This window comes from Bos mutus, chromosome 5, assembly GCF_027580195.1.
Source record: "Bos mutus isolate GX-2022 chromosome 5, NWIPB_WYAK_1.1, whole genome shotgun sequence".
NCBI classification, from domain to species: Eukaryota; Metazoa; Chordata; class Mammalia; order Artiodactyla; family Bovidae; genus Bos; species Bos mutus.
Window position 1 is genome coordinate 73,248,057 of NC_091621.1, and position 72,089 is coordinate 73,320,145.

The 72,089-nt window shown below is 39.3% G+C and overlaps 1 protein-coding gene and 1 long non-coding RNA gene across 3 annotated transcripts; one reads left to right on the top strand and one right to left on the bottom strand.

Moving 5' to 3' along the window:
• The first annotated feature begins 2,589 nt into the window (after positions 1-2,589).
• LOC106701472 (uncharacterized) lies at positions 2,590-9,202 on the top strand. 2 transcript variants are annotated; one of them, XR_011464261.1, is made up of 3 exons: positions 2,590-2,828; positions 3,287-4,034; positions 6,758-9,202. It is a non-coding gene; the product is annotated as an uncharacterized lncRNA (long non-coding RNA). The 2 variants fall into 2 exon arrangements; XR_011464260.1 differs by having other exon boundaries at positions 3,290-4,034.
• A 2,684-nt stretch (positions 9,203-11,886) lies between these two features.
• LOC102266058 (scavenger receptor cysteine-rich type 1 protein M130) lies at positions 11,887-48,395 on the bottom strand. Its single transcript, XM_005908318.3, has 17 exons — positions 48,203-48,395; positions 46,759-46,845; positions 45,080-45,400; positions 42,634-42,954; positions 39,635-39,955; positions 38,886-39,206; positions 26,759-27,073; positions 26,347-26,661; positions 25,000-25,092; positions 24,604-24,918; positions 20,089-20,409; positions 19,006-19,314; positions 18,481-18,516; positions 18,169-18,276; positions 16,342-16,437; positions 15,191-15,243; positions 11,887-12,085 (listed from the first exon to the last, which is right to left on the bottom strand). The coding sequence occupies exons 1-16, from the start codon at positions 48,246-48,248 to the stop codon at positions 15,221-15,223; spliced, it is 3,348 nt and encodes a 1,115-aa protein (XP_005908380.2). The 5' UTR covers positions 48,249-48,395; the 3' UTR covers positions 11,887-12,085; positions 15,191-15,220.
• Positions 48,396-72,089: the final 23,694 nt, after the last annotated feature.

Genomic DNA, 72,089 nt, shown 5'->3' on the forward strand with positions numbered 1-72,089 from the left:
CAGTGTAGCCAAAAAAAAAAGAATTAAGCATCCCCTGTGTACACTGAACTCAGACTGAACTGATGAGTGGAGAGAGGAGGACTAGGCAGAGGCTGGTGAATGGCTGCAGTGTGGAAAGAAAGCTGCATGTGGAGCTCTGATCTTGCATTTCCCCCCGTTCATTTTATCACTTGTTTTATAGCCACAGACATCTGTAGTAGCAACTGAAGCTACTCACTGTGTCCATGACGAATATCGGGCAAGCACAAAAGTGCTACTCAGCTGGGAAGTTAAAATATACAATTAGGAAATCAGTAGGATGAACCTGGATGAAGAACAAGTGGGTAAGTTGGAATATCAATTTCAGTGATTTTCCAAGAAGACAAGAGAAAAAAATAAAGAAGTAGAAAATAAAACTAAAATTGTAAGTGATCCAGAGGACAGGAGTAAAGCACCACCGTATAGTTAAGGGGGGCTTCACAGCCAGCACCAGTGGTGAAGAACCTGCCTGCCAATGCAGGAGACAAAGAGATGCAGGTTCAGTTCCTGAGTGGGGAAGGTCCCCTGGAGGAGGGCATGGCAACCTACTCCAGTATTCTTTCCTGGAGAACCCCGTGGACAGAGGGGCCCGGCAGTCTACAGTCCATGGGGCTACAAAGAGTCAGATGTGACTGAAGAGACAGCACACATACTTAAGAGGATTCCAGGAAAAAAAAATCAAAAAAACATAAAACTAGAGAGAAGAAAGGAATTTGAAAAACTAATAGATATAAATTGTACAGAATTTTGAAAAATAGGTAAGGTCTCATTTTGAAAGGATTTGTAGATTACCAGTGAAATAATGAAAATATCCACCCCACTACATAGAAATTTTTTTAAGTGGCAAAGTAAAATTTTCAGAAAAAAACAGTGCATCATCTGCCCAGAAGTAAGAATCAGATTGACTCTGAAGTTATCGGTAGCAGCATCACATACAAGACAATAAAGCAAAATTTTTAAAAGGATAAGAACATTGAATCTGAAATTGTATGTACAGCTAAAAGTATCAGTCCTAAGTGAGAGAGAAATATGTAAGTCCACAATTATATCAAATACATACATGTATATAATTCTGCCATTAACACAAGAAGAAACAGTGAAACTGTCAGCCACTATTACTCAAAATTGATGAAAGCTTTGTTTAGGAATATACTCAGAAACTTCTGGGTTATAGGGTACAGTAGGTATATAGTTTGCAAATCTCAGCAAGTGATTTTTTTAAGTGGCTTACAAATTTCTACACCTACTGGCATGCTATTGTTGGGCCATTTATATTCATTCTATTAGAAATATGTTTTCTTATAAGTGTTCAGCTAATCTTCGACAAGGGTACTATGAACACTCAATTAGGAAGCAATTGTCTGTTCAATAAATGGTGTGGGTGGGACTTCTCCGGTGGTCCAGTGGTTAATGCAGGGGTGCAGGTTCAATCCCTGGTCATGGAGCTAAGATCTCACATGCCTCAAGGCCAAAAAACAAAACAAAACAAAAAGCAGAAGCAGCATTGCAATAAATTCAATAAATATTTTTTAAATGGTCCACATCAAAAAAATCTTTTAAAAAATGGTGTTGGTAAAACTTGATATTCACAAGCAAATGAATAGAACAAGATTCCTTTACTATACACCTATACTAAAATTAACTAAAAATGGTTTAAAGGCTCAAATGTATGACCTGAAACTGTAAAAATCCTTGAGGAGAACATATAAAATGATCATTGACTTTGGCCTTGACCTGATGCAATAAATAAAAGTATTTTTTTAAAAACAATATATATATGTATATGTACCAAAGTATCATGTTGTATACCTTAAACTCACACAATGCCATATGTTAATTGTATCTCAACAAATCTGGGGGGGAAATTTCTGAAGAAAATAAAACATGAAGATATTTTAGTGAGCCAATTTTTGGTACTATACTATTTTCCTATACAATTTCAACATCTTTGTTCCTATATTGTTCTCCTTTAATTACTTATATTTATATTTTGAATCATTAAATAAAACATCAGATTTAAAAACCCCTCTTTGTAAAAAGGATAAGGCAAATGCTATACTGTTTTTTAAAAAGCCTCCTCATTTATGACAATTTAACTTGTCTTTTTCCTGATTTTTTCCTACACAAGGGGCTTTAAACAGACTTTATATGAAAAATGATGAAAAACTGCAGAGTTGTGCATAAGGAGGAAGGAGCTTTATTAGGAAGAGAAATCTGTGCTTGAGTCGATAAATGTTATTTTAGCCTAAATCATCAATCTTTCTGTGTGAAGATGTCAACACAACACAACCATGTAGACTTTATCCTAGTCCAGGTCTTAGGAATTATGAGAGTGAAAAAACATGAACAAACATTGTTTCAGATTTTAAACATAAATTCTTATCTTGATAAGTTTTTTAAAAAACTTAGGCTGGAGAATTTTAATATCTGATACTCAGCCAAAAATTAAGCCAATAAAGGCACAAAGGCATTTTGGTTTCCTGTTTACATGCCTCAGAATCAGGAAGTCAATATGACTTTCAATAGATAATTTCCTTTCAACTGTATTTGCTTGTTATTTTTTCTCTCTAATGGTTCATAAAGTACTCCCTGACTATCATAGTCCATAATGACCCTTGCCTTTTCTGTCTGGGTTTCATTTCCTCAGTTGGATGAGCAGCTGATTTTAGAACTCATTTTTCTTGTCAAATCCAACACTGGCCACATATTTTGTTTTTGTATTCTTAGGTGGTTGATGTCTTTTCTGTTCTGGTCGAGAAATAAAGGGTTTGTGGCCCTTGAGAGAAAACATACATTCATAGCAGATGGAGGTGAGGCATGAAGACTCCTGGAGGTGGTATGTTACAGTCTTGGGAGCTGGCAAAGACTAAACCACATTAACATCTTGCCAGGGGGTCTGCACTGGTCGGTCACCCTAAAGAAGTCTGAGTTCACACCAGGAATTGAGATCATTGTGTGTATGGGGGAGCAGTGGGAGGGAGCAGTGGTGGGACAATGTTCCCTGTGGCAGGGAAAACCTGTCTTTTATTTGGTCTTTTAAGTTAGACATTATTCTGCTGAATAAGACTGGCTCTAGGGCTGCAAAGTCTAAAGAAATTAGTTTCTTCATTTTGTGATTGGATATGTCGCCAATGCTGTGAGAGGCACATTCTGAATATGAGTGATGAAAATCTACCTCCTCACTGGTCTAACCTGATCATCTAGTATTTTTGATTCACTGGAGTTGTGATGGAAGTGAAGCTCCCTAAGGTTGCCTGCTTCTTTCTAGCAGCTATGGGATGAGGCTTGGCCAATCCTCATCCATGTCTTCATCTCCCATTGTGCCTGAAGCTGTGACGTCATCACCTTCATCACCTAGGAGGCGAGAGAGCTGAGGCACAGGATTCCGTGTCCTCAGACCTCGATGGAGGAAGTTGTACCAGAGGCCAGTTTATCCCCAAATGGTGTTCCTTGGCTCTATGCCCTGTTTTCTATGCTCTTTGTCTTTTTTCTCTTTGTCATGTTTTCTCCTTTTTTACTTGAGATAGACCAACATGTAAAGAAATGTAAGTGTCACAGTGGGCTTTAGGGCACAGGAAAATTATAGTGAGAGAATGTGTGTATGGAGAGAGGAGAAGTTATATATTATAATGTGGGGAACATGAGGGGAAATATCTACTCTTCTGTAATCTCCAAGGCCTCAATGACCCTGGGCTAAAGATCTTAGGATTACAATCTTCTATGTGATAGAAGTACTTGCAGAACATGGGTCAGGACCGGGCTAAGCAGTCCATTCCTGATATACCTGTGAAAGATTAGGAAGTATCTGGGGCCGTGCCTGAGCTTACATAATGCCCAGGTTTAAGGATACAAGGAACCCTGGGGAACTGGGAATATATGATGGAATTTCCAGATGATGTTGTCTGACCCAGCATGCTTTGTCTTAGTCTTGCTCAAATGCAGGTTTACTCTGCACAATATTGTCCATAAGGATAAAGAAAATGATGACATGAAGATAGACCATCTAGGAAGTCCAGGTGAGAACCTTTGCCCTTCACCTTTGGGTTCATATGGCCATAGGCTGGCAGTCTAGTTACTCCCATGGTCCATGTGCTAGACAGCTGAGAATACCAAACTCAAATCTGGCCTCAGTGAGACAGTCGCCTCATGTTCAAAATAGGCTTGTTATTTAGGAGCTCCTGTAGGTGAAAAGATTTCTTTTCTCATCTACATTTGGGATGTTCCTCATCTTATCAAGGTTCCCTCTCAAGTGACTCAGTGACTAAGCTACATTTGTTTGTTTGTTTGTTTTTTATGCTATACAATGAAAAACAAAGTGCCTCATCTCCAGGCACTTCTTATAAAGTTGTCTTTATGGTAAGGATAAGTGATAAGATAGATCATAATACAAACACACTGGGGAGACTGAAAGTCCATTTTTCTAGGAGACATTCTGACCACCTATAGACCATAAATCCTGCAGCTTGTGTATGTCAAATGACCTGCCTCTCCAGGAAAGGGTGGTTTCTGTTTTATGGCTCCCTTGTAACATCATTGAGAGATGACATCCTGGATTCTTGGGTTCCCTGAATCCACCATGTCGCTCCCTCAATATTAATGTCCCATGTCCTACAGATACTCTGACCAGGTTTCCCTCACACAATATTTAAATGCCTAGTCTGTAAAAAGCTATTGAGTTGCTTTGAGGTAAAATAAAGTAGATCATGGTTTTTAATTGTCAGCAACCAGAATGTCTAGCCCAACACTGCCATTATGTAACGAGAATATATAATTAATTATTGTAGTTGGACATGTTTGGGCTTCCCAGGTGGTTCAGTGGTAAATAATCCACCTGCCAATGCAGGAGACACAGGAGAAGTGGGTTTGATCCTTGGGTTGGGAAGCTCCCCTGAAGGAGGAAATGGCAACTCACTCTAGTACTCTTCCCTCGAAAATTCCATAGACAGATGAGCCTGGCAGGCTACAGTCCATGAGGTCCCAAAGAGTTAGACATGACTGAGCCATACTGAGCACACACACAATTGGAAAAATTAAAATGAATTGCCCCAAACTTCACATTAAGTCACTGTAACACAGTCATCTGTACAAATGTCTCCACTTCCCTCATCCATGATCCACTTCACTACTGCCACTGTCCTTGAAACCCTTGTCTGCCCTTAGAGTCCAAAGTCAGCACACAAAATTCCCTAAGTGATGTTGAATGAGCAGCTTTTTCTGACATGGTGCCTTTTCCATTGCTGAGTGAAGAAGTGTCTCTCTCATAGAGGGGTACAGGTTTATCAGCTAAGGCTCTCTAAGGGCCTGAGGAAAGTACAGCTATCTTTTCTGATGTTAGAAAATCTGAGTGGGCTTCTATCTCTCTCATACATCAAGTCTGCCCTTTTCAAGACATTTCTGTTATTTCTGTGTCCTCATAAAGGCTGGGTAGATCCTGTGTTCTGTGGTTATACCCGCCTTCCGCCTCCATTCTCAGTAACTGATGCATGCACGCTGTGCTTTTACGTGCTTTTATGACCATATTTCTCAGACTTGAATATTAGTTTCGTGGACTATCTATGGATCTTTGCATTATTTCTGCATGGAAAATCAGTGAGATGCCACAATATGAACATTTTTGTGACATTTCTTACCTTATGATAACAATTGCCCCTAATATACTAGGTTGACCTCCCTTACAAATATATAGTTTCTTGGATTATATGGGGCAGAAATTAATGCAGATTTCTTTAGAAGGCTCATAGAACCTTATGAGAACTGAGGTAGCAAATATCAGCTATAATATCTTTAATTAACAGATTAGAAAGTCATTGCTTTTGCTGTGTAAGGTGAAAAGTTGTGAGCCTTCTGGTGAAGACTGTTTTATAGCTCACGTGGCAACTCCTATTATATAACAATTATTATAAAGTTTGGGATTATCTGCACAGATATTTTAGGAATTGGGACAAGTCACAAGAAAATGGTCAGTCTGTCACTTTGGAATGACAATGACAGTTTTAGAGCTATGCTTTCCTCTCTCCCATTTCTGGTATATTCACCTTGGGAAATAGTCCTTTCTTGTGACAACTTTTCCTCAGACTCTGGGTCGAGTCATAAAGTCCTGTCCTGATATCAATTTCTCAGTTAAATGCTTTCTTATCTACAGTCACCCTCTGTGTTTTTTCAGTCTTCTAACTTTACTGAGGGTTTCAGTGGCTAAATCAAAGATTTCTCTTGGTAAATGTCACATTGCACTTAAAAATATGTGGGCTACTTTCAAATATCTTTTGATAACTGATTTCTAACATAATTCCACAGTGATAAGAGAACATATTCTATATGATTTCAATACCTTTAGACTATAAAATTTTTACATCTTGTTTTCTGTCCCTGGATATGTTTCCAGTGTCTCTTAGTTTATAGTCTATGGGAACTTGGATAGAATTTATATCCTTCTGTTGTGTGAAAATTGTATAAATCTTAATTATGCTGAATTGTTCATAGTGCTTTTCAGGTCTACTATATCTTTCTATTTCTTTGCATATTCATTCTATTAGCTTTTGAGAGTTTGATATTGAAACTCCAACTACAAAATCTTTATTTATCCACCTAAAGTTATGTCCTGACATAATGGTTCTGAGTGTTTGACGATGTACAGCAATTTTTACATTCTGCATCTCTTCCGTTGTTCCTGCTGTCTAAAATGGATGTTATCATTCTTCTGGGTCACAGGCATCATCAAGTAATTTTCTTATTGTTTCAGGCTGTCCCCTGGAGTCACCAAGGACAGAAGTTCTTGGAGGGAAGGAAAATGAGATGAGAGGAGATCCCCCACTGTTCGTGAGGATAGCAAGAGAGCCCAGGGATTCCGAGACTGAGATCTGTTCCCCTGGACCATCCGTTTGATGAAAGTGGCTAAGGCTGTAAGGAGTCCTATGACATCATATCCTGGATGGGAGAAGTCTTCAGAGACCTTCATTGCCTCTGTTTATACTGGGGAAAAAAGATAATAAATATTGTGAGACTCTCAGAAAAGTTCTGTGCCACCAGGAATTTCTTGTTGAACTTATTCCTTCTTGTACTCAACCACTTTTTATTCAACTTAAATCTCAAGCAAATTTTCTGTTTCCAGGCAAAAATCCTAGGTAGATTACTTACACTATCTTATTCTCCTAAAGCAACATATACAGTAATTCTTACAGGGGCAGAAAAGCTCATGGTCCCTGTGAGACTCAGCAGTCACTTAATTCAGGAGCACAGCTGAGACTTTTCTCTCTCCGTCTAAGATGATCACACTGCAAACTTATCTGAACTTTCTGAAATGTTCTGTCCATGTTGCATTTTTTTCTTTTATCACTGGTATGCTCCTCACCCATCTGAGCATGGAACGCAGTTTCACTGAGATGCAGAGAAGGAATTTCTATAGATCTTTTTTCTACCAGAAGCTTTATGACCCCCAAACATTTCTTCATTATTATCAAGTGAAACTAATTTTTATCTCTCCTCTCCCACATCAGGTTTTCTTTTCATGTAAGTTCCTATACATAATTTTCCTCATCTTTACATATCATGTTTACCCCTCTGTTCTTAACCAAATGCAATATGTTCGTTCTAATGAGTCATTAAGGCATCTACTAGGAATCTCTAGTTGGAAAAGCATATAAGGATCTGGAGGAGGGTGGGGACAAGAAGGGTGGAGAGAGACAGAGACAGAGAGACATGGAAGGAGGGAAAGGATGAGGGAGAGGTGGACAAAAGAAAGGGGAGGAGGAAGAGACGGAGGAAGGAAACAGAGAAAGAGGGAGGAGTTGAAGGAGGGAAGAATAGAGGAGTGGAAGGGAGAAGAGGAGAGAGATATCTGAACTGAAGATATGGAAAAAGTTGTTTTGAGATGAAAGAAGCATGAGATGTTGTTCATGAGATGAAATAAGTAAAAATGTTAAAGAAAAATCTGGTGCTGCCTTTCAGAACAGTTAGGTGAGAAATTTCTGCATTGAATGGAAAGTTAAAACAGTCTGGAAAAGTACCTTTATTATCTAATAATTACAATAATTTGTGATAAGGAGTTGCTGAAATCACTATTCACTTTGGTGTTTGTAAAACTGTATGGATGTCTATTAAGATGATATTCAAAATGTCCGTGGGATGTTGGTCTTTTCTGTCTGCATCTGTATTTTGGAGGGTGTGTATCACTTCCTATGTCTGAATATTCTTTCTCTTCATAGGTGCTTCTGCAGTTTCGGAACACATTTCTTCTTTTTTTTTTTTCTATTTTATTTTTATTTTCTTTTAATAAGTTATTTATTAAATTTGATTTATTTTTTTAATAGCTTGTTTTTTAAAGTTTTAAATAATTTTTTTTTCTTTATCTCTAGGCCTGTGCATGTCTTTTCTAGTTCTGTTTCCAAAGTTTCTGATAATTTTTTAGTATAATTTCTTTTGGGCTTTCCTCGTGGGTCAGTGGTAAAGAACCCATCTGCCAATTCAGGAAACGAGGGTTTGGTCCCTGGGTTGGGAAGATCCCCTGGAGTAGGAAATGGCAACCCACTCTAGTATTCTTGCCTGGGAAATCCATTGGACAGAAGAGCCTGGAGGGCTACAGTTCGTGAAGTCACAAAAGAGTCATACCTGACATATCAACTAAACATTAGGTTAATTTCTTTCTCTCTCTCTTTCTCGTTGATCTATATGCCCAACAAATTCCTTCCAAATGTTTTATTTTATTCCTTGTTTTAATATTCATGTTTCAATATTTTGGAATGAGAGGATACAACTCTAAAACCTGGTTGCCTGCTCCTGAAATGTAATTCTTCTAAGAGTTAAGTGAATTCCCAGAGACCTAGGGTTCTAAAATCAGATAGCCCTGTAAGTATTTAGTGCAGGAAGTGGTCTACTACAGGAAATCATGTGCTTACAAAATCCTCATCAGGAAGCTTCAAAAAAACCCCAGGAAACCACTTCTAAAGAATGCTGCAACACCAAGGCTAGCAATTTTCAGGCAAATGCAAACACTCCTGCAAAACTAAATCTCCCCTAAATGGGAGAATCTATCATTGGAATTTAGCTCAGCTTCCTCCTGTAAGGGTTTATGGGAAATGTAGTTCTCAGTTTTCCAGCCCTGGCCATTTAGAGCATCTAAAGAGCCAGAAACAGTAAGCAATTGATAAAAGGAAATGCAGCTCTGATGCCTATATAGTGCAAAGGGGAGCTCTCTGCTTACCTTTGGCAGCACAGGATTCCTCTAGCTACTTCTATCTCTTTTCTTCACAGGGATTCTTCAGAGTGCTGGGGCAAGAGGGCTAAACACATCACATACTATGCTGAGAGTTCATCCTTTTAGAAGACAATTCCAATGGAAACCAGCCTCTTATCTTTCTAAAACATACTACAATTGCAATAGTTTTCCATTTGTTTTCTCCAAATTTTGGTTACTGAAAATTCCATATCTTCATGTGTGGGGCACCAACATTCTAGACTTAATTTTATTCCCAGGAAGTTATTGCTTTTCAAAAATGCTCCCTGGCAAGGAATATGCCTGATATATTTATTTAAAAATACACATTTTTACCCAGTCTCTGGGACCTAAATTTCGGGTCCACAATCCCTGCCCTAGATAGTTAAAAATATCAAACATCATGCACAAAGGTAACCCCAGTGGGACCACTAGCTCATGTTATGCATGGGACTTCCCCTTCCTCTCAGCTAAGCCTGAGCCTTCTCTTTGGGAAGAAAATTTATCAAGCTTATGGTTCATTCTGAGCTCTCATGAGTTCCTGTAAATGGAAATGTGTCTCCTTTTTGCTGTTTCTGTGATGTTCCTCTTTCTATTAAAAGTGCCTTTCAACTGACTCTGGTAAAATCTTCATATTACATGCTAAACAGTAAAAGGAAAGGGACCATGAATCTTTTCCGGTCAGTGGTTATGAATTTGATTTTGAAATAGGAATATGGATGAAAGGACCCAAGCATTTGTAGAGATGAGATAAGCAATACACGTTTAGTAGAAACTGTACTTCCAATTTGGGATTTTGATTTTTTCCTGGGCTGGTGATACGCTGTCAGTTACTCTCATTGTGCTGGGCAGTGGCAGGAATGAAACACATCCTCCAGCCAGTCACACCACCACAAAGGTGGACAACCATTCTGCACCCAGCCAACCACTCCAATTTCAACACTATAAAATAGACTTTGTGTTAGATGATTTGACCTAACTGTAGGCTCATGTAAGTGTTCTGAGAACATTTAAAGAAAGCTAGGCTAAACCACCATGTTCAGAGATTTAGGAGTATTAAATGCATTTCTATTCAGGACAATTTCAATTTACCAATGGGTTTATCAGGAGGTTAATACATTGAAGGGCTTCCCAGGTGGCTCAGTGGTACAGAATCCACCTGCCAGTGCAGGAGATGCAGGAGACAAGGGCTCGATCCCTGAGTCTGGAAGATCCCCTGGATAAGGAAATGGCACCCACTCAAGTATTATTGCCTGGAAAATTCCATGTACAGGGGAGCCTGGTGAGCTTCAGTCCATGGGTTCATAGAGTCAGACACTACTGATCAACTGAGCACACGTGCACATACACACACACACACCTCAAGGCCATTGAAAGCTGAGGAAGATCTGCCTTTGAAATTGACAAGAGATACAAAAGAAATTGAAAATGAGCCAAATGTCATGATTCTACAAGATAGTTGCTTTGAAGCCCTAAGTGCTAGAAAAGGGTGCATACAGTACTCAAAATCAAATTGCATCTAACGCTTGGATATTCAACAAGTTAATAGACTCTAAACAGCCTTCAATCACTATCAGTTCAGTTCAGTTCACTCAGTCATGTCCAACTCTTTGTGATCCCATGGACTGCAGCATGCCAGGCTTCCCTGTCCATCACCAACTTCTGGAGCTTGCTCAAACTCATGCCCATCGAGTCAGTGATGCCATCCAACCATCTTATCCTCTGTCATCCCCTTCTCTTCCTGCCTTCAATCTTTCCCAGTATCAGGGTCTTTTCCAATAAGTCAGTTCTTCACATCAGGTGACCAAAGTATTGGAGTTTCAGTTTCAGCATCAGCCCTTCCAATGAATATTCAGGATTGATTTCCTTTAGGATTGACTGGTTGGATCTCCTTGCAGTCCAAGGGACTCTCAAGTGTCTTTTCCAAAACAACAGTTCAAAAGCATCAGTTCACTCTAAGTCTTTCTTTACATGTTATCCTTTCCTTATGTTAATATGTTACATCGGTAAGTGATTTTTAGTAACATACAAACTTTCATTATAAGGTGTATATATATATATACATATATATATATGACATAATTGATGCATTCATTTCAGCTTAGTTATGCTGCCCTAAAACATGAGATTTTTGTACCCCTACCAGGATTTCCTGTGCAATTTTTGTGACCAGAATTACAGTGACAGAAAGCAATGAAAGAACTCATGGGAGTCATGTGTTGTAAACAGAACCATACGTTATTAACAAACCCTTCAATAATCATTCTCTTTCCTTTCCCTGAAAAGTTTCCCAGGTAGCTCAGTGGTAAAGAACCTGCCTGAAGTGCAGGAGACACAGGAGACGGGTTCAATCCCTGGGCCAGGAAGATCCCCTGGAGAAGGAAATGGCAACCCACTCCAGTATTCTTGCCTGGAGAATCCCACAGACAGAGAGCCTGGTGGGCTTACAGTCATAGGGTCACAAAGAGTCGGACACAACTGAAATGATTTAGCGCACAGCACAGTAAGAAGAAAATTACTTTTTAAACCAAACTAGAAAAAGATATATGGAAATAAGAACACTGTCAGATGAAAAAACATCATATTGTATTTATGAAACTCTAAAAGTGAGAAAGCTCATTCAGAAATTCTTAGAATCAAAAATAAGGAGTTAAGACAAATTCAAATCAGCAATATTCTTTTTTACTTAATACCCTTGAAAATCTTATCTACAACTTTTTAGTCATCACATTCACCAAATTAATTTTTTTTTAATTCAGCAGCAGTCTTTTGAATACCAGGAGACAAAGGACTGTATTGTAATCTTCAGTGTTGATCCTTGCTCACTCAATAGTCCAGGTCTTCTTCAAGCTGGCTGAACTAAAGACACAAATAGAATAATGTTACTTTTCTCTTCATATGCACATGCACACATGTAGAAGAATTACATTATAATTTAATATAATGTATTATATTACCTCTGTCTCTCTCTCACATACACACACTCATTTGCTCACTTACTCACATATATTAAAAACCATACTACTTTCCTAAACAGAAAACTTAAATGCAATGATCTTCAAACTTCAGTGTGCTTAAAAATTATTTCTACTCCAGAGAACTACAGTACAGAAAGGCTATTTTGAAATGCACCCTAGTGTGATTCTGAAGCAGTGACTTAGTAGTGATTACTCTTTAAGGAAAAAGTAGCTTGTTATCTATTATTTATTTATTATTTGTTATTATTTATCTATGAGATAAATATCATTTATCAGAATAATACTCATATGTTTGACATTACTAACCAAAAGTCATTCATAGTCCTCAGTTTACAATCTGTTAGAATTTTTAATTATTTCTTTACTTGTACACACATGACAGTTTTACAAATGTTCAGTAACATGAACACAAAAATGGAATGATGTTATTAAATTTTGAGCATGATTTTTTCTTTTTTAGCTGGCTGCACCACAATTTTTCCAGCCACTACTACCCCACTGATTGGCATTCACTTTGTTTCTAGCTTTGGGGCGGTACTAAAAAGACTGCTAAAAGGAATTCTTGTATATTTGTTCTTACATATTAATAGCTTTATCTGTATGAAAGAAATTTTTAGGGGTAGATTGTTGGGTCAAAAGATCTTAGAAGCATAATTTTTTTTCAAATTAATAAAAGTTTCTAAGTTTCTCTCTCATAAGGCTACTACACATCTTGTTTCCAACAGCAACATTTGAAGTTACATTTTCCTCTGTATTCCCACCAACAAGAAATGCTGGCACTGCTTTAAGTTTTTGTTGGTCTGATTTATATAAAGAATAGCTCATTGTTAATCATACTTTGAATTACCCAGACATATTGTGAGCATTTTAAAATTATTTAATAAGCGATTTATAATTCACTTTGTGAGAACTGCTTTTTTCATATCTTTGCCAAATGATTTATTACATGCTTTGTCTTAACAATTGCTTTTTATATATGCTGCTGCTTAGTTGCTAAGTCGTGTCCGACTCTTCACAACCACATGGACTGTAACCTGCCATGCTCCTCTGTCCATGGGATTTCCCAGGCAAGAATACTGGAGTGGGTTGCCATTTCTTTCTCCAGGGGATCTTCCCAACCCAGGGATTAACTCGAGTCTCCTGCTTAGCAGGTGGATTCTCTACTACTGAGCCACCTGAGAAGCCTTTTATATATATAGTATGATACTATATATATAGTATACATATATTAACACTTTATCTTGTATACAGTTTGTGACAACTCTATGTTTATGTGTCTATAAGCATGATATTAACATTTTACATTTACATACTTTTAAGAAGTCTAACTTGTATTCTTTGTCTCTGTATTTCTCATATGCCATATAAAATATCTCTACAAAAACTCATACTTCTGCTATATATCATTCCAGAGGAATAGTCCTCCCAAAATTGTTTAACAAAATAGAAAATGTACCCACTAATTCATTTCACCATCTTTTCTTTTTTATGTATAACAACAAATTTCTTGCCTTATTCACTTTTTTCTTTTGTTCCATTTTTCTTATGAAAACAAATTATAAAAGCAAATCTGATTATATCTTGCCTGAACTTAATCTTCCAAAGCCTACCACCTCCCCAACAGTCCCTGAAATAAAATATGAACAGGAAATACAACAGATAAGACCATTTGTTATTGGGCTCTATGAAGCCTTTCCTGTCTAGACACTCATCACATCCCTCCCCTGACATGGCCTCTCTGTACACCCACACAGAAACTGTGAGTTCTTTCATCAAATAGCCATGTCTTTGTCAATAGCATATTTTATCTCTGCATCTTCAGTGCTCAGGACACCACTTGACACCAAACATACTTTCAATATGTTTTTGAATGAAAGCTTACCACTCCCCAAACGTGTGATTCTCTTTTATGCCACATTTTAAAATTTATTTTTATTGGAATATAGTTGTTTTACAATGTTGTGTTTGTTTCTATTGTACAGTGAATCAGCTTTATGTATACACATATCCCCCCCCTTTTTTTTTGGATTTCCTTCCCATTTAGGTCACCACAGAGCACTGAGCAGAGTTCCCTGTGCTATACAGTCAGTTCTCATTATCCACTTTATACATGGTAACAATAGTGTATATAGGTTAATCCCAATTTCCCAATTCATCCCACCCTCCTTTCCCTGCTCCCCACCCCATGCCACACTTTGTACATGCCATGTTCTTTCCCTAGAATGGCCCATCTTTTAGTCACCAGATATTAACCTTGATCATCACATCTTCACGATCTCTCCAAACTCTTAGGCAAGCTTTCCATACGCCTATAGTATCTTTTACTATCTTTATCCTAGCATGCATTATACACCTGCAGACACGTCTTGTCTCTTTTCTGAAATGATTCATAATATCTTTAGAAGAGTTATTCATATTTACTTCCCCAGCTTCTCCTTAGCAACATAATAAACCACTGTTATTGCTTAAGATATATGTAACTAAGGGATGGACAAGGGTCATTTATAAAAATGTGTTGCAGGGACTTCCATGGTGGCACAGTGGATAAGAATCCGCCTGTCCATGCAGGGGACATGGGTTCCATCCCTAATGTGGGAAGATCCCACATGCCATGGAGCAGCTAAGCCCACATGCCACAAACACTGAGCCCGCATGCTGCAACTACTGAAACCCATCCTAGAGCCTGAGCTCTGCAACAAGAGAAGCCACAGTGAGAAGCTGTGTACTGCAGTGAAGAGTAGCCCCCACTTCCGGCAACTAGAGAAAGCCTGCGCAAAGCAATGAAGACTCGGCACAGCCAAAAATACATGAATAAATAAAATTAATTTCTTAAAAAACTGTTGCATATTCTGAATATGGATATACATACAAACATAAACATATATGACATACATATGTATACACATTCTTTCTTTCTTCTTAATACCAGAGGCATTCTCAAAAGGAATGTAACTGCTTTGAACAACGATGAATAAATTCTTCTTACCTCACCAGGTTACAATTCCCTTTCTCTTTTTCATTGTACGTCAACATGATCTCCTTTTTCATCCAAAAATAGGAAGAGATTTAGACACAGAAATTAGTCCAGCATCATTAAAACCATCTTACCCATTGGAATTTTCTGAAAGGAAGAAAATAATTACTGGGAAATAAATCAGACCTCCCCTCATGTGCCTCGGAAGCTCTTTGAACATTTTAAAACACTGTTCACAATTAGGAAGGCAAACAGTGTCAATTAAGAGGCACAGAAAGTCTTTCCCATGTCTTATATATATTTCTTTGAGTTTGGGCAAATACCAACTCCTTTGCACTGAAGAATTGAGGCAGATCCCTCTAAGATGGTAAGGAATATTGAGAAGGCATTGAGTCTTCATAAAGTGGATATTGGGTTTTTTAAAGATGTTTATTATTATTGTACTGTATTGTATTGCATTGTATTTTTTAGCCACAGGGCATGCAAGATATTAGTTCTGGGATCGAACACATGCCCCCTGCTGTGGAAATACAGAGTCTTAACCACTGGACCACCAGGGAAGTCCTTGGGATATTTTTTACAACCCAACAGAGTTATGCCTCCTAGAGGCAGAATTGGTGCTCTGGTGCTAAACAGAAATCAGAGAATAAAGAAAGAAGCTTAATGTAATGGGAAATAAGGCTAGTCCCATGAATAGGAATGGCTTCTGATGGGACAAAGACACAGAAAGCTTAAACTTTCAGAAAAATGTAAGTTAGAGAAAGGATCGTAGCAGAAAGTGGAAATGGAAGAAATTATGAAAGAGATATGGAATGTTTAATCTTTCGAAGATTAGTTTCTGTTTTAATATAAAGATGTGCAAGTCATAATATCCTACAATGTAGTTCCTCTGTCAGAAATCATCATGGATCTCTTAGCCAGAGGTCTTCATGATTGCAATTTCTAGGAATAATGAATACCTAGTCATTATTAAATATTCAATAATGAATATTTCTAAGAATAATGCTTAGTTCTTTCCTGCTTTTCTTCCTTTTGTGCATCACAGGCTTCTTATTATGTTTGAGGTTTCTTTTCACTACTATGTCAAGTAGAATGCCTCTCAGCCTCAGCTGCAGTTACCAATCTGAACCCCAGGGCTACGGACCCTCTAAGAACCCACAGACCTGAGGAATTATATAGGTCCAGATCATCTGCTTTTAGGCAAGAATTCATCTCCCGGTATTGAATTTCGTGGACAGAGTTCTCTCCTCTTGAGGAAACTGACAAAAGAGGTCATAGGTTAGGAGTCAGGGGGGCATAATAAAACTTTCCCTCCCTCTGTGTGCTTTTTCTCAGCAGTGCAAGCACACCCAATCATCACCTAAGCCCTTGTCCTGTTTCCATTCTATTCTACTACCAAGCTTCACCCTTGTGAAGCCACAAACACAAATGCAATAGCAATGAAACTAAACCAGGTATCCCATTGCCATCTTATTACTACCCAGTTTCTTCTCCCAAGGCAGCCAGCATTCTTCCATAATTCACTGGAGATTCATCTAAAATCTTTATAAAACTTATCCTTTCCTGCTCATTCTCACTATAAAGTCTTTTTCATCTTTCATCTCAACTATTTCAAAATCCTATCTTTGTCAATAATGTAGTTCTCTTTCAGCCCCTCAGATGTCCAAACAGAACTTTCTAAGAGCCCGCCTGACTACTCTGTCCACTATACCATACTCTTTAATGACTATTAATCTTCTTACTGGAAAATACAGAACTTCACTACTTGTTTCTTCCCCTTTCTTCAGCCTCATCAGGAACTTCTGTCCTTGAACTCACGTTTAACTTACCCCGAAAAAAACACCAAATGTGCCATCTTTAAGCTTCTCTACACTCGTAAATATTTTTTTCTCTCCCTGAAATGCACTCACTAAGTTCTTTGCTCTATATCTTCAAAATTTGTCTCAAAATCTTCTAGAAGCCTCCAATACTCCTTTTTCAGTTAATTAATGTATTTTCTGGGCCCCCTTTGTTCTTTATTCATGTTACTATATAATTATACATTGCAACTTATTTGTTTACATATATTTCTCTTTCGCTAGACTGGAAATTACACAAAGACAAGAACATTGGAATATCCATGTCTGAGTCATCTTCAGAACTTAGCATGTTGCTTAACAGAACAGTAAATTTAGTAATAAGTATCGGAGAAGGCAATGGCGCCCCACTCCAGTACTCTTGCCTGGAAAATCCCATGGATGGAAGAGCCTGGAGGGCTGCAGTCCATGGGGTCGCTGAGGGTTGGACACGACTGAGCGACTTCACTTTTCACTTTTCACTTTCATGCACTGGGGAAGGAAATGGCAACCCACTCCAGTGATCTTGCCTGGAGAATCCCAGGGACGGGGGAGCCTGTTGGGCTGCCGTCTATGGGGTCGCACAGAGTCGGACACGACTAAAGTGACTTAGCAGCATAGAGTAAGAGCAAACAAATGTTTGGGCAATAAAGGATTCATCATGCATCACACAAGCATACTCATTCTAAATGATCGATTCTATAACATCCAATTAAAGATGTAGATAGACTATTTGCTGTTGTTTTTAGTTGCTAAGTTGTACCTGACTCTTGCAACTCCATGGACTATAGCCCACTAGGCTCCTCTGTCCATTGAATTTTCCAGGCAAGAATATTGGAGTGGATTGTGTTTCCCTCTCCAGGAGATCTTCCTGACCCAGGGACTGAACCCTCATCTCCTGCATTGGCAGGTGGATTCTTTACCACTGAGCCACCAGGGAAGCCCATAGCTACATTATAATAATCATCAATACAAGCAGTACCCCTTTTCTTCTCTGAATTTTTGTTTCTTCTTTTGGGGAAACTGCTTAAATCTCTTCTAGGTTTCCTCTTTGTGGCCATTTGATACTTGAATCTAATTTTTGTTGTTGTTGTATTATTCCAAGAAATTTTTTATGCCATAGAAATGTTAGAGACACGATAATTTGGCTCAGACCTGCAAGCCGCTGTCTCTGTCTTCGCCTCTGAATCCACAAGAGGGTTGCGATGAGAAAGGCCAACAGGATGACCCCAAGGATTCCAAGTGCAACAGTGGATGAGTGACCTGAGCACAGGGAAACACCACAAGAGGTAATAACACCTTAGTTAAAAGACCTGGGTCCCCAGTTACTATCCCTTTTCTAGGTCAACTACAGGATTGCTGAAATGAATTTCAGCTTCTTAGAGCTTCTGACCCAGAACATCTTAATAAGAGGGATTCTAAATAATGCAGACAACCGGTCCCATCCTCAGAAACCCCTTGATATACCTGCGGCCTTTACTGATCCTTTGCTCTCTGCAATTTCTGTAGGAGAAAAGAGGAGAGACTCAATTCTGGCAGTTACATACGGAACAGTTACATCTGTTTCCTGTCTGGGGATTTAGCCTCTCAATCAAGTAAACTACTTCTTCCCACCCAAAATTAGAGACCCCTAGTTTTTCCTCCCTCTGCACACGGACACATGTAAGCTAAATGATTTTCCTCAGTGAAAGTCGCTCAGGCGTGTCTGACTCTCTACAACCCCACGGACTGTAGACCGCCAGGTTCCTCTGTCCAAGGAATTCTCCAGGCAGGAATACTGGAGTGGGTTGCCCTTCCCAACCCGGGGATAGAATCCAGGTGTCCGACATTGAAGGCGGATTCTTTACCGTCTGAAGACCAATGTATAACAACACGAAGGATTCTCTCCCCACCAGGTCGCTGTGTTGGTACTTCCGGTCCTTACACAATGCACTTCCCCGCCCACCCTCTCCTCATTGCCGCCGCGGGAGATTCCAGACCCCTTGCGCTCACCTGAGCACTTCACAGAGGCATCCTCCTTGTGCCCGCAGTCACTGTGTCCCCAGGATCTGGCAGGACAATCCCACAAGGAGGACTCATTGCCCTTGCACTTCACTTCATTGAGCCATATGGGCCCAGTTCCCTGGCCGAACGCTGCCTCTTTTCCTGCCTCCAGAGCTAAGCCACAGCCCAGCTGGCGACACACCACCTGGGCATCGTTAAGGTCCCAGGAGTCATCACACACTGTGCCCCAGGAACCTCCGTGCCAGACCTCCACGCGTCCAGAACAATTAGTGGTTCCTTCCTGAAGCCTTATTTTATCTGAAAAATCAGAGACATCTTGATCATTTCTGAGACGATAAAAGCTCCCAGGAGGTCACAGGAGAAAAGAAAAATTTGAAACTCTTTTTAAAAATCTGTTTTAAAAGATTTTTTAAAAATCTGTTTGCTTATTGAATGTGCATTTGGAATTTTACAACATTCATCTTTCATGGAAGTCCATGTCCTTCCAACAAACTAGGTATATTAAATATTTCATCCTGGACATTAGAACGTTAGTGTGACTTAGTAAATGTCAATGAGATAAAGTTAGCATTGTAAATGTATTAGGTTGGTCAAAACTTTTGTTCCATAATTATACACAAATGAACTTTTTGGCCAACTCAGTATAAATCCTCTCAAACTGCCAGATAAATAGAAATCTTCTTCTGGTTTAAAAAGGTGTAGAACAGGGAAATAATTCAGGATTGATCTTTCTGACTGCTTCTTTCCTTACATTGAGTGTAACAAGATATTATTTGAAAGAAAAATGGAGCAACTCAATAGTCAAATACTGAATTATATATTCTCTGATCCTAATTTGTTCACAGAGAAAGCACAACTGAATAAAACTTTTGAGAAGGCCATCAGAGTATGATCATCTTTGAGAAAATGGTCACTGATCCTGAATATCCAAAGGCCAAATTAAATAAAATCAGTTACGTCATCCAGGTAGAATAAGAGTTAACCAAACCTTACTCATTCTTACTGAGTTAGATCAGGAGATGAGAGTGGAGCAACAGAATGAGATTGTCATACAGGCGCACAGATACTCACCAGCACATGTGATCCAGGTCTCCTCTGAGGGGCTGGCCAGTCTCCTCTTCCACGGAGATGATGGGCACTGCCATAAGGTTTCAGGTCCCTTAGGACACCGGACATTGTCCACCCACATGTACCTGTTCTCCACCTTGTCTGAAGGTGCTGGTCTGATACTCCCTTTGTCAGTACAGCCGAGCTGCCTGCATACCACCCCCACCGTGGTTGCAGACATGTCGCTCTTGCCCACGCTGCCCCAAGCTCCGTTGTAAAAAACTTCCAGGCGCCCTGCACAGGTCTCGCTGCTGCTGTCACTGATGAGTCTGAGAGACATGAACTCTGGGGTGAAATAAATAGCAGTTTTGCCTCTTTCCTGAAGATCTAGAGGACTGTCTTCATTTACTCTGATGTGTGCATGTTTTAAAAAATAGGTCAGTGTGCTTCCCTGGTGGCTCAGACGGTAAGAATCTGCCTGTAGTGCAGGAGACTGGGGTTCAATCCCTGGATTGGGAAGATCCCCTGGAGAAGGCAATGGCTACCTACTCCAATATTTTTGCCTGAGAATTCCATGGACAAAGGAGCCTGGCTGGGTACAGTCCATAGAGTTGCAAAGAGGTGGGCATGACTGAGCAAGTAACACTAACATGATCTAACAGGATATGCCATTATTAGAAATTATTTGGTAACTTCTTGATGATTTGGTACAGTCAGCAAAAACAAGACCAAGAGCTGAACTGTGGCTCAGATCATGAACTTCTTATTGCCAAATTCAGACTGAAATTGAAGAAAGTAGGGAAAACCACTAGACCATTCAGGTATGACCTAAATCAAATCACTTATGATTATACAGTGGAAGTAAGAAATAGATTTAAGGGACTAGATCTGATAGAGTGCCTGATGAACTATGGACAGAAGTTCATGACCTTGTACAGGAGACAGGGATCAAGACCTTTCCCATGGAAAAGAAATGCAAAAAAGCAAAATAGTTGTCTGAGGAGGCCTTACAAATAGCTGTGGAAAGAAGAGAAGTGAAAAGCAAAGGAGAAAAGGAAAGATATAAGCATCTGAATACAGAGTTCCAAAGAATAGCAAGGAGAGATAAGAAAGCCTTCCTCAGTGATTAATGCAAAGAAATAGAGGAAAACAACAAGAATAGGAAAGACTAGAGATCTCTTCAAGAAAATTAGAGATACCAAGGGAACATTTCATGCAAAGATGGGCTCAATAAAGGACAGAAATGCTATGGACCTAACAGAAGCAGAAGATATTAAGAAGAGGTGGCAGGAATACACAGAAGAACTGTACAAAAAAAATCTTCATGACCAAGATAATCACAATGGTGTGATCACTCACCTAGAGCCAGACATCCTGGAATGTGAAGTCAAGTGGGCCTTAGAAAGCATCACTATGAACAAAGCTAGTGGAGGTGATGGTATTACAGTTGAGCTATTTCAAATCCTGAAAGATGATGCTGTGAAAGTGCTGCACTCAATATGCCAGCAAAGTTGGAAAACTCACCAGTGGCCACAGGACTGGAAAAGGTCAGTTTTCATTCCAGTCCCAAAGAAAGGCAATGCCAAAGAATGCTCAAACTACCGCACAGTTGCACTCATCTCACACGCTAGTAAAGTAATCCTCAAAATTCTCCAAGCCAGGCTTCAGCAATATGTGAACTGTGAACTTCCAGATGTTCAAGCTAGTTTTAGAAAAGGCAGAGGAACCAGAGATCAAATTGCCAACATCCGCTGGATCATTGAAAAAGCAAGGGAGTTCCAGAAAAACATCTATTTCTGCTTTATTTACTATGCCAAAGCCTTTGACTATGTGGATCACAACAAACTGTGGAAAATTATGAAAGAGATGGGAATACCAGACCACTTGACCTGCCTCTTGGGAAACCTATATGCAGGTCAGGAAGCAACAGTTAGAACTGGACATGGAACAACAGACTGGTTCCAAATAGGAAAAGGAGTATGTCAAGGCTGTATATTGTCACCCTGCTTATTCAACTTATATGCAGAGTACATCATGAGAAACAATGGGCTGGAAGAAGCACAAGCTGGAATCAAGATTGCCAGGAGAAATATCAATAACCTCAGATATGCAGATGACATCACCCTTATGGCAGAAAGTGAAAAGGAACTAAAAAGCCTCTTGATGAAAGTGAAAGAGGAGAGTGAAAAAGTTGGCTTAAAACTCAACATTCAGAAAACGAAGATCATGGTATCTGGTCCCATCACTTCATGGGAAATAGATGGGGAAACAGTGGAAACTGTGCCAGACTTTATTTTGGGGGGCTCCAAAATCACTGCAGATGGTGATTGCAGCCATGAAATTAAAAGACACTTACTCCCTGGAAGGAAAGTTATGACCAACCTAGATAGCATATTCAAAAGCAGACATTACTTTGTCAACAAAGGTCTGTTTAGTCAAGGCTATGGTTTTTCCAGTGGTCATGTATGGATGTGAGAGTTGGACTGTGAAGAAAGCTGAGCGCTGAAGAATTGATGCTTTTGAACTATGGTGTTGGTGAAGACTCTTGAGAGTCCCTTGGACTGCAAGGAGATCCAACCAGTCCATCCTAAAGGAGACCAGTCCTGGGTGTTCATTGGAAGGACTGATGCTGAGGCTGAAACTCCAATACTTTGGCCTCCTCATGCGAATAATTTTCTCATTGGAAAAGACCCTGATGCTGGGAGGGATTGGGGGCAGGACGAGAAGGGGACGACAGAGGATGAGATGGCTGGATGGCACCACCGACTCAATTCTGAGTGAACTCCGGGAGTTGGTGATGGACAGGGAGGCCTGGCGTTCTGGGATTTATGGGGTCGCAAAGAGTCGGACACGACTGAGCAACTGAACTGGACTGAACTGATGATTTTGTAGATTTTCTTAAAATATTTGTTCTATAAATACTTTCAGGTTTTCTAATCTTGGATTTTGTAATTAGGGACCTTTAAAATGCCAACAGTGACTCTAAGTTGACATCTAAACCTCAATCAAAAGTTTACTCAGAGCCTTTTATGAATTACACAGTTTGGGTTTTTTCTCTCTAAATTATGGTAATTTTGACTTTGTAACCCTGATCTGTTCATTTTTGGACAATTGTCCTTGACAGTTAAAATTTAGTGAGATACTCAGACACTCAAACCAATGTTTTGCATGCGTTACCTTAAAATACAATAGTTCCCTTTCTGACACTTTGAAAAGTGAAAGTGAAAGTTGCTCAGTTGTGTCGGACTCTGTGTGACCTTAGAGACTATACAGACCAGAATACTGAAGTGGGTAACCTATCCCTTCTCCAGGGAATCTTCCTGACCCAAGAATCAAACCAGGGTCTCCTGCACTGCAAATGGATTCTTCACCAGCTGAGCTAGTTTTGTTTTGTATATCCTCTACCATATTTATGTCATATTAAATGTGAGAGCAAAATCACATCCGGCATTTAGAATTTTTCATTTTGCTAAGTCATAGCACCATTTTCCCCCCAATACATTACAACTGAGTACATTTTTCTAGTTCACAGTGCTTTCCAAAATCTTATCGTGTATACAAAACAAGAGCGGTATCTCATTGTGATTCTTTGTCTGTCATAAAAAATTACTTGGGCATGGCGGTCTTTTTATCTGTAGAACGTGGTACCAAATGTATTTCTTTTTTTCCTTTAAAAAAAAGAAAAGTTTTATTTATTTTTGGCTATCCTGAGTCTTTACTGCTGCACATGGGCTTTGTGTGGTTGCAATGAGCTGGGGCTACTCTCTAGTTGCAGTGTGTGGGCTTCTAATTTTGGTGGCTTCTCTTGTTGAGGGGCATGGGCTTTAGAGGGTGGGCTCAGTAGTTGTGGCGCATGGGCTTAGTTGCCCTGTAGATGTGGAATCTTTTCAGATAAGAGATCAAACCCATGTCTCCTACACTGGCAGGCATATTTTCAACCACTGGACCACCAGGGAAGTCCTCTTCTTGTCATTTTTAATCTACTTTATTAATACAGTAATCATTCAGTGGTACACTGAATCCTTAACCAACATCCAGCACCCTATATGTTTATAAAAGAATTTCTCATTATTAGTTTTACTGTCATTTTCATGACATGCAAACTCACTTCTGAGTTTTCCTCTTTCTGATATCATACTACATACTACCTTGCACGTGTGTGTCTGTGTGCTTAGTTACTCGGTCATGTCTGACTCTGCAATCATGGACTATAGCCCACCAGGCTCCTCTGTCCATGAGATTCTTCAGGCAAGAATATTGGAATGGGTAGACATTCCCTTCTCCAGGGAAACTTCCCCACCCAGGGATCAAACCCAGGTTTCTTGCATCTTTACTGACTGAGCCACCAGAGAAGCCCACTTTGCACATGAGGTAGCACTAATGCATCAGATCCACACTTCTGGCAGCCTGAATCTCACAACTGTTCCCTCTGAACCTGTAGTTCAAGGAGTTTGCTCAGATTAATATCCTCCCTACCCACCACCCTACCTCAGCCATTTTTTCCAAAACTGTAACCAGTTGTAATTTTGCAGAACTCACCTGAGCAGATAACTCCTGCATCCTCCTTATGCCTGCAGTTCTGCCGCCCCCAGCCATGGGAACGGCACTGAGAAATGCGAGGTTCTTTTCCATTACAGTTCACCTCATCCAGCCAGATGGGCCCTGATCCTTCCCCAAAATGAGCAGAACCTGTGGCATTAATGGCCACACCGCAGCCCAGCTGCCTGCACACCACGTGGGCATCATCCAGGTCCCAGCTGTCATCACAGATGGTGCCCCAGGAGCCCTCATGATAGACCTCTATTCTCCCGGCACAACGCCCACCTCCATTTACCAGGCGGAGCTGTCCACTCCCTGAAAGAGCAAATGAAACAGTGATAAATGCATTTCTGAGGATTTGGAAGTTATTCTCATGGTTCGGTCACCGATTCTCACCTATGCAAGGAACACCATTCTCTTCCAAAACAACGGAGCTTTCTGGATCTGAAGATGATGAATTGCATGGATATAGTGTCTGACTCCGATTTCCTGCAAGCACCAAACATTATCCATCACAAGAGATACAAAAGGATGGAATGAAGAGAGGAGGTCAACTGGTATACTAGATAGATGAACTCAGGACAAACATAGCTTTAGAGAAAGGTGTCTGGGTCAACCAGGCTAAGAATGAATCAGATCCTCTGAGAAGGCACCTGTGTGTCTGTGCTAAGTTACTTTAGTCATGAGTGACTCTCTGCGACCCCATGGCCTGTGCCCACTAGGCTCCTCATCCATGGGGTTCTCCAGGCAAGAACAGTGGAGTGGATTGCCATGCCTCCCTCCAGGGGATCTCCCTGACCCAGGGAAAACCTGTGTCTCTTATGTCTCCTGCATTGGCAGCTGGGTTCTTCACCACTGGCAGCACCTGGGAAGCCTGAGAAGTTACATGGTAAGTCCTAAATGGGCTTCCCTGATGGCTCACATGGTAATGAATCTGCCTGCAAGGCAGGAGACCTGGGTTCAATCCCTGGATCAGGAAAATCCTCTGGAGAAGGGAATGGCTACCCACTCCAGTATTCTTGTCTGGAGATTCTCATGGACAAAGGAGCCTGGTGGGCAGAGTCCATGGAGATGCAAAGAGTCAGACATGACTGAGTGACTGACCCACACACATAAGCTCTATGTAACTATGAGGTCCATGAAAATCAAGTTTACTTTCCACTAAAAAGACAAATGAAGTTAATATTCTGGTACACCTCTCATAATGTCTCAAAGAGGATCATTTCCTTTTACTCCCATTCTTTGCTATAGGTACACCCACTCCTTTTTGGAAGTATAGTTGATTAACAATGTTGTTAATTCCTGTTAATTCAGCAAAGTGATTCGGTTATACATATATACATACATACATATATATATATTCTTTTTTAATACTCTTTGGTTTATCAAAGGATAATTTTTATTGGAGTATAATTGGTTTTTTAATGTTGTGTTAGTTTCTGCTATACAACAACATGAATCAGCTGTAAGTATACATATATCCCCTCCCTCTTGAGTCTCCCTCCCACAACCCCCATCCCACCCCTCTAGGTCATCATAGAGCAACGAACTGAACTCTCTGTGTTAAACAGTATCTTCCCACTAGCTATCTCTTTTACACATGGTAGTGTATATACATCAATGCTGCTCTCTCAGTTCATCCCACTCTCCTTCCCTGCCCCCCGCCCCTGCTCCACTAATACCCACTCTTAAGGCACACCACCATGGCAGAGGCTCCTCATTGACTGCCCTTTATTCTCTTACCTGAGCAGATTACAGAGGCCACTTGCCCTTCAGGACACAGCGATGCACCCAGAGCAGTTACAGGACAATCACCCATGTGCTGTTCTGTCCCAGTGCAGTGGAACATGTGTCTCCAGGGCTGCCCACTTCCTTTCCCAAAAGGTGCTCTTCCTGGGATAGAAGCAGCAACTCCACATTTAAGCTGCTGGCACAAAACATGAGCATCTTCCATGTCCCAGTGAGAGTTGCAGAGAGGTCCCCAGGTCCCAAGAATCTTGACCTCCACTCTTCCTTCACATGGGGTATTGCCACCCACCAAGCGAACTTCTGTGTATCCTGGAAGGAGACAGGGCTTTAATAAGATGTCTGTGACTACCTAACCCTACCTTCCTCACAATATGGGGACAAAATGAACATGTTGTCTGGGTCTCACTTGAGCAGACTACTCCAATGTCCTTGCTGTGGCTACAAGTCCCATCCAGGCGGGGTGCAACGGGGCAGAGTGAAAGATGGGACTCGTTGCCTTCACACTGGAATTCTTCAGCCCAGATCTGTCCATTTCCTTCTCCAAAGTGAGCTCCCCCCAGGATGGAGACAACGCTGCCGCACTCTAATTCCCTGCATAGCACGCTGGCCGATTCCAGAGAGAAGTCAGAATCACAGATGGTGCCCCAAGTGTCGCCATGTTTCACTTCAACACGACCGGAGCAAGGAATGTCCCCTCCGACTAGTCTGGGTTCCCTGTGGGCTGAAAAATAATATTTTGTGAGAAAGAACATGATTCCAAGATCTTCCCTCCTGCTGGGAGTGAGTCAGGGAGTCAAAAGTGAGAAAAGGAAGCCATTCATTGCTCTTGGATTTTCTGCCTGGAGTTGGGCTTAACAATTTCCAGACCTCCCCATCCTTCACTGGACTACCCTATCAGATAATTCTGGAACTTTGCTTCATAGAACCCATAATTTCTGGAGCATGATTACTCTATCCTTTCAGTATTTTGCCTGTATTATCCATCACTTTGTAGCCCACAGATAATGTATGTTCATTCTCTCTACATTTTATCACTATATGCACCCACCGCAATCTGGAGTCTGCCCCAACCGTTTCAAGTGGTTCTAGGTAAAGACTTTTAATATATCTACTTCCTATTTCCAAAATGAAAAACAGACTTATTCTTTGATATCTCTCATACTTGATACATGAGACACTCTTTTCCCCCTGTTTTCTCCTCCTTCCTGCCTGTCGGTGTTTTATCAGAACCTGTCATGTGTTCCCCAATCAAAGTTCAGTCCTCAGCTTTCTCATCTCCTCAGTGGGCATTTTCTCTCAACTGCCAGTAAATATGTTTTCATCTATACATTTCTCTTTAAATTTATAGTCATAAGCAGATCTATTTGGACATCTTGAACTTAAGGTGTTCCAAATTGAATGAATTATGCACTGACAAGGCCACCATAGTCTTTATTCAATTAATGGTATCCAGGACCAAATTAGAACCATCTGAAATTGAACCCCTGTGTTTATCTCCTCAGAAATAATAATAATGATAGCAATGAAGATTAAGTGAACACCTACTATATATGTATATTTGTATGTGGCATTTTGGGCTTCCCTGGAGTCTCAGTGGTAAAGAATCTGCCTGGAGACTCAGCAGCAGACCCAGGTTCAATCCCTGGGTCGGGAAGATTCCCTGGAGAAGGAAATGGCAAGCCACTCCAGTATTCTGCCTGAGAAATCCCATGGACAGAGGAGTCTAGCAGGCTACAGTCCCTAGGGTCATAAAGAGTTAGACACAACTTAGCAACTAAACAACAACAAATATGGCATCTTGGTATTTATTTAGCAATCACTATTTCATCCTTATTATTGCCTTAGGATATAATTATTAAGACAAGGAAACTAAAATGCACAGAAGTGAAGTAATTTGCTAAGGTCACGCAGCAGGTTAATGAAGGGACAGGGTTTGAAGCCAGGCAGTATACTATAGAGCCTAGACTCTTGACCCTCACAACACACTGCACATGTGAAAGCCACCTGCACCAGCTGACTGACTCTCCAGCATATTTTTTTCTCCATACTTACTGCCACTACTTTGATGTAATTTGTCACCATACGTCATGTAGACTTTTGCAATAGCTTCCAAAGTGGTCTCCTTGCCTTTAAGTCCTCTTTCCAATAAATTTATGTCATGACCACAAATACTAAATTTCAAATATTTTCACATAGTTTCTGTCTAAGAGAAGGCAATGTTTCTTTACTGTGTATACAATAATTCATCTTTTCAACAAATATTATTAAGCACTTACAATGTTTTAGGCATTTGGATGGGCTAAAAAATCTATCACAGAGCTCAGTCTATCAGTAAGGATAGATAATTCTAGTACTACTACTAATAATCATAACCATAGTAGCTAACATACATTGATCACTTGCTGTGCAATTCCCATGAAGGAGTAGATATTATTACCACCATTTTTTTTTTTTTTTTTTTTGAGGAAATTGTAGCAGAAAACTTTGGCAGCTTCCCCAATAGCACTCATTTATTCAAATTAAGGAGACATAATAAGCATTATTTTAGCATACTCGAAAAAACTCTATGATGTCACTTTAAAAGCCTTAACATCTATTACTCTGCCAAACATACTTGTTACCCCAGCCTAAAGATGCTTTTTCAAGCTTCTGTGTCTCTGCAGACACTTTTTGCTCTACTTATATTTCCCAAACTTATGTTTGGGGGACAAAGTTACTTCTTTCAAGGATGCTCAATTTTTCACTGATTTCTCTCTCCTTCAAGAACACATAATTTAGTAGAAGATATACATGTTCATGTAATGAGTCCAAAACTAGATACATGTTTTAGATACAAAACTAAGGAAGGAGTTATCAGTTATATTTGGGCCTTTGTAAGAAAACTATCAGAGAAGGCAATGGCACCCCACTCCAGTACTCTTGCCTGGAAAATCCCATGGATGGAGGAGCCTGGTAGGCTGTAGTCCATGTGGTTGCTAAGAGTTGGAAACGACTGAGCGACTTCCCTTTCACTTTTCACTTTCATGCATTGGAGAAGGAAATAGCAACCCACTCCAGTGTTCTTGCCTGGAGAAAACTATGCTATGCTATGCTATGCTAAGTCACTTCAGTCGTTTCCGACTCTGTGCAACCCCATAGACGGCAGCCCACCAGGCTCCCCCGTTCCTGGGATTCTCCAGGCAAGAACACTGGAGTGGGCTGCCATTTCCTTCTCCAATGCATGAAAGTGAAAAGTGAAAGTGATGTCGCTCAGTCATGTCCGACTCTTAGCGACCCCATGGATTGCAGCCTAACAGGCTCCTCCATCCATGGGATTTTCCAAGCAAGAGTACTGGAGTGGGGTGCCATTGCCTTCTCCAGAGAAAACTATAAAGAGTACCATAAATCTGAACTGAGCTTTGAAAAAAGATGAGAAGTTTGCCAAGTAAATGATATGTGATATGGCATTTAAAGAATACAATCATGAGACAGGATGATCTAATTGAGGGATTATGAATAATTTAGTACGGCTGGATTTTAAAAGGTAAAGAAAAGACACACAAGCTATATAGCTGAAAAAATGGAGCTCAGGCTTTAAGGGCATGCTTCACTAGGTTGAGAGCCACTCATCAAGATAATTAAGAGCTTCTTTTAACATTTGTTGTTCAGTCTCTAAGTTGTGTCCAACTCTCAGCAACTAGGAGGTAATTCAAGTTACGTGGAAGATACAAAGTATTTTCTTTAATTCATCTTAAAAGAGAGGAAAGAAATAGAAGAGGCATATGGAATTGGACTTTCTAAAAGGCGTAAGTATTTTAGAGATGCCTGCTGTCAAACATGACTACTCCTTTTTTTAAATATCACTAATTCTTAAGATCCCTTGACATTACTATCAGCATGACACAGATATACCATCAGCCCTTGCCAATTTCCTAAAATGTTCTAGATCTGATGATATTCTCTATCATAGCAATACAGAATAACTCAGCTGTGCAAAAATTTCACCACTTATCCATTCAATATGTTTGAAGCAAGTTCCATCCAAATTTGAGTTGAATAACACGTTGCTTTTTAAACAGAGCTAAGACTTTACAGCAAATAATGCCTCTACAACACAGTGACTGGAGTTGAGTTTAATCTTGTTGAATCATTATTTGAGAATGAAATTACTCTAAGATATCATTAATTCTTATTCATATGATCCTATTCCACTTTTGGACAGACCTAAGTCTTTGGATAAAAACAGTTTCTTAGATTTTTTCTTTTAGCCTCTTGCTCTCTCTAGACTGATCTTGAACAAATAAAATACAACCAGTGAAAAACAACTTCCCCCTCAAAAAAGCAAAACAAATAGATATCCTCCTATTTCCTTAGTCCTAAAATATTTGAGTCCAAGGCAAAAGAAAAATCCTTCTTCTAGAAATTACTTGGAGACTCCATCCTCAGCTTTATTTCATTAAGTCTGCTAGTAACACATTAGTCTATACCACAGAATGGCTTCCTTATACCATTTACTCTGAGTACATGATTAGAATATTGATAATTTACTTCTTTAAGGGATTTTTTTTTCCTGTTAATCCTATGACTGCATTTTTTGAAATGTATTTTTAAATTGGAGTATAATTGTTTTACAATGTTGTATTAGTTTCTGCTGTACACAACATGAATCAGCTATAAGTGTGTGTGTGTGTGTATATATATATACATATATACACATACATATCCCCTCCCCCTTGAACCTTCCTCCCACCCCAACACCCATCCCACCCCTCCAGGTCAACACAGAGCACTGGGCTGAGCTCCCTGCGCTGTACAGCAGCTTCCCACTAGCTATCTATTTTATACATGGTAGTGTATACATGTTAATGCTACTCTCTCAATTCATCCCACCCTCTCCTTCACACCCTGTGTCCACAAGTCCAGTCTCCACATCTGTGCTATGACTGCATTTTAACATAAAAGCCATTAACTGAATTTTTGTGCCTGGATTTAGCCCTTTTAATCAATAAATTAAACTTTCCCTAACATCAGTAACTAAATCTATATTTATTTCTTTCTGAAGAAATGAAGAACAAATATAAGAAATAATTAGAGGTATTTCATTTTGTTTGGTAATAGATACAATACAATTTAAAGAAGCACTAATGCGTTTTCATCATTTATTCCTTTCCAGACTCCGAAAAAGTATAGCTCATTCTAATCTCAAAATTATCTTTCAGGTTTTAGTAAAATAAAACAAATTCAAATGAACAAGTTATTACATTCAAAAGTGCTCTACAGCACCTATACAGTCATCACAAACAAAATGTCTGGGATTCAGAGCAATTTCATGCCCAAAACTCTTAGACATCTTTGTAGCTATCTTGTCTAAACTACAATTCAGGGGTAAACGGTTGCTTTGTATTTCTAGTCTTCCTGCTTTACTGAGTTTTTCTGGCCCCTATCAACCACAATGCCTTATGCTTTATAAAAGTCTAAGAATTTAAACAGACTATGGAATTCGTAGTTTGAACTTGACAGACACAGAGATGGTATTTCCATCATTTTTTTCCTGAAAATCTTCTGAAAGAATCAAGTAAATCAAAAAATGAAATTACAAACTCTATTTTTAGAAAAACAAGGACAGAGCTAAAGTCTTGGCCCAAAAATTAGTAGAAGGGTTTCAAATGCTACAGAAATATAACAAGAGAGTTTACAAAAGAAAGCAAAGTGCACATATGGCAGATAGCAAACAAAAATATGACTTTGTAAAGAGAGGGAACCCATGTTAAGTTGCAAATTTATGCTATTTGGGATTTTTATTATATGCAGCTAAATAGAATCCTGGGCTTCCCTGGTGGCTCAGACAGTAAAGAATCTACCTGTAATGCAGGAGACCTAGGTTCGATCCCTGGATCAAGAAGATCCGCTGGAGAAGGAAATGGCAACCCACTCCAATATTCTTGTCTGGGAAAGCCCATGGACAGAGGAGCCTGGCAAGCTACAGTCCATTGAGTCGCAAGAGTCAGACACGACCTAGCAACTAAACCACCAATAGAATCCTATGTAATTTAGAATGGGTTATCACAAATAAGGTACTCTAGTAATAAAACCTAAATTTTGGATGTTGTTGGATGGAATTCATGGCTATAATATACTGATGACATAGATATTGTAGGCTGGAAAGCTAATAAGTATTGTTATCCATGGTAAAATATCTGGACAGATATCACACTGAAAAGAAAATTATATATTCACTAAAGATGAAAAATGGATAACATATTGGGAAAAGTGTAAAAAAGGGAAAGTATATAAAAAAAGAAAAAAAATCCTCCTTGCCACTTTTAACATTTAGGAGAGAGATGGGCTGAGACTAGAAGCCAGTAGATTACAAGAAGAAGTGGAAGGAAAAATACTAATTTTGTGAGGGAGACATCCTCTGCCTGCAGCTACTGCGTTCAGTTGTGTCTGACTCCATGACCCCATGGACATAGCCCCCCCAGCTCCTCTGTCCATGGGATTCTCCAGGCAAGAATACTGGAGACAGTTGTCGTGCCCTCCTCCAGCGGCTCTTCTTGACCCAGGGATAGAACCTGAGTTTCTTGCATCTCCTGCATTGGAAGCTGATTATTTACTGCTGAGCCACCAGGAAAGCTGCCTGCAGCTATTAGATATAGTTAATTGAGAGTCCTATAATTTGAAACTTACAGAATTGAAAAAAAAAAAAAACCTTAGTATCCTGTCCCCTAAATTAAGATGGTGATAAAACTTCAGATTTAGCAGAAAATAAAATTGATGCTCTGCATATAAAGACAATGAGCCTACCAGCAAAGATAGGATTTACGTCTTGCCTTCCCTCTCAAACCCATGGTTTCAAATGACCTTAGGGCAGTGGCCAATAAATTGAGAGGAAGGGTCTGATCACAGGATAGATCAAAATATGTAATTTATTCTTTGATGGTGGTTATTTTCACATGACATTGGGTTAAAGCAAATAGGCAAGAAATCTACTAAGTCTGAAGAGAATATTTTGCTGAATTTGAGGGTGACTGATATCAGTTAATGAATACTCAACCCTAAAGCAACCCAAGGGTCCCTAAATCAGCATCAGCATGAAGTGGGTTGTGAAAGGTGTGCAGCCTCTGGATGGATATACTCTCGAAACTGAACACAGAGCTGATGATGGGAACAATGCACTAGGAAGTACTGCTCTGAGAAGAGCACCTGGGCACATGAAGGACAGAGCACAGACAGCAGCTTCTCAGAGGGCAGAACCTGGTCCATCAGATTGGCTCACCACACTCCCTCACCTACAGGGCAACTCATTGTTCTTGTCCAGTTGTTGTTTAGTCGTTAAATCATGTCCAATTCTTTGCAACCCCATGGACTGTAGCCACCAGGCTCCTTTGTCCATGAGATTTCCCTGGCAAGAATAGTAGAGTGGGTTGCCATTTCCTTCTCCAGGGGATTGTCCCAACCCAGAGATTGAACCTCTGTGTCCTGCATTGGTAGGCAGATTCTTTACCTACCACTGAGCCACCAGGAAAGCCCTCTTGTCCAGTAGGATATGATAATTACTTTGGAAGAACAGCTCTAGGTGTGTCTTGGTGAACACCTTGTTGTTAAAAAGGCATCATTTATCAACAAGTGATTAACATAAAATGCTAGGGATTGTCCACAAGACTACCAATCACAGACCACTTTTGAGTTTTTTAAAGAAGTTGCATGAAATACATAAAAATGTTCAGAAGGCACAGCCAAGATGACAGAGGAGGAGGATCCTGAGTCATCTCTTCACACGAGCACACCAAAGTAACAACTGCTTACGAGAAAGACCAAAGTCTAGCAGAGAAGATCTTCTACAACTAAAGGTATAAAGAAAGAATCACAACAAGACAAGCAGGAGGGGCAGGGCACAGTATAGTCAAGGCCCATAGACCCAGGTACGCGACCACCAAATAAGAAGATAATTGCAGTTGCAGAGGTTCTCCCCAAGGATCAAGGAATTCCCCAACCAGTGGTGCTGCACCAGGAAGATAAGCTCCCAGGACGTTTGACTTTGAAAGCCAGCAGGGCTTACTTTTGGGAGAGCCAGAGGGCTGTGGGAAATAGAGACTCCTCTCTTAAGGGACACACACAAAATCCCACCCACTCTGGGACCCAGGGCAGAAGCAGTCAATTTGAAAGAAGCCTGGGCCAGACCCACCTGCTGATCTTGGAAAGTCTTCTGGAGAGGTGGGATGTGATGGAACTCATCACGTGGGGACCTGGGGACCCAGATACTGACAGCAGCCATTTTGGGGAGCTCCTTCTACCACGAGGACACTGGTATTAGAAGAAGTCATTTTGGAATCCTCCCTTTAGCTTATTAGCACCAAGACCCAGACCCAGTCACCAGCCTGTCAGTACCAGAAGTGGGACACCTGAGGCCAAGAAACTAAACAGGCAGGGACGCACACCCCTACCACTGTCCTCTATTAGCTGCCTTGAGACTCCCTGAGCCCACAGACACCCTGGGACATGGCAGTGCCCACTAGAGGGCCAGGACTCAGCCCCACATACCAGGAAACTGGCACTAGCACAGGGACCCCCTGGGACCTGAAGCCAGAGCCCCAGTTTCACCACCCCCATACTCCAGTGAGCTGACATTAGCCTAGGGACACCCTGGGCATTGGCCCTGCCCACCAGCTGACCAATTTAGGCTCCAGGACCCTGGGCTCTGCAGCCAGAAATCCCAGGACCCAGCTCTACCCAACAGGGCTAGTGCTAACCCTGGGACAAGTCTTATCTCCCAGAGATCCCAGCCCCAGGACCAGTGCAACCCTACAACCAGCATTCCCTGGGCCCTGGCCCTGTCCACCAGCAGGCCAACACCAGCTCTGGGATTCCTGGGCCCTGCAGCAGGGGACCCCAGGAGCTGACTCTGTCTACCACTGGACTGGCACTAGCCCCAGGACATGGCTTCATGCACCAGTAGGTGAACACCAACCCTAAAATCCTTTGGGCATTGGCCCTACCAACAAGCAGATGGACACCAACTCTGAGACAGGTTGGACCTCTCAGCCAGCTGCCCCAGGAACCAGCTCTACTCACCAGCAGGCTTTCACTAGATCTGGGAACACTGTCTCCCCCACACTCACTGTAAAACTTGGTTCAAACCACAAGTAGAACAGCACTAGCTCTGAAATACTCCTGGTGTCTGCAACCAGCTACCCCATGACCCAGTCCCACCAAGCAGTGACTGGCAGCTTTTGCACAAGGCCGAGTCTAGCAAACAACCAGACTAGGGCCCAGCCATGCCTACCAGACCACTAACAGTAGTCAGCCAACCACAATAGAAGGACTTGTGCTGTTAACGTATGGGGCAAACTAGAGCACATAGCTCTGGTAACCAGAGGGGAGTATGCTGCTGGGAGCATAGAACATTTCCCATAGAAGGTAATTTCTCCAAGGTTGGGAAATGTCACCAACCTACCACCTACATAGAACTGAAAATAGCAAATCAGGCAAAATGAGGCAACAGAGGAACATGTTCCAAACAAGGAACAAGACAAAACCCCAAAATAAGAACAGTGAAGTGCAGATAGGCAATCTCAGTTCAGTTCAGTTCAGCCACTAAGTCATGTCCGACTCTTTGCAAACCCATGGACTACAGCACATCAAGCTTCCCTGACAATCACCAACTCTTGGAGCTTGCTCAAACTCATGTCCATTCAGTTGGTAATGCCATCCAACCAGCTCATCTTCTGTCATCCTCTTCTTCTCCTGCCTTCAATCTTTCCCAACATCAGGGTCTTTTCAAATGAGTCAGCTCTTTGCATCAGGTGGCCAAGGTATTGGAGTTTCAGCTTCAGCATCAGTCTTTCCAATGAATATTCAGGACTGATTTGCTTTAGGATGAACTGGTTGGATCTCCTTGCAGTCCAAGGGACTCTCAAGAGTCTTCTCCCAACACCACAGTTGAAAAGCATCAATTCTTTGGCACTCATCTTTCTTTATAGTCCAACTCTCACATCCATACATGACTACTGGAAAAACCATAGCCTTGACTAGACAGACCTTTGTTGGCAAAGTAATGTCTCTGCTTTTGAATATGCTATCTAGGTTGGTCATAGCTTTTCTTCCAAGGAGTTTCATGGCTGCAGTCACCATGTGCAATGATTTTCGAGCCCAAGAAAGGAAAGTCTCTCACTGTTTCCATTGTTTCCCCATCTATTTGCCATGAAGTGATGGGACTGGATGCCATGGTCTTAGTTTTTTTAATGTTGAGTTTTAAGCCAGCCTTTTCACTCTCCTCTTTCATCAAGAGGCTCTTAGTTCCTCTTCACTTTCTGCCATAAGGGTGGTGTCATCTGCATATCTGAGGATATTGATATTTCTCCCAGCAATCTTGATTCCAGCTTGTGCTTCATCCAGCCCAGCATTTTGCATGATGTACTCTGCATATAAGTTAAATAAGCAGGGTGACAATATACAGCCTTGATGTACTCCTTTCCCAATTCGGAACCAGTCTGTTGTTCCATGTCCAGCTCTACTTGTTGCTTCTTGACCTGCATACAGATTTTTCTCAGGAGGCAGGTACGATGCTCTGGTATTCCCATATCTTGAAGAATTTTCCAGTGTGTTGTGATCCACACAGTTTTTATGATTATGATTTGGCATAATCAATAAAGCAGAAGTAGACATTTTTCTGGAATTCTCTTGCTTTTTCTATGATCCAGCAGATGTTGGCAATTTGATCTCTGGTTCCTCTACCTTTTCTAAACCCAGCTTGAACATCTGCAAGTTCGTGGTTCATGTACTGTTGAAGCCTGGCTTGGAAAATTTTGAGCATTACTTTGCTAGTGTGTGAGAGGAGTGCAACTGTGTGGTGGTTTGAATACTCTTTGGCATTGCCCTTCTTTGGAATTGGAATGAAAACTGACCTTTTCCAGTCCTATGGCCACTGATGAGTTTTCCAACTTTGCTGGCATATTGAGTGCAGCACTTCCACAGCATCATCTTCCAGGATTTGAAATAGCTCAACTGGAATTCCATCACCTCCACTAGCTTTGTTTGTAGTGATGCTTCCTAAGGCCCACTTGACTTCACATTCCAGGATGTCTGGCTCTAGGTGAGCAATCACATCATCATGGTTAACTGGATCATGAAGATCTTTTTTGTATAGTTTTTCTGTGTATTCTTGCCACCTCTTCTTAATATCTTCTGCTTCTATTAGGTCCATACCATTTCTGTCTTTATTGTGCCCATCTTTGCATGAAATGTTCCATTGGTATCTCTAGTTTTCTTGAAGAAATCTCTAGTCCTTCCCATTCTATTGTTTATATAGATTTTATAATATCTTTATATATATATATATATAGTATATAGGCAATTTACCTAATATCATATGCAATGGTGAAAAAGCTGAATGCATTTTCTCTAAGATCAGGAACAAGGCAAGGATGCCCACTCTTGCCATTTTTATTTGACATAATATCTAAAGTTCTATCCACAGAAATTTAGACAAGGAGAAGAAATAGAAGGAATCCAAACTAGAACGGAAGAAGTAATGCTGTCTCTGTTTGCAGACAAGATGACACTGTGCTTAGAAAATCCTAAAGTCACTACCAAAAAACTACTAGAGTTCATCAGTGAATTTGGTGAAGTTGCAGGATACAGAATGAAAATACAGAAATCTGTTGCCTTTCTATATACTAACAATGAGCTATCAGAAAGGGAAATTAAAGAAACAGTTCCATTTACTATCACATCTAAAGGGCTTCCCAGATGATGTTAGTCAAAAAGAATCCACCTGCCAATGCAGGAGACACAAGAGGCACAGTTTTGATCTTGGATCAAGAAGATCCCCTGGAGTAGGAAATGACAACCCACTCCAGTATTCTTGCCTGGAAAATTCCATGGACATAGGAGCATGGAAGGGTACAGTCCATGGGCCTGCAAAGAATCAGACATGACTGAACAACTGAGCATATACATACATACATACATTAAAAAAGAATAGCATACCTAGGAATAAACCTACCTAAGAAGGCAAGAGCCCTGTACTCGGAAAACTACAAGACACTGATGAAAGAAATGGAAAGATATATTTTGTTCTTAGACTGGAAGAATCAGTTTGGTTAAATATGGTTAAAATGACCATAGTCCCAAGGCAATATACAGATTCAATGCAATCCCTATCAAATTACTGATGGCATTTTTTACAGAATTAAGCAATAAATTTTAAATTTGTATGGAAGCACAACAGATCCCGAATAGCCAAAATAATCTTGAGAAAGAAGAATAAAGCTGGAAGAATCAGGCTGTCTAACTTCAGACTAAACTACAAAGTTACAGTCATCAAAACAGCATGGTACTGAGACAAAAGCAGACACAGAGATTAATGGAACTGGATAGAAAGCCCAGAAATAAATCCACACATTTATTGCCAATTAATCTATCACAAAGGAGACAAAAATATACAATGGAGAAAAGATAGTCTCTTAAATAATAGTGCTGGGAAAACTGGACAGCTCCACATAAAAGAATGAAATTGGAATGCAACTTCTTTACAGGTTGATTGAAAGTCTTACCTGAGCAAGTAACTTTGGCTTCATGATAGTGTTCACAACTAAGCCCACCCCATTGCCAGTTCTTGCAGTCCCAGATAGAAGTCTCATTTCCATTGCAGTTGTTTAAAAACAGCCATGTGTTTGTTGCCTGAATTTTAGAATAAACTTGATAGGATGTTCTGAGCGCAGATCCACATCCCAGCTGCTTGCAAACCACGTCAGCTTCTTTCAGTCCCCAGCTTCTGTCACACACTTTCCCTATCAGTTTCTGAATTTCCACCTCCACTGTCCCAGCACAGCGGCTACCTCCACCTTTGAGTCTCAGTTCAAGATCTGATCCATCTGCAAAAGAAACATAAACTTAGGCCATAGATACATATGGCGGTTAACTACCATAGGGTACTTTTTTCAATCTTGTTCCTTCTCAGATACTGAGACACTAGAAATTCTGGCTTACCTACTTCCTGGCTTTTAGAAGAGCAGCATAGACCATGAATTTGGTTAGAAATGGGGCTATAGTTTCAAAACTTGTAGATTTAGAATTTGAAGTGTGGTCCCTAATAGCAGTTGAAACAATTTTTATAGAAAATAGAGACAGACAACCCTCCAAACTAGTCAAATAAAGAATGTGTTAAAGATTCCTCATACCTGAAAAGAATTCCTAACAAGGAAATCATTAGCTAGTTCTCTCTCTCTCTCACCTCTTACACCTATTCCTACTCCTAAAGAACACAGACCCTTCCTTCTCTGTTTTTCTTGTTTTAACTTACCAGAACAGGTCACACCAGCATCTTCGTTATGATTGCAGTAATGCTTTCCCCATTCGTGATGTCTGCACTGCCAGACAGCAGATTCATGTCCTTGGCAGGAAACACTGTCAAGCCAAATGTGTCCAGTTCCCTCACTGGCATTGACTCTACCGACGGCAGTGATGGCAGTCGGACATCCCAATTGCTGACAGGCTACAGCAGCATCATCACTGTCCCAGCCATCATCACACACTGTCCCCCATTCTCCTTGGAATCTCACTTCTAATCTTCCTGAACACTTGGTGACTCCATCTACCAGTCTCAGGCTCAGGTCAGCTCCCTCTGTAAGAGGGAAACAAAGCCAGTCAGTGATAAAGAAACAAGCATGAAGATGCTCTAAACAGCTCGACCTGAGATGAGATAAGAAAAAGGCAGGGGCGGGGTGGGGTGGGGGGACATAAGCAGAGACAGAGAAAATAATGATATATTCCCACTGAAAATCATTAAAGATGGAAGTAGGAGCAGATCAGGCAAGAAAAAAGTGTTAGTGGGAACCTGGGGTATAGCACAGGAGCTCAAATCAGTGCTCTGTGATGACCTGGAGGGCTGGGATGAAGATGAGAGTGGGAGGGAGGCTCAAGAGGGAGGGGATATATGTATACATACAGCTGATTCACTTTGTTGTGCAGCAGAAACTAGCACAAGATTGTAAAACAATCATACTCCAATTTAAAAACAAGAAGACAGGATTTTTTATGAATTAGGAGTTTGGCACTAGCAGATGCAAACCATTTTATATCAAATGGATAAATAGCAAGGTCTTATTGTATAGCACAGAGAACTATATTCAGTATCCTATAATAAATCATAATGGAAAAGGTCAATCAATCAATTAAGAAAAAAGAAGACAGAACTTTTCACTGTGGAGAGCATGCATTACAGGAAGAGTTTCTAACAGGAGGCCAAGGAACAGAAGTTTATCTAGAATCTGCTTGTTTAAATACCACAGATGTTTTTGTTGGTTTTTTTTTTTTCCCTGTTAAATACATACTTACAGATGCCTAGGTGCTTATATAAATATAAATATATATATATTTGCTGCAATACTTAACACTCACTTTTGGCTCTGACTGCATTACCTACCCAGACTATTTGGCTTGTATTACCATGCCTGACCCCTTTCTGACCATGTCCATAGTTTAAAAGCAGTGAAAGAGAGAAGGGACTTCATCATTACTCCTTTCACTTTCCCCCAATCAACACTCCTCAAAGACTAGCACTTGATTCTGAGTAATATCCTATAATAAATAAATTGGGTTTTTCCTCTGGCACTTTTAGTTTCTTTCTTTTTTTTTTTTTTTTTTTTTTTTTGGTCACAGTGCTGTTTATTGTGATTCCTCAGCATGTATCAAACACACTGAGAAGAAACATGCTGACTGGAGACCTGAGTAAAGGAAACCGGAAGGTACATACTGTATTTTTTCTACCCCAAATCCCTTTCACTTTCTTCAGCTAAAAAAACCAATCTTTTCTGTAGGAATCCCATTCTTTGTGGTTCAGACTGTACATGATCACACTGTTCAACAAGAAAAAAGCCAACTTGGGAATTCCCTGGTAGTCCAGTGGTTAGGACTGTGAGCTTCCACTGCACGGGGCCTAGGTTTTATACTTGGTCAGAGAACTAAGATCCCCACAAGATAAACAGCATGGTTTCAAAAAAAAAAAAGGGGGGGCAATTCAAGAAATAAAAGAAGAGCCAGAACCTTGATGATATTGTTTAAGTGCTGAATCCATTCATGGATGGAGCTAACTGTACCTCCTGTATTTCCCAGTTTTCTGAGTCAGTATTCCCTTATTTTAAAGCTAGTTTGAATTGAATTTCCTTCATTTGAAAAAAAAAATAAAACCTGGTGAATACAAGAACATTTTTACCCTGGTTATAATTTCCTAAATATCCCCTGGGGTCCAAGGCTTACTAGGTCTTCAAATGAGGCATTCAATTGAAGAAAGGAGAGTGACATTTTTGTACACACAAAACCATGTCCCAGACCTTAATAAAGGATGGAACGTGAAAGTCCCTAGAAAGACACAATGCCTGCTCACAGTGTAGTATTAGCGTAAATGAGATTTTAATAGATACCCAGTTTTTTAAATCATTTGATTCTGTGAATTTAAACTAATAGTTTGATGAAGGGTGGGTCAATGTGGCTAAAGAGGAGGATTTTATAGGTAGAGGATAATAATAGGGGTGACTTTCTTCTAAAACATCCAGAAAGTAACATTTTCTAGTTAACCTGGTTTCTTTTCCTTTCTTTTTTTGGAGGGGTGAGGGAGTAGCCTGTTCTCTGAATACTCCCTTCTATCCTCATAACTTGGATCTCAATTTCATGGCTCATCCTCCCTCCCTAAACTATTTATCCTAATTTCAGTGAATGGTTAAAAAAAAAGAAAGAAAAATTCCTCACGGGCTTCCCCATGGCTCAGTGGTAAAGAATTTGCAGGAGATTTAGGTTCCATCTCTAGGCTTGAAGATCCCCTGGAGATGGAAATGGGAACCCACTCCAGTATTCTTGCCTGAAGAATTCCATAGATAGAGGAGCCTGGTGGGCTACAGCGCATGGAGGTACAAAAGAGTCAGACACAACTAAGTGACTGAACAATAACAACAACAACAACAACAAAAAACCCCACAAGTATCAGAACTGCATCCTGAAATTGGTAATAATGAGGCAATAAAAGAAGAAGACTTTCCTCATTGTAGTTTTCATTTGCATTTCTCTACTAATTAGTGACATTGAGCATCTTTTCATGTACTTCTTGGTCATCTGCATGTTGTACAGGAAAAAAATAACACAACATTGTAAAGCAACTATACTCCAATTAAAAAAAAATTTTTTTAATAGTAAGAGAAAAAAAAAGAAGCACATTTCATTATGTTTTTAAGAGTTCAAACCTTTGAGACTTTTACCCCCATTTTTGTCCTCTCAGAGAGAACGGAACAAACCCAGAGCAGTCCTTACCTAAGCAAATCACTCCGGCATCTTCAGCGTGATCACAGTTGTGTTTTCCCCATCCTTCATGTCTGCAGTTCCAGAGAGCTGACTCATTTCCATGGCATACCAGATCATCAAACCAGATTGGCCCAGACCCTTCTCCAAAATTAGCTGAGCCAGAGAAACTGACAGCACTTCCACATCCAAGCTGTTTACAAACCACAGAAGCGTGATCCAAGTTGAAGTTATCGTCACACACTGTTCCCCACTGGCCCTGGAATTTGATCTCTATTCTTCCTGAGCACCGGTTTCCTCCATTCATCAGCCTCATCTCCAAATCAGATCCATCTAGAGCAGAGAAAAGGCAAGAATTCAGAAGTGATATTTATTCTGAAGTGATCTTAGAGAATAGTATTCCTCTGGTCTCTTGAGACTTGCTGCTGTCCTTAAAAATGATGCCTCATTGTGGATGCTGCTCCAGTTCACATGTTGAAAGATTTTGATCTTTGAAAATTAACTAATGATTAGGACTTTCATCTGTATCAAATGACCCCCCAAAAAAATCTTTTATGGATTAAAATTTACTTTTTGCTTTGTCTCCCTCTATTACTAAGACATAGTAAACATGTCTATGTAGAAATAAATAGTAGAAAAAAGTCTACCCTCTTTACTGTTATGCATGTGATGATAACAGAATTTCCAAGAAGTAGATGCTCTGAGAATTGAGCATTGATCAGGGTGGAGAATCTCAGAAATATGGACTCTGAAACCTTAGAAATATGAACTTGGAAACCTCATGAAACTCGTGAGTCCCTGACTACTCATTCCTTTCTATTATTATGCACAAGTTGAAGCTTTAGGTGTATAATGTTCAAAAACTAAATTTGATTGACATCGTCCTTATATAAAGGATCCTTATGCAAAGTTATGAAAAACAGAACACAGGAGGTAAAAGTACTACACTGAGGTCTTAGCTTAAATGGTCAATACCATCAACAGCAATAATTAATAGTAAGAGCCTGGCAAGATTTATTATGATTTTTAACTTCACTGTAGATGCTTGATGTAGCTCTTACAATTATTACTTCTTATCTTTCCCTGCAAAATGATTAACAATGAAAGACAACAAGAAAAGAAAGAAGAGAAAGGAAGAGGAGAACAGAGAAAGAGAAGGAAGAAGAAAGAGAAATGAGTTGTCTAGATAATGAGAAGCAGTGAGCCATGAGGAAACCAATGCTAATGTTTAGCACCTATGACCTACATGTCAGTGTACCGGTAGCTTTACATGTGTTATATTATTGACTATTCAGAAGCTGAAGTTTAGAAAGATTTACAACTTACTCAAAATAATAGCATTAAGGAGTAGTTGAGGAGTTGTCTAGATACTAGTTACTCCCATGAAACCGCAGAGCCTGGGTAAAGATTGTTGTTGTTGTTTAATCACTAGGTTGTGTCCAACTCTTTGTGACCCCATGGACTGTAGCCCGCTCGACTTCTCTGTCCCTGGGATTTCCCAGGCAAGAATACTGTAGTGCGTTGCCATTTCCTTCTCCAGGGGAACTTCCCGAGGGATCAAATCCATGTCTCTTGCATTGGCAGGCAGCTTCTTTACCACTAAGCCATCAGGGAAGCCTGGATAGAGATTAATCCTTTCTGAAATCAGTCCTATGAAGGAGATGGTCTCTAACAGAAAGGCTGGGCGGTGAGAGGATTGCCTAAAGTTCAATGACATGAGCAAAGAGAAATTGGAAGCTCAGGAATCTGAACTGGATCAGAAACATGATCTTGGGTTTTGTCTGCAGAAAGGTCTGGGTTATCATAATAGCAAGTGAGACGAAACTTATGAAATATTTTATAAATTAAAACTACCATGTAAATGGAATGAATAGCATTGCACAGTGGAAAAAGCAATTCTACCTTGCAAAATATCCTTCCTCCAACAAAACAGATTAGTGCTAGGAGTATTTACTTCTTGACTTGGTAAATTGATTATCAGTTAATGGGCAAACTGTCATGATTTATGAGCCAGTACACGAAAGCAGCATTTTATGGGGAAAGGGGACAAGGAATCAAGTTAGATATGATTTAGGAAATGGCAACCCACTCCAGTATTCTTTCCTAGGAAATTCCATGGACAGTGGAGCCTGACAGGCTGCAGTCCCTGGGGTCACAAAGAGTCATACATGATTAAGCAACTGAGCACAGAATGTTACAGTAGGATTACTTAATATAAAATTGAAGCTAAGCACTTCCTCATTGACTGTAATATTCAGAATCTCTTTTGATTTTTTTTTTTAATATGGGTCTTGTCATACATTTTCTGGTCTTTAACAATGAATTGGGCCCTCTTCATACCTGGATCATTTTATACCTAGATTACTTACAGAAAACTGGCCTTTTCATTTTTAACCCATCTATAAGGTTTTTTCCCACCAAGCATTTCATGTCAAGGTTTGCCTTACACAAGTCTTACCTGAGCAGGTGACTCCTACATCCTGTTGGTGAGTACAGTTATGCTTTCCCCACCCCTCATGTTTGCAGTCCCAGAGAGCTGATTCATTGCCTCGACAAGACACATGATCCATCCAAATGCGCCCAGTGCCTGCACTGGAATTGGTCCATCCTGTGGCTTTGATGACAGACGGACATCCCAGCTGCTTACAAACGACAGAGACGGCAGCCAAGTCCCAGCCGGTGTTGCACACAGTTCCCCACTCTTCCTGGACTTTCACCTCCACTCTCCCAGAACACTTGGTTTGACCAGCCACCAGCCTCAGTTCCTTGTCTGTTCCCCCTGGAACAGGTAAAGGCAGCAATTGGTCAAGATCCAAAAGCAAGTAAAATGATTATTCCTTAGATTACTTATTTTTCAAAGCCAGTTTTGAGAAACATTTCTGAACCTATCTGTGTTACAGTAGGAGACTGTCATTTCATAGGAATTCAAAACCAAACATCAGTGTCACAGGCTTCAAATGAAGCCATGACACAGAAGCAGTAAAGCTGGGTAATTCAATACCATATGGTGTCTTTATTTTATGGCTGAGATTCTTTATAAAATCAATGTATATAATCCTATGGATAGTTTACCATAAAAATAAGATATTACAAAATTTTTATAGGGATAAGCTATGTAAGTTTCTCCAATGGTGTCTTTATTTTATGGCTGAGATTCTTTATAAAATCAATGTATATAATCCTATGGATAGTTTACCATAAAAATAAGATATTACAAAATTTTATAGGGATAAGCTATGTAAGTTAGTGGAAAGAAGGCTAATAGTGAAAATGAAAGACTGATTATTGGGAATTCAGTAACTATTTCACACATGTATGCAAAATACCGTGAATTTTTAAAATTAATTTTTTAATTTTAATTGGAGGCTAATTACTTTACACTATTGTGGTCATTTTGCCATACATCGATATGAATCTGCCACGGGTGTACTTGTGTACCCCCATCCTGAAACCCCTTCCCACCTCCCTCCCCACCCCATCCCTCTGGGTTGTCCCTGAGCACTGGCTTTGAGTGCCCTGCTTCACGCATCTAACTTGCACTGGTCATCTATTTTACATATGGAAATATCATAAATTCTTAAAATGCTAGTTGAAATCTACTGAACTTAGCTACCCAAACGGAAACTGAAATGGAGATATTTTCCTATTATCTTCTACCATAAAAAATCCCCTCTCCCCTACTCCTTCCAAGGGTCTTAGCTACCGCCTTGTGATTATTTTAGCTAACATAGAAACCTGTGGTTCTTGATCTATATCTGGCTTCCCTGAACACATTTTAAGATAAATTTTGGCATTTGAGTTTTCAAAGTGTTCCTAAAATTCCCTCATCCCAACAGTTCTGACGTTTCTCCTCCTCTGCATTGTTCCCTATATTTTAGTTAGACATTACTTCAGATCTTTAAGGAATATGCATTTTTCCAGTGAGCATTTATTAAAAAAAAAAAAAGCTGTACTAACATTTTGGGCAAGCAGGGTCACATCATTAAGTATTCATTTTGTGCTTTTAATATCCTGATCCTTCAAAACAACATGAAGCTTGCTTTTAGATGCTATTTAGCCTTCAGGAGAATGATTTGCTTGTCAGTGATTCTCATCACAGTGGGCAAAGATTGTGAGTAAATTTGACAAAGTACTCACCAAGAGCACTGGTGACCAAACAGGCATAGAGAACTGAGACCACAGCAAGAGTGAAGGGACCGAAGTGGACAGAACACCTTTTAAAACCTGTGGAAAGAAATAAAAGAAGGTAAAAGTATAGTCTTTCCAACCAAAGAGGCTTTAGAGCAGGCAGGTGCTTTCAGAGGTTTGAAATTAACAAAGAAAGTCAAACCAAGGCAGAAAACCCTCCTCCTAAATGGCAAGGCAAGCAGGCAGGAAAATTTTATATCCAGGATCATACAGCAACAGTGAAGTAGCTTTGAAAATGTCCATGGTTACAGGCAACCAAGAAGTGAGGGATAAGAAGAGAGTTGGAAATGCAAAAAGAATTGCAAGAGTGAGCCTTAGCACCTGGAAAATTGAAAAGACATTGATGAAACTTAGAAGTGGTCACTTCTCCCATTGGGCACAGAACAATATTCAACCTCTGATATTCTCATCTCCAAGCCTACCTGATCCACATTATTCAATGGCAAGTTCCATGAGGAAATAAATTATACCTATAATGTTCACCAGCTTCACCAGTGCCTGGCACAGTGCCTGCTAAATTCTAATTGAACACTGCAACTGGAGGAAACAGTGACAAAGATTATATTTGAAAGTCCCCATTATCGGACCTTGTGGGCTTCACAGGTGACCCAGTTATAAAGGATCCACCTGCCAGTGCAGAAGACACAGGTTTGATCCCTGGGTCAGGAAGATCCCCTGGAGGAGGAAATGGCAACCCACTCCAGTATTCCTGCCTGGAAAATCCCATGGACAGAGAAGCCTGGAGGGCTACAGTCCATGGGGTCGCAAAGAGTCAGACACCACGGCGACCAAGCATCCACACACACACATGCCACTGGATCTAATCTCCAAAAATAGCCTAAAATGCTCTATCACTCTCACTTCTCCTTCTTACTCTCATCCTACAGTAATTTTAAAGTAAAAATGCTATGACACAGAACTGTGCGCTTGCTACCTATGTTTTCATGTGGTAAGGTTTCAAGTTTAAAAGCTTGAAAAAAAAGTAAGAATGCTAAATGAATTTAATGCATCCACATAAATCATGAAGTAGATTTTTAACACTCAGGGGTGTCATTCTAAATGCCCTCTAGGGAATCAACTTTTCATCACTATGCATTCTTACTTGTTCTATCCTTTCTAACAACTATTCGTTTTATACTCAATACAATTCAGTTAATTTTAGTTCCTTACATAGTTGTTCCTCAATGATTTTACAGAATTGATGCCAAATCTAATCCTTATTTCATACCTTCAATTTTGAACCTATGGAAGATACAGGTACTTCTTAATAGGCTTCTTGCTCTTTCCCATAACTTACCCTCCTGATGCGCATCATTATTAAATCAGATCCACTGACTTTCAGAATATTACTATACTCCATTAAAGAGTAGACAGAACAAATGATAAGCTTTACCAGCAGATCCAGAGTTGTCATGTAGCACCATTCTGAGTTTGTCCATTCCAAAGTTTTATGATGCTTAAATCTTCTTGTATTGGTCCCTTGAAGAATTGGTCTTGGAATAGTCCCTTGAAGAAGAGGACCACTAGGAATTCTAAAAATCATTTCACTTCCACACACACACACAAAAAAAGAAGGCCTTCATAATGGAGGTGGAGTCAACCAGAAAAGGGAAGTAATTAAAAGAGAGAGGTTCCTTTTTGTCCTCATGTTTTCTTCCATTTGGGCCATGAAACAAAGAAAACTGAGAAACATTCACTACAGATTTACAAAAATTAAAGGGGAAATACTAACTCAAGTATGGTTGTCATTGAACATAAAATTTTTGCACTGTGTTTTGGATGAATATATTTGAAACAAAAATAATAATTGTTTTGAGATGAAATTATGTCAAAAAAAATTAAGGTAAGGTACTTCCCTGGTGGTTCAGTAGTTAAGAGTCTGCCTGCCAATGCAGGGGTCATAGGTTCAATCCCTGGTCAGGGAAGATACCACATGCCTCAGAACAATGAATCCCGTGTACCCCAACTACTGAGCCAGAGTTCTAGAGCCCATGAGCCATACCTACTGAAGCCTGTGCTCCACAAGAGAAGCCACCATAATGAGAAGCCGGCGCATCACAACAGAGTAGCCTCCTCTTGATGCAACCAGAGAAAGCCCGCACAGAGCAATGAAGACCCAGTGGAGCCAAAAATAAATAAATAAATAAATAAGCACTTAGCAATGAATTTTTTTAAAAAACCAAAATAAAATGGGCAAAACATAATTAAATCACTAAAGCTTGATTGTATAGCCACTTTTATTATTATTTCCATAATCAAAAGTGTCTCATGAATAATTTTGTGCAGATTATCCATAGACAGCACTTGAATTTCTTTTCTTGTTTAAAAAAATTTATTGGAGTACAGATTTATAATGTTAAGTTCTTCTGTACAGCAAAGTTATACACACACACATATATATATGCCCACTCTTTTTTAGATTCTTTTCTCATATAAGTCATTGGAGAGTATTGAGAAGAGTTCCCTGTGCTATACAGCAGGTCCTAATTATTATCTGTTCTATATATAGTAATGTGTATATGTCAACACAAATTTACCAATTTCTCTCTCCCTACACCTCCTCTTTCTACCCTGCTAACCATAAGTTAGTTTTCTACATCTGGGACTCTCTTTCTGTTTTGTAAAGAAGTTCATTTGTACCATTTTTTATAGAGTTTACATATAAGTGATATCATGTATTTGTCTTTTTGTGTCTGACTTAACTTCACTCAGTATGGCAATATATATATGCATTAAACTTCCTAAAAATCTTTCCACAATGAATATTCTAAGCCCCTTTGGCTTCACTGGTAAATTCTAACAAATATTTAAGGGAAAAAAATAATACCAATTCTAAACAAACATTTCTAGAAAACAAAGAGTAGTGACTACTTTCCAACATGTTCTATGAGGTCAATATAACTTTATATCAAAACCAGAAAAAGACATTATAAGGAAGGAAAATTACATAGGAATATCTCTCACAGACATATATGCAAAACTCTGGACAAAATATTAGTAAATAATATCTAGAAATATATAAAATAATAATATATCATAACCAAGCAGGATTCATCCCAAAAATATAATGTTAGTTTAACATTCAAAAATTAAAATTGTATATAACTCATTATATAAGACTCTTAACAGAAAAATTATTCAATCAACTTGATAGATGTAAAAAAGCTTTTCACAAAATGTAACATCAGTTCCCAATAAAAACTTAGTGAACTAGGTATGTAAAGGGTATCCATGAAAAGCCTACAGCTAAAATCATATTTAATGCTCAAAGACTGAATGCTTTCTCCTTAAGATCAAAAGACCAAAATGTTAATTTTAATCATTTCTATTTGACATGGCACTGGAGATACTATCTAGGACAATCAGGCAAGATAAAGAAATAAAAAACATTCATGTTGAAAAGGAAGTAAAACAGTCTTTTTCTTGGCAGATGATATGATCATCTGTGTAGGATGTATAACAAAATTTACAAAAAACTACTAGAATTAATCATTGAGTTAAGCAAGGTTGGAGGATACATGATCAATATACAAAAATCACATAACAAAAAAAAAATCAGAAGTTAAAATTTAAAAGTAAATTCCATTTGTAGTAGTATCAAAATTATACAAAATATTGAGTAAACTTGACCAAAAATGTGAAAGTCCTATATACTCCAAACTACACAATATTCTTGAAAGAATATTAGAAATTAAAGAATTAAAATTAGAAATAATATTAGTTATAGTAATATTAAAATAATAATATTATTTCTAGTATCTAATATTAGAAATTAAAGAATTAAAATTCTTGAAAGAAATTAAAGAAGATTTAAATAATTGGGTTAATTTAAATAATCCTTCGGTTAGAAGACTTTATTGTTAAGATTTCAGTGCTTCACAATTTGAATTCTAAATTCAATATAACCAAAATCAATATCTTAGTGGGCATTTTTTCATAATAACTGGCAAATTGATTTTAAATTTTATTTAGAAATGCAAGGGGTCGGAAAATCCCATGGACGGAGGAGCCTGGTAGGCTGCAGTGCCTGGGGTCTCTAAAAGTCGGACACGATTGAGCGACTTCACTTTCACTTTTCACTTTCATGCATTGGAGAAGGAAATGGCAACCCACTCCAGTGTTCTTGCCTGGAGAATCTCAGGGACGGCAGAGCCTGATGGGCTGCCGTCTATGGGGTCGCACAGAGTCGGACACAACTGAAGTGACTTAGCAGCAGCAGCAGCAAAACAGACATAACAAATTTCGAAGTGATGAACATGTTGGAAGATTAACACTAGCCTATTTTGAGATTTTTTTTTTATAAAACTGCCATAATGAAGACAATGTTGTATTAACATAATCAACACATATATAAATGATTGATTTTTGACAAAGTATAATATTTTCAATAAATGGTGCTGAACAGTTGGTTATTCATATTGCAGCAAGATGAATTTCAATCCTTACACCATATACAAAAAGGGATCATAGACATAAATACAAAACCTAAAATTTTTTAAATATTAAACATCTCAAAGGTTTTAGTTAGGAGAACTGGTAACACATGTTCATTTAGTGACCTGTACATGAATGTTTACGTGAGTTTTACTTGTAATGGACAAAAACTAGAAACAAACAAACAAAAAAAATGTCCTTCAACTGGTGAATGGGAAAACGAGCAGTGGAATTAATACTCAACATCACAAAGGAATGAACTGTTGATACATGTGACAACAGGAATCAGTCTTCTACTTTGTGAACTCATTTAGAATTCTGGGAAATACAAACTAATCTTTTGTGACTGGAAGGAGTGGTTGCTTAAGTCATTTTTATACTGGGGGTAAAAATGATGAAACTTTCAAAGGATAATTGGTATGTTCATTGTCTTGATTGCTTTGATGGTTTCACAGGTACACACCTGTTTATCAAAACTAAAAAACTGATCACTTTAAGTATGTGAGCTTAGTATCTATCAATTATACCTCAATAAAGCTGTTTAGAAAATCTTGATGAACACTTTTTGCTGTAAGATAAAGAAAAGGAAAAACTCTGACATTAGCCCATCTTTCAGGTTTACAATACATGGTGCAAGGCGAATCCTTGATAGGAACCAGGAGAGGCAAACTGAAGATGTGAAAAACTTTAAATGGACCTGAAAGTTAGAAGATAATTTCATAGGAAAACTTTGATATTTTATATGAGCTTCTGCATGGCAAACAGAAGAAGGAAGAGGAATAGAGACAGAAGTAGTACCAGATTTTGGAACTCATTTTGGATTTTGGAAAAGATTTTGGTCTTGTTAGCAAAGTCCTTGTGTATCTGAGAAATACATATTCTCATTGTATTCCTTCTCTAAATGAAGTCATTAGCTTTGTTAGAACCACCTAGTGTTTCTATAACTAAATAAACTTCTGTATTGTTCTTTTAAAAAATCTCTACATATAAATTGCAGAGAGTATTATAATATAAGTCATGGAACAAACTCATGCTTTACTCAGCCTTTACCACCCTACTGTTGAGAATATCTGTGTTCTCTTCCTAATTTGCCTAAGTTACAGTTTCTTTGCAATGCTGAGCAAGGTCAACTTTTTCTTTTTTTATGTTCTACCAATCACGGAATAAACAGTCCATTGATTATCTAGTCTTTGTTTGCAGTTCATGGTGAATGATTACCCAGACCTTATTATCCTTTGTGATAGAGTGCCAGGACTCTCTTGGTTTTGAACTCTTCAATTGCTATTTTTCAGTTTTTCTGAAAAGTTCTTTGTCCCACATATCTGATTTTTTCCTCAAAACCCCAGACTGTAATGTCTTCTGACTTCATTGTGCTCTGTATCTTAATTAACTCAATATTGTCCTTTATTGTCCAAAAGATTGCCTTTCCTAATATTCTGACATGTTGAGCACAAATTTAAGCTTTATGCTAGCAAACTCATCATTTACATTAAACATATAAAATGTGGCTGTTGGCATAATGTGATGCTTGCTGTGTACAAATACTAATAGTTCATTACAGGCTGCATATTGACCAACAGTCAGCTTTGATTCCATCATACTCTGATATTTTTTCCTTAACTCTAGTAATTGGACTTCTGCTTTTGTTCATGCCTTGTGAAAGATTTTGTCTTGCACCAATTCCAGTAATTTGTACCAGATGATCCACTTATGCTTCACTTTCTATCTTGGCTTCTTCTCCAAATCACCAAGTGCTTCAGGACTGGGGGTCCTGTCTTTCAACACATATTTCTGAGATTGAAGCAAGATGTTGTTTTTGTACCATTTGATTACCAGCCAGAGACTGGATATCTTTCTCTTTACTCCATCCAACAATTGCTATGGCTAACCTACATAAGTGGAGAAGGAAATGGCTACCCACTCCAGTATTCTTGCCTGGAGAATCCCATGGATGGAGGAGCCTGGTGGGCTACAGTCCATGGGGCCGCAAGAGTCGGACATGACTTAGCGATTAAACCACCACCACACCCTACATAAAAATCACAATTTTACGGTTTACAACTAGCCTAGATTACTCCCGTATTGAATATAAATTGTTTTCCTTTACTGAGTAACATTATGGATGCCTACATTTTATGGTCCCCCTGAAAATTATCATTTGTTTAGCCTTTCATTTGCTCTTTTTAACCTAGTCAACACAACTACACTCTTTGTACACAGATATTGAATACAATATGGATAATTCAACACTAATCTTTATTCTTTTTCTCAATCATTTCTTGCTGTTTCTCCAAATTTCCTGTAATATAAGCTCTTTGCTTTAACTCTAGACTCTGATCTATTCCTGGTAGCTGAGATTTCACATTAGTGTTTGACATCCTCAACATTTGATATTTGAGTTTCCCAATATTTTTCAGCAAAGACTTGTAATTCCAACTTTTTCCTGTTAAGAGTTTTTTGTGAGAATGTAATTTTTGTTCACAATTTGCTTTTCCTTTCACTCAACTAAACTCAATACAATATGGTTTCCACTCCATATTTTATATTTTTGCACTTACTAAGTAAATATATTTAAATGTCTACTTGTATTAAATGACTTCCCTGGTGGCTCAGATGGTAAAGTGTCTGCCTCCAATGTGGGAGACCCAGGTTCAATCCCTGGGTTGGGAAGATCCCTTGGAGAAGGAAATGGCAACCCACTCCAGTATTCTTGCCTGGAAAATCCCATGGACACAGTCCACATGGTCGCAAAGAGTCGGACACGACTGAGCGACTTCACTTTGCTTTTATATTAAATATTCTGTTAGTTTCTTAGGATATATTAAGAGTTAATTCATTCCAGGCATCTAATTTCATTGAGCATATATTCTAGTAGGAATAATAGACATAAACATAAGCAAATTAAGTGTTCTATGTGATATAGAGGGCAAGAACAGAGTAAGTGGACTTAATCTCTTACAACCAAGTCTAGAGAGTTTGTATTACATCCAGGCAAAATTGTCCTATGAACTGAGCTCTGAAGGATAAGTTAGCTGGCTATGGTAAGAGAATCAAAGATTCCCCAGGCAGAAGGGAAAGTGTGTTTCTAGTTCATCAGGTAAGAAATAGAGTGTGACACTGAAAGAGTCACAAATCCAGTATGATTGCAACACAGAAACTGAGGATGAAATTGGCATTTGATGAGCTTGGAGGCAGGGCAGGAAGAGATCTCATAGAACACTCAAAGCCATGATAAAAAATTTTTCTTAAGGGCATATAGAAGATCCTGAGTGGTAGCCAACAAGACAGTAAAATGGTAAAATTTCTCTTTTCAACAGTTACTCTATTGTTATTCATTCACTAAGCCATGTCCAAATCTTTGCCACCCATTGGACTGCAGCACGCCAGCCTCCTCTGTTCTTCACTATCTCCCAATGGATACGTGTTAAGTCACTTCAGTTGTGTCTGACACTTTGCAACCTCATGGACCATAGCCCGACAGTCTCCTTTGTCCAAGGGATTCTCCAGGCAAGAATACTGGAGTGGGTTGCCATGTCCTCTTCCAGGGGATCTTCCTGACCCAAGGATCAAACCCGTCTCTTATGTCTCCTGCATTGGCAAGCAAGTTCTTTACCACTAGCACCACCTGGGAAGCCCCTTCACTATCTCCTAGAATTTGCTCAAACTCATGTCCATTGAGTCAGTAATGCTATCTAACCATCTCATTCTCTGCTACTGGCTTTTCTTTTGCCTACAAAAGCTTTCCCAGCATCAGGGTCTTTTCCAATGAGCAGTCTTCGCATCAGGTGGACAACGTATTGGAGCTTCAGCTTCAGCATCAGTCCTTCCAATGAGTATTCAGGGTTGACTTCCTTTAGGATTGACTGGCTTGATCTCTTTGCAGTCCAAGGGACTCTCAAGAATCATCACCAGTACCACAATTTGAAAGCATCAATTCCTCACCTTTTAGCCTTCTTTATAGTCCAACTCTCATATCCAATACTCTAAAGTAGTACATGACTACTGGAAAAACCATTGCTTATTCTGGCTACATTATAAAAAAGAGCTTGCAAAAGGCCAAAAGTAGATGTAATAATGCAAGATAGGAGACTTTATTGGAGCTCAGTAATATATGACATATGGTATGGATGTTGGGATGTAGTGGTGGGTTCAACAGTGTTTATTTATTTCCAGAAGTAAACACCTGACTAAATAAGATGCGCACATGCACCAATAATGCCAATGTGCCATGGCAAAAGGATAACACTGATTCTTTTATGTCTGTTGAGATCCAAGAATAGAGGAAGAAAAAAAAAAAAAAATGGATATGGGCTAAATACATTCTGGTAGCCTAGAATATAAACTTCAAGACTGATGGTGAGAGGACAAAAAAATTCAAGATTAGGTTTGAACAACTGATAATGTTATCATTAGCTATGATAAAGACACTGGATGGAGAAAAGGCAGATTTGGAATAAAAGGTAGTAAGTTCAAAATAGGCCACATGACATTTAAAATCTCTTTGAAACATCCAAGAGGATGCAATGAGCAAAAAATACATATGCAGTGAAGAATCATGGAAGAGAAATCTTGACTGGAGATGTAAGTTTGGGAGAATGCAGGTGGAAATTGAAGACCCAGAAATCAAGGAGATCACTTACCATGGGTAATGACACACATCTGAGAAACCCTATGAAGTGGTTAAATAAATAAAACAGAAAATGTTCTCCAAAAAAGAGAGAGGAGAAATGCTCAGACATACATGAGAAAGTCCTAGAAAATGAAACATTATAGTCAAGAAAATAAAGTATTAGGAACAAACAAAAAGATAATAATCCATGTGTCAAATAATGTTGGCATATCAAATAAGATAAGGACTGGCAAGAGTTTTTTGACTTGTGATGTAGATCCAGGTTAATAATGAGTTTGGTGAAACCTCCCTGTCTGAGTCTTATTTCAGGGGCCAGATTACCTGTGAAAAGGGTGCTGAATGCCCCAGAAGAAACATAAATAACTCTGCCTCAATATGTATCCTATAGACAATCTTTTTCTAAGTAACTATGGTCTGTGACCATAGGTGAGATGAGACCAGGTCCTCCTTCCCTGACCTGATCATCCAACAATAGTTCATATGGGAAAACACTCTCTATCCCTCACTTCTTAATTGTAGATCCTTAACCAGGACACTGCATATGTTTACCATATACACCTATTTTGTTGAATAATAAATAACTTTAATAGCTAGTGGCTTAAAGCAATAAAAATAATAATGAGTTCGGTGAGAAAAGCTTCAGTGAAGTAATTTTTTTCTTCTCTGAAATATGAAAAAGTGTCATAGCACAGATTGTGGTAGAATGAGCTGAATGACAGAACTGAGGACCCAAGTGACGACTGAGAGAGTTTAAAACAGTTAATATCAGCCATTTTTTCATCAGAGATCACAGCCCAGGGAGATAAATTAGATCAGAACAAAATCCAAAGACAATGTCTCTCTGGGTCACTCACTCAGAAGTTCCCTACCTGTTGTGTAACAATTCATCATCCTTACTAATTTCAGAAGCAACTACACTGAAATCCTACCAAGCAAGGGGCCACTTTTCATTATTTCCATCCTACTTTTTTTTAAACTAGATTATTATATAAATGATTTCTTCTATCCCCTTGAAAACATTCTAAAGAAACATGACAGATGATAATTCACTTAATCTTCAACCAGCCACTGCACTTTATGGGAAAAGATACAGTAAAAATTTGACTGAAAAGTAAGTTAAGGGTGAGTGGTTTCAGAAAGAGGTATATGTGTCTTAAAGGAACATCAAAAAGTTCAACTTGTGTCATCTTAGAATTAAACAAGGAAGACACTTGACACCAGACAAGTGAAGATAAAAACAGCAACATAGAACAGATGGAAGCTCCTACATGGTAGTGTTAATGTCAGTACCCTATTGACATTATATATATATTATATATAATTAATATAATTATTATATATATATGTATCTCAAAGAAACAGGAAAGGATGTATGGATTTAACCAATGTCCTTTTCTGAGAAGTAAATGGAATCACCATGAACATGAGTTTGAATTTTGGACCTTCTTGGTTAAACTGCTGAAAGGAGGGAAGAGAAATGTGAGCCTTGCTATTCTGCTACAGTACTTGAAAGCTCATTCAAGTTTCTTGCATCCTAAAAAAAAAACACCTTTTTAAAATCTTCATGCATATTTGAGGCTTATACGTGGCACCACAACACTCTAAATCTTAGTTCTCAGTATGTGAGAAATACAGTTTAGAAAGTTTTGACTATTTACTTTTATTTTTAAAACCATTTATTTAGGAAAATGGTTCCACAGATTTTTATTTGCTTTTTCTTTTATTTCAGCTCCTTTCACAAGTGCTCAAATCAAACATGAACTTTTACCTTCTAGTCACTTTTGCCAAAGCCTTTCCTGTAAATTATGACTATGTAAAAATAAATTTCAACAGTTTTCCTAGAATTAGTTTCAGGCACTGAAAATTTCACCTTTGGGTGAGAAGACATTTACAAAATTTAACCATCTGGATCAAATGATTATTGAAATTCACGTCAAACTTTACTTCTTCATACATAAGAGTAAAATATACATGCAGAGAAAGCAACTTGACCTAGGGAAAAATTATTAATATATCTGAATTAAAGAACCTGCCTGCCACTGCAGGAGACTGAAAGAGATGCAGGCTCATTTCCTGGGTTGGGAAGATCCCCTGGAGGAGTGTATGACAACCCACTCCAATATTCTTGCCTGGAGAATCCCTTGGACAGAGGAGCCTGGTGAGCTACGGTCCATAGAGTCACAAAAAGAGTCAGACATGACCAAAGGGACTTAGCATGCACGCAAGCATTATTGTGTTAGAAGTTGTTCCCAGAGACCCTACCAGAGGGTAGCATTTCACTGCATTTCTAAAGGTATCTTTTGAGCTAAATACCTTGGCTTTCACAGCTGAATTATTTCATGGCCAAGTTGTTCATGATAATAAATTCAATTTTCAATTCATTTTATATGATTTATAATTAAAAGAATTTAAAAGCAGGATATAAAAATAGATCATCTTAAAATTAGGCTCAAAAAATAGCATTGTCTAATGACTGAGCAAACAAGAGAGGATTCGGACATATGACCTAGCAAGCAATCCGTGAGTAGTAAAAACAAAAACATAGGCTATGGGGCTGGAGTAGAGCCCACTGTAGCCATTAGGCAAGAATGCAGGAGGGAGGGTACTTACTTTGGTTTATCAAGATTTGCTGGTGCACAAAATAGCAGGACTCCCAGTGTAAGAAGGTTACAGGCTAAGACATTCAGAAGAGAAAACATATATTTCCTCGCCACAGAATCGTACGGTCTGGAAAATGGGTATTAATATTGGAAAGAATTAAACTTTGTTTTTGGTAAGATGAATTGGGAGATTAGGACTGACATATATACACTAACATGTGTAACATAGACAGCTAGTAGGAATCTGCTATAAAGCCCAGGGAGCTCAGCTGGGTGCTCTGTGATGACCTAGAGGGTGGGATTGGAGGTGGGGGCGGGGGTGGGATGGAGGCTCAAGAGGGCGAGGATATATGTAACGCATATGGCTGATTCACTTCATTGTACAGCAGAAACCAACACAAGGTTGTAAAGCAATTATACTCCAATAAAAATAAATAAAATTAAGGAACAGTTACTCTAAAAATCAGATATTGAACATGAGGAAGGAAAATGTGTTCCCAGGGACAAAGTGGAATAGTAAATACTGAATTCTGACATGGAAAGAACAAAGAGAAGGAAACCAAGACTTTGGAGAAAGGCAAGCCAATCTCATCTCCTAACAATTGCGGATGACTCATTCCTTCAGTTCAGTTCAGTTCAGTCGCTCAGTCGTAGCCAACTCTGCAACCCCATGGATTGCAACACGCCAGGCTTCCCTGTCCTTCACCAATTCCCGGAGCTTATTCAAACTCATGTTCATTAAGTCAGTGATGCCATTCAACCAGCTTATCCTCTGTCGCCCCCTTCTCCTCCTGCCTTCAATCTTTCCCAGCATTAGGGTCTTTTCAAATGAGTCAGTTCTTCACATCAAGTGGCCAAAGTATTGGACCTTCAGCTTCAGCATCAGTCCTTCCAATGAATATTCAGGGTTGATTTCCTTTAGAATTGACTGGTTTGATCTCCTTGCAGTCCAAGGGACTCTCAAGAGTCTTCTCCAACACCACAGTTCAAAAGCATCAGTTCTTTGGCACTCAGCTTTCTTTATGGTCCAACTCTCACATCCATACATGACTACTGGAAAAACCATAGATTTGACTAGACAGACCTTTGATGGCAAAGTAATGTCTGCTTTTTAATATGCTATTTAGGTTGGTTATAGCTTTTCTTCCAAGGAGCAAGTGTCTTTTAATTTCATGGCTGCAGTCACCATCTGCAGTGATTTTTGAGCTCAAGAAAATAAAGTCTCTCACTGTTTCCATTGTTTCCCCATCTATGCCATGAAGTGATGGGACCAGATGCCATGATCTTAGTTTCCTGAATGTTGAGCTTTAAGCCAACTTTTTCACTCTCCTCTTTCACTTTCATCAAGAGGCTCTTTAGTTCCTTTTCTCTTTCTTCCATAAGGATGGTGTCACCTGCATATCTGAGGTTATTGATATTTCTTCTGGCAATCTTCATTCCAGCTTGTGCTTCATCCAGCCCAGCATTTTGCATGATGTACTCTGCATATAAGTTAAATAAGCAGGGTGACACTATACAGCCTTGACGTACTCCTTTCCCTATTTGGAACCAGTCTGTTGTTCCATGTCAGTTCTAACTATTGCTTCTTGACCTGCATACAGATTTCTCAGGAGGCAGGTAAGGTAGCCTAGTATTCCCATCTCTTTAAGACTTTTCCACAGCTTGTTGTGATCCACACAGTCAAAGGCTTTGGTGTAGTCAATAAAGCCACAGTCAAAAATTCATTCTTTACCCAGGTAATGTGCTGTATTTTTAATTTTCTCTTGCCTGCTACCTTGTGAAATAATGAATAATTTTTTATTTTGCAGATGAGAATGCCGAGGCTTAAATAAGTTAAATGGTTTACCCAACATGATTTATTATGAAGAAGAACAAAGATCAACACTGTGACATTCTGGCTGCATGCCCATTTTCCTTTCCATTTAAGTATATCTAGAGTTAGAAAGAGATTCCAGAAGTTAAGGGAAAGCAAATTACACAATGCCTTTCTATCATGAAGAACATAATCCCAGGCACCAGAAACATGCATTTCAGATGAAGAAATTGGAAAGAAAGGAACATTTGAAATTTAAGCAAAGCTTAAATCCTTAGAAAAGTGCTGATACAAATGCGCAAATTCAATTTGGTGAACTTCTGAGATATTTGTATATTTTCTTGTTGTTAATGCTCCCTGTGTAAGGATTTTGTCATTTACAGTAAAAAAGAATCATTTCTCTTATTCTTTATAGGAAAAAGAAGAGTAGTAAGAATTAGGTGACTACCAAACAGATTCTTCCTATTGGCTTCCAAAAGTGGTTTGTGAACTGCTTGTTCATTCTTGTGAAATTACTTTATATATTGTCAGCAGAGAGATGAATGCTTTCATAAAAGGATTCTTCTCAGAAAAGTGCTATGTTCTTCCCTTTTTGACCACAGCTGTTTGTGAAAACCAGGAACATCACACCCAGTTACTTGCAGAAAACCTCAGTCTTTTATAATCATAAGAAGGGTACAAAGTGTACACAGTACAGACTTTCCTCTTTTGTTTAGTTTTAAACCCCTAAGTCCATGATATTTGAGAATTCACTCATAGGCATAGAACCAGAAGAAACAAATGGACAAGGATGCAAATATAAACATGCATAGTTATTTAGAATGGTGAAAGTTTTTAAATAAATGTATGTCTAATAAGAGACAAATGTCAATAAAATTTAGAACATCCATTCAATGGAATAGTATTCAACTGTTCAAAAATAATAATGTCACTTTCTGTGTACTGACTAGAAAGACCCAGGCTATAAGTGAGAAGCGGGAATATTTCATACAATACAATATGATAACATTTTACAAATATCTGCAAATATTTGTGTTTGTATATGTATATCTATGCATATACTTAAAATTCTGAATCAATAAAATTGAATTGTCTTTAATTTATGACTGATTGACACAAAATATTTTCTTTTTATATTAAAAGAAAAGAGTATGGACTTCCATGGTGGTCCAGTGGCTGAAACTCAGTGGTCCCAACACAAGGGACCCAGGTTCGATCCCCGGTCAGGGAACTAGATCCTACATGCTGCAACTACAAGATTCACAAGTTGCAAGTAAGACCTGGCACAGCCAAATAAATTTAAATTCTTTAAGTAAAGGAGTATTTTTATAGTGTTATGTGAATCCAAACCATTATAGCTTATTTTTTTGATTACTTAAGAAATATTTACTGAACACACAGTACAAGCTATAATCTGGGACAGATGGTATGCATTCATAGATGAACACCATAAATAAGAAGATCAACAGCTACAACAGTCTGGCATGGATTTTGTTGGCAGTGTACAGGAGCACTTTGAGACCATAGGTAGGTGTTTTTCGTCACTCAGTCATATCTGACTTTTTGTGACCCCATGAACTGCAGCACACCAGGCTTCCCTGTCCTTCACCATCTCCCAGCACTTGCTCAAAGTCATGTCCATTGAGTCAGTGATACAATCTAACCAGTTCATCCTCTGTCATCCTCTTATTCTCCTGCCTTCTATCTTTCCCAGCATCAGGGTCTTTTCCAGTGAGTTGGCTTTTTGCGTCAGGTGGCCAAAGTGTTGGAGCTTCAGCTTCAGCATCAGTCCTTCCAATGAATATTAAGAATTGATTTCCTTTAGGATTGACTGGTTTTAATCTCCTTGCTGTCCAAGGGACTCTTAAGAGTCTTCACCAACACCAAATTCAAAAGCATCAATCCTTTGGCACTCAGCCTTCTTTATGGTCCAACTCTCATGGATAAGTATGTCCTAACTTGACTCTGGGAGGGATTGGGGGCAGGAGGAGAAGGGGACAACAGAGGACGAGATGGCTGGATGGCATCACCAACTCGATGGACATGGGTTTGGGTGAACTCCGGGAGTTGGTGATGGACAAGGAGGCCTGGCGTGCTGCAGTTCATGGGGTCACAAAGAGTCGGACACAACTGAGCGACTAAATTGAACTGAACTGAACTTGACATAAAGGGGATCAAGAAAGCTCTTTCTTAGGCTAAATCTGAAACTGCATCAATAATCGTCATTTAGAAAAGGGAGGAAATACTTGTATAATAGGTATAATTAGTGCAAAGGCTTTGAGTCATGTGCAAATATGACACTAAGGAACCTGGAAGTTGGATGAATAAAATGCAAGTTATCTAAAGGTGTGGAAGGAGTTACATCTGGAAGCTAAGGAGAAAAGGACAAGCAAGCAGTTTTGACTTTGCATGGAAGAAGGTGGGGATTTAATGAAAGAGTTTAGTCAGGGAAATACAGCCTTATATGAAAGATAGAATGATCACACAGAAAGAGAATGAAGAACAATATTGAAAGCAGGCTGTGTATTCCAAGTGGGCACAAAATACCCACACATCTAAAGTCAGCTTTCCTTTCCATACTCAATGTACTAAGTTGCTTCAGTCGTGTCCAACTCTTTGCAACCCCATGGACTGTAGCCTGAAAGTTCCTCTGTCCATAGGATTTTCCAGGCATCTTTACAACCAGCACCACCTGGGAAGCGCTCTTTCATACTCACTGTACTCAAGCTTCTATAATTTGAGCCTCTACCCTGTGATCCATCTAGGAATTCAGTCTATGAATTTCTCAAACTCTTCAATGGATGTTTACATGTTTTGATTACTTCTCAATCTACCTCTCCTTCTTCTATACCTCTGTTCTCTTGTACATGTTTTTTCCTAATATTACTGTTAATTGTTCTTAACAAAGATTTCAAGAAATCATTAGGAAAACAAAACTGAAAACTTAAAATTGAGTATCAGATGCTTTCCTTTGTGTCTGTTAAGCTTGTCCTGTCCCAGGGCTTCTCCTAACATCCTGCTAGTCTTCTCTGTCTATGGGATTCTCCAGGAAAGTATACTGGAGTGGATTGTCATGCCCTTCTCTAGAGGATCTTCTCGACCCAGGGATCGAACCCTGGTCTCCTGCATTGTAGGCAGATTCTTTACCGTTTGAGCTACATGGGAGTCCTAACATCCTGTCATGTTCCTGCAACTTGTTTCTACTCAAATGAGAGATGTGTATCCAATACCACTTCTTTACCAGGTCCCAGCACCCCACTCCAGTACTCTTGCCTGGAAAATCCCATGGATGGAGGAGCCTGGAAGGCTGCAGTCCATGGGGTCGCTGAGGGTCGGACATGACTGAGCGACTTCACTTTCACTTTTCACTTTCATGCATTGGAGAAGGAAATGGCAACCCACTCCAATGTTATTGCCTGGAGAATCCCAGGGACAGGGGAGCCTGGTAGGCTGCCGTCTGTGGAATCGCACAGAGTCGGACACAACTGAAGTGACTTAGCAGCAGCAGAACTTCCAAGAGCAAGAAAAATTAAAATAGTGACAATCTATCTTTATTTAACCAAAATAATCTTGACACATATTGAGGATAATTATTTTGTTTTATTTGCAGAGCTTTTCCTACTAGTTTCAGCTATGTCTTTAGCTTTTATAATCAAGAGGTTCATTGATGGGTTTTGTCAAACAAATAAGCCCTACAGATGACTTCTGCAATTCCTAGAATGTTGAAGAAATTATAGACATCTCTGAAATCAGTAAATTTTGCTGTATTTGCTGCACAAGTAATTTGAGAAAGAAATGTTAAGAGAGAGTTAAAGCAGAAGTGGTGCACAATGAGAGGACACTGTAGCTAACATATATTAGAACAAAGAAGAAAATAGATTTGGTGATGGATGAGGGTATTAACAGACTTCCCAGGTGGAACTAGTGTTAAAGAACCCATTTGCCAAAACAGGAGACTTAAGGTTTGATCCCTGGGTAGGGAACACCCCTTGGAGGAGAGTGTGGCAACCCACTCCAGTATTCTTGCCTGGAGAATCCCATGGACAGAGGAGCCTGGTGGGCTAGAGTCCATAGTGTCTCAAAGAGCTGAATCCAACTGAAGTCATTTAGCACCCAGGCATGCACACACTAGGGTGCTAATGGAGTGGTGTAGATGACTACTACTCCATGAACTTCAAGATGTTCAAGCTGGATTTAGAAAAGGCAGAGGAACCAACGATCAAATTGCCAACATCCGTTGGATCATCAAAAAAGCAAGAGAGTTCCAGAAAAACATCTACTTCTGCTTTATTTATTATGATTATGATTATGCCAAAGCCTTTGACTGGGTGGATCACAACAAGCAGTGGAAATTTCTTCAAGAGATGGGAATACCAGACTACCTGACCTGCCTCCTGAGAAATCTGTATGCAGGTCAAGGAGCAATAGTTAGAACTGAACATGGAACAACAGACTGGTTCCAAATAGGGAAAGGAGTACGTCAAGGTTGTATATTGTCACCCTGCTTATTTAACTTATATGCAGAGTACATCATGCGAAATGCCAGGCTGAATGAAGCACAAGCTGGAATGAAGATTGCTGGAAGAAATATCAATAACCTCAGATATGCAGATGACATCACCCTTATGGCAGAAAGTGAAGAACTAAAGAGCCTCTTGATGAAAGTGAAAGTGGAGAGTGAAAAAGTTGGCTTAAAGCTCAACATTCAAAAAACTAAGATCATGGCATCTAGTCTCATTACTTCATGGCAAATAGATGGGGAAACAATGGAAACAGTGAGAGACTTTATTTTCTTGAGCTCCAAGATCACTGCAGATGGTGACTGCAGCCATGAAGCTAAAAGACACTTGCTCCTTGGAAGAGAAGCTATGACCAACTTAGACAGCATACTAAAAAGCAGAGACATTACTTTGCCAACAAAGGTCCATCTAGCCAAAGCTATGGTTTTTCCAGTAGTCACGTATGGATGTGAGAGTTGGACTACAAGGAAAGCTGAGCACCAAAGAATTGATGCTTTTGAACCGTGGTGTTGGAGAAGACTCTTGAGAGTCCCTTGGACTGCAAGGAGATCCAACCAGTGAATCCTAGGGGAAATCAACCCTGAATTTTCTTTGGAAGGACTGATACTGAAACTGAAACTCCAATACTTTGGCCACCTGATGTGAAGAACTGACTCATTTGAAAAGACCCTGATGCTGGGAAAGATTGAAGGCAGGAGGAGAAGGGGATGACAGAGGATGAGATGGTTGGATGGCATCACCGACTGGATGGACATGAATTTGAGCAAGCTCCAGGAGTTGGTGATGGACAGGGAGGCCTGGAGTGCTGCAGTCCGTGGTGTCACAAAGAGTCGGACACGACTAAGGGACTGAACTGAACTGAGGTGATGTCTAGGTTTTCTGCCAACCTTTGATCAGCTAGATCAAAGGGGAAGAAAGTTTGAGATAGTATACCTAACTACAGTTATTGGTACCTGAAAATCTTCAGAGTATGGGTAAAAAGCATGAATGTGAGTTGGACCATAAAGAAGGCTGAGCACTGAAGAACTGATGCTTTCAAACTGTGGTGTTGGTGAAGACTCTTAACAGTCCCTTGAACTGAAAGGAGATTAAGCCAGTCAGTCCTAAAGGAAATCAACCCTGAATATTTATTGGAAGGACTGGTGCTAAAGCTGAAGCTCCAATACTTTGGCCACCTGATGAGAAGAGCCCACTCATTAGAAAAGACCCTCTTGCTGGGAAAGATTAGAGGCAGGAGGAGAAGGGGACAACAGAGGATGAATTGGTTGGATGGCATCACCAACTCAATGGATATGAGTTTGAGCAAGCTCCAGGAGATGGTGAGGGACAGGGAAGCCTGGTGTTATGCAACCCATGGGGTCGCAAAGAGTCTGATACAACTGAGCGACTGAACAACAACAAATGGATAAAAAGAGAGGGTCGTTCATGTAGATCATAATCTATCAATCAAATCAATTTATTAATAGACACAGAAATGAGTGCCAAAATAGTAACCACCAAAAGTCAATTGATAAAAAGTTAAAATGTGGTGGGTAAGTTTAAAGATACTTTACGAACAAATGAAAAATGATTTACTGTAATTATTCTGTGACTGCTTTTATGATCAAGAGAAATGACATCTGTTATGTTAATCAAGAACTTAACTTCTAGGAAAAATTTGTTAGAGAACCAGTAGCAACAGCCAGTAAGAAATGAGCCAACAAAGACTGCTATGTAAGTCTGAATGGGATATTTCTGGGAACTGATTCTAATTCAGATTCAAACTCAGCTCTAATTCTTAATGAACAGTCAACTCCATAAAGAAGATAAAGAAGGTGATCTGAAAAAGACATTAAAATTTTTCAGTGGAATTCTCTAATGAAAAGTGTTACTAGATATTACAGGAGGTAAGCAGGGAGAATCCATGGGTTACCCATATGGCTCATATGTTTTCACTATCACATTAAAGGTATTTGATAGCAGTATCACCTACTTTCAGGGTTTCTTCTTGGAAGGAAACTGCCTGCAATGCAGGAGACCCTGGTTTGACTCCTGAAGATGGGGAATATATCCTGAAAAGGGAATGGCTACCCACTCAAGTATTCTTGCCTGGAAAATTCCATAGACAGAGGAGCCTGGCAGGCTACAGACCATGGAGTCACAAAGAGTCAGACACAACTGAGCGACTTCCTTTCACTTTCATTCACCTACTTTCAGTCCTTCTGACCAAAATTTTTGGAGTCGTCATTGATTCCTTTCTCCCATATCTTATATCCAATTCTTTCAGAAATCCTGCTTGCATTACTTTAAAAACATGTCTCCATCTATTGCAATGACCCTGGCATTGCATCTGATCCATAGAATCCTGCCTCAGCCTCCTGACTCTCTCTACTACTCCCTAGTATCTATTCTCAAAAAGATAATTATAACAAATCTTTTAAATTCCAAACCAGATCGTGTCCTTCACCTATTCAAAAATTTCAAAAAGCCCTCTAACTCACTCAGAGTAAAAGTTGAACTACTTAAAAGGATCTAAGGGGACTAACTAGCTCCCACCATCACCTCCATCACCCCTTTCTTACTTCTCTGAATCTACTTCTATTCTTTTCCTACTCATTAATCTTCACCAGATGTAGAAGACTCTACATATGGACATCACCAGATGGTCAACACCAAAATCAGATTGATTATATTCTTTGCAGCCAAAGATGGAGAAAATCTGTACTGTCAGCAAAAACAAGACCAAGAGCTGACTGTGGCTCAGATCATGAACTCCTTTTTGCCAAATTCAGACTGAAATTGAAGAAAGTAGGGAAGACCACTAGACCATTCAGGTATAACCTAAATCAAATCCCTTATGACTATACACTGAAAGTGAGAAATAGATTTAAGGGACTAGATCTGATAGATAGAGTGCCTGATGAACTATGGACTGAGGTTCATGACATTATACAGGAGACAGGGATCAAGACCATCCTCATAGAAAAGAAATGCAAAAAAGCAAAATGGCTGTCTGGGTATGCTTTACAAATAGCTGTGAAAAGAAGAGAAGCAAAAAGAAAAGGAGAAAAGCAAAGATATAAGCATCTGAATGCAAAGTTCCAAAGAATAGCAAGAAGAGATAAGAAAGACTTCCTCAGTGATTAATGCAAAGAAATAGAGGAAAACAACAGAATGGGAAAGACCAGAGATCTCTTCAAGAAAATTAGAGATACCAAGGGAACATTTCATGCAAAGATGGGCTCAATAAAGGACAGAAATGGTATGGACCTAACAGAAGCAGAAGATATTAAGAAGAGGTGGCAAGAATACACAGAAGAACTGTACAAAAAAGATCTTCACGATCAGATAATCACGATGGTGTGATCACTCACCTAGAGCCAGACATCCTGGAATGTGAAGTCAAGTGGGCCTTAGAAAGCATCATTAAAAACAAAGCTAGTGAAGGGGATGGAATTTCAGTTGAGCTATTCCAAATCCTGAAAGATGATGCTGTGAAAGTGCTGCACTCAATATGCCAGCAAAGTTGGAAAACTCAGCAGTGGCCACAGGACTGGAAAAGGTCAGTTTTCATTCCAATCCCAAAGAAAGGCAATGCCAAAGAATGCTCAAACTACCGCACAATTGCACTCATCTCACACGCTAGTAAAGTAATACTCAAAATTCTCCAAGCCAGGCTTCAGCAATACGTGAACCGTGAACTTCCAGATGTTCAAGCTGGTTTTAGAAAAGGCAAAGGAACCAGAGACCAAGTTGCCAACATCCGCTGGATCATCAAAAAAGCAAGAGAGTTCCAGAAAAACATCTATTTCTGCTTTATTGACTATGCCAAAGCCTTTGACTGTGTGGATCACAATAAACTGGAAAATTCTGAAAGAGATGGGAATACCAGACTACCTGACCTGCCTCTTGAGAAACCTATATGCAGGTCAGGAAGCAACAGTTAGAACTGGACATGGAACAGCAGACTGGTTCCAAATAGGAAAAGGAGTATTCCAAGGCTGTATATTGTCACCCTGCTTATTTAACTTATATGCAGAGTACATCATGAGAAACCCTGGGCTGGAAGAAGCACAAGCTGGAATCAAGATTGCCAGGAGAAATATCAATAACCTCAGATATGCAGATGACACCACCCTTATGGCAGAAAGTGAAGAGGAACTAAAAAGCCTCTTGATGGAAGTGAAAGTGGAGAATGAAAAAGTTGGCTTAAAACTCAACATTCAGAAAATGAAAATCATGACAGCTGGTCCCATCACTTCATGGGAAATAGATGGGAAAACAGTGGAAACAGTGTCAGACTTTATTTTGGGGGGCTCCAAAATCACTGCAGATGGTAACTGCAGCCATGAAATTAAAGGACGCTTGCTCCTTGGAAGAAAAGTTATGACCAACCTAGATAGCATATTCAAAAGCAGAGACGTTACTTTGCCAACAAAGGTCCACCTAGTCAAAGCTATGGTTTTTCCAGTGGTCATGTATGGATGTGAGAATTGGACTATAAAGAAAACTCAGCGCCAAAGAATTGATGCTTTTGAACTGTGGTGTTGGAGAAGACTCTTGAGAGTCCCTTGGACTGCAAGGAGATCCAACCAGTCCATCCTAAAGGAGATCAGTCCTGAGTCTTCATTGGAGGGACTGATGTTGAAGCTGAAACTCCAATATTTTGGCCACCTGATGCGAAGAGCTGATTCATTTGAAAAGACACTGATGCTGGGAAAGATTGAAGGCAATAGGAGAAGGGGATGACAGAAGTTGAAATGGTTGGATGGCATTACCGACTCAATGGACATGAGTTTGAGTGAACTCTGGGAGTTGTTGATGGACAGGGAGGCCTGGTGTGCTGTGGTCCATGAGGTCATAAAGAGTCAGACACGATCGAGCAACTGAACTGAAATGAATTGAACTACTACTATGTAATAAGTAGATTAACAAGGACCTACTGTATAGCACAGGAAACTATTCAATATCTTGTAATAACCTAAAATGAAAAAGAATCTGAAAAAGAACATGTATAACTGAATTACTATGCTGTATACCTTAATCTGGAGAAGGCAATGGCACCCCACTCCAGTACTCTTGCCTGGAAAATCCCATGGACAGAGGAGCCTGGTAGGCTCCAATCCATGGGGTCACTAAGAGTCGGGCACGACTGAGCGACTTCACTTTCACTTTTCACTTTCATGCATTGGAGAAGGAAATGGCAACCCACTCCAGTATTCTTGCCTGGAGAATCCGAGGGACAGAGGAGCCTAGTGGGCTGCCGTCTATGGGGTCACACAGAGTCGGACACGACTGAAGTGACTTAGCAGCATACCTTAATCTAACACAAAATTTTAAATCAACCATACTTCAACAAAGAAACAAGAAAACTACTTGGTACATTTTCTGAGTAGACTAACAAGATTCACCTGCAGCTTTTTCTTTATTTAAACTTTTAATCTTATATGGGAGCATAGCTGAAATTCAGTTATAACTTTTTTCTTAATTGGTTAGTGATAAATATTCCAATTAGTATCATTCATAATAGTCTGCCCATTATACAGAACTTCCAATGGCCATTATACAGAACAACTGTCTCATTTAATCTAAAAACTTTAACTATGTTTTGCTAATTTTCTCAATATTTCTGTGTTGCTTTGATTACTTGGTATTAACACTGGGTTGGGAATGCTGGGGAGATCCATGTAACACTGTACTCCACTTTTGAAACATTATTAAATTTCATTATTAGTAATATTCTTTGGACATTCTAAAGTATTTATCTAGAGATGTCATCACTAATTGAGACATTTAGATCCTGTGCCTTTGTAGGAATTGTACTCTCCATAGTTAATAAACATTTCACTGATGGACAAAGTATAAAGTAAATTAAAAAATTATTTCTGTGAGGATGAAGCATCCAATAAAAGTGAGGGGTAAAAAAGATGTTATTGTATTTAATGTGAATAGGAATTGAAAAAGATTAGCCAAACAGCTAAAAATCTACACAGACCCTATGTAAAGATTGCTCAAAATTTTGTGTTTAAGTTCTGACTCTACTTGAGGGAATCTAAAATTGGTTACCTTAAATAATGCTCTATAGATGTAAGATTACTCAAGAAACTTATTCTTGAGTTCTATAACTGAATCACTGGCAGAACTATAGCCAGTGAAACCAATCAAAAAGGAAGAGCCTTGTCCTTATATCAAAAAAAAAAAAAAAATGAAGAATCAATGTACAGGTTTCAATTGGTTATATAAGTTCTCACACATTTAATTTCTCAGTCATCTGAAAGTTTAGTTGGAAACATGATGTCCATTTTCTCCTAAATATCTACATAAAACAAAAGTATTTCCCATTTTTGATTGTTAGTGTTTTCTAAAAATAATGGCATTCTCTTTCACAACCACACTGCATTTATGAAAATCAGGAGAAATTTTAAAAATCAGGAGATTAACATGGGTACAAATAACAAGACTCTTATTTGATGTACAGATCTTAATCACATTTTGCTGGTTTTCTCTACAATATCTTCTGTAGACAAAGAAAATCCCGGATCATGTGTTGCTTTGATTACTTGGTTAAGTGACGTCTACCAGCTTTCTCCACTACGTACTTTAGTAACTTGTGAAAAAATACTTTGAAAGTGAACATTGCTCAGTCTTGTCCGACTCTTATAATCTCATGGACTATACAGTCCTTGGAGTTCTCCAGGCCAGAGTACAGGAGTGGGTAGCCTTTCCCTTCTCCAGGGGATCTTCCTGACCCAGGAACTAAACTGGGGTCTCCTGCATTGCAGGCGAATTCTTTACCAACTGAGCTATGAGGGAACTTCAGTAATTTGTGAAAAGATGCTTTGAGAATATGTAGATATCCTCTTCTCCCAACCCAACTACCACTGAGCCTATTATGCAGTGTCATTTTATTTAGTTGCAATGTTTCCTTTAATCTGAAGTAGTTCTGCAATCTTTATTTTTATTTGAGTATTCTATTTTTGTAGTTATTTTGTAAAACAGTTATTTGTAATCATTTTGTAAAATATTTACAACATTGTAAATTAACTATAATAGATAAGTAATAGATAATAGTTATCTGTTAATATTAAATAAAAAGATATAGATAATATTACTATAATCCAATTAGTAATAATAATTTAAAATTTTGTATCAGTTTCACATGTACAGCAAAGTGATTCAGTTATATATATTATATGCACCTATTCTTTTTCAGATTCTTTTCACATATAGGTTATTACGAGGTATTGAGTAGAGTTCCCTGTGCTATACAGCAGGTCCTTGCGGATTATATATTTTATATATAA

What these genes read in the sequence shown, in the direction of transcription:
- LOC102266058 (XM_005908318.3), bottom strand. Translation starts at nt 48,248, where the DNA reads ATGGACAAACTCAGAATGGTGCTACATGACAACTCTGGATCTGCTG. An exon ending in AGCCAAAGTTACTTGCTCAG is followed by an intron (nt 27,074 to 38,885) that starts GTAAGACTTTCA and finishes ATTATTTTTCAG; the next exon opens with CCCACAGGGAACCCAGACTA. An exon ending in ACAGAGACAGCGGCTTGCAG is followed by an intron (nt 16,438 to 18,168) that starts GTCTGAGCCAAA and finishes CTCTTTTGTCAG; the next exon opens with TTTCCTCAAGAGGAGAGAAC.